Source organism: Cibotium barometz, chromosome 13, assembly GCF_041138505.1.
Source record: "Cibotium barometz isolate CiBa-2024 chromosome 13, ASM4113850v1, whole genome shotgun sequence".
Classification (NCBI taxonomy): domain Eukaryota; kingdom Viridiplantae; phylum Streptophyta; class Polypodiopsida; order Cyatheales; family Cibotiaceae; genus Cibotium; species Cibotium barometz.
In genome coordinates, this window is record NC_141058.1 from 55,045,614 (window position 1) to 55,111,753 (window position 66,140).

The following is a 66,140-nucleotide window of genomic DNA, read 5'->3' on the forward strand; positions in this document are numbered from 1 at the left end:
TTCACATCCATCCACATCTCATCACATCCATTCACATATCATTACATCACATCCATTCACATCCATCCACATCACATCACATCCATTCACATCTCATCACATCCATTCACATATCATCACATCACATTCACATCCATCCACATCACATCGCATCCATTTACATCTATTTAGATCCACATCACATCCATTCACATACCATCCACATCACATTGCATCCATTTACATCTATTTAGATCCACATCACATCCATTCACATCCATCACATTCATTTGCATCCATTTAAATCCACAGCACATCTCATCACATCCATCCACATCACCTCACATCCATTCACATCCATTCAAATCCACATCACATCCATTCACGTCTCCTCACATCCATTTACATCCATTCAAATCCACATCACATCCATTTAGTACGGTATCTCTACTTTGGTATCTCTACTTTCGATATACTGATAGAACTTTTCTAAGTTTCTACAAATCGCTTGGCTTAGTTAAAGGGCTTAGTTAAAGGTAACTTTTTCTCGATCCCATAAAATCTAAGTATCAGAGTGTTGTTGGAGGTTTAAAAAGAAAAATGAACCTTATCAGAGATTTATAGTAAAAACTCAAAAAGAGCCTTTACGTATTGTGTTTTCATTTCTTAAGCTTCATTAATGAGGACTAATTCTAAACTTTTGTTTACTTACTGGATCCTTGATCCTCCTAGGGATTCTAGATTCCCTTTTTTTATGAAGAATTATCTAAGTTTTCTCGATGGATATTTTCACATTCTTTCTTAAATTTCTCAAAATAAGATATATTCAATATTCTTCTTTTTGAATAAAAGATTCATGGGATTTACAAAAATCCATTCTACCTATATTTTTCAATAAAAATAATAATACTCAGAATTTCACTTTTGATAAATACTCATATTTTGAATTGGGCAAAAAATTTCTCTTTTTAACATTTAATTGTTTGGATCTTGAATATCATGGGAATTTCTCTTTTTACATCAAAATTCTTATGCATAAAAATATTTTTATCAAAAATTTCTCTTTTCTCTTAAATAAATAATTATGCATAAATACTAAAAGTATTCTTTCATGAATATGATAAAAATCATTCTTTTTGCTTAAAATTTCTAAACCTAGAATATGGTAGGAATTCCTCTTTTAGCATTATGCATAAAAATAAGATATGTATTTTTTTTAAAAAAATTACCATAGCTTCGCTGTTGTTATTACTGATAATTCTCAATTTTTCTACTTGAATAAAAACTTGTAATGAAAATACGATAGAAGCTCTTCTTTTAAGCTTAAAATTAAACTATGTATACATATCATAATTTTAACCATAACTATAAGCATAATTATGATTATTCTCCTTGATTAAGATAAATTAAACATTTCTCTTTTTCCAATTTGTTAGGATAATCCTTTTCTCATTTAGAATGAGTTAAAGTAAGTAATTTTTATCTACTCATAAACAATCTAAAAAGAAATAACCATTATTTTTACTAACACAAAATCATGAAAATATCAATTCTTAATCTCTAGCTCATCAAGCCTAGAGTTTAGTTTTGAAATGAGAGATTATCATTGAGAAACATTCTTTTGCTAAAGATTTAGCCACCATAAAGATGACTACTCTTTTTAAGAGAGAGATTTACTAAAGGAAAAGCATTACAATTAAGCATAAAGATTAAATTAATTCTAATTAGACACTAAGAATCTTAGGGAAAGCTTGATTTGAATAAAAACAATCATTTTGAAAGCTTCTCAAGCTTGAGAGGGGTTGAGAAGAAGAAAGTCATTGAGATAGTTGAAAAAAACCATAAAAATTAATCTTACCTCTAAGTTTGGCTTGATTCTTGATTAGCAGCAGTGAAGCACCCAACCAATAAATTGGTCACCAAGAGGAGAAGAGAAAACTTCAAGAGTTGTTGGAGAGAGAGAGAGAAGCTCCAAGCTCCCAAGAGAAGAGGAAAATTAAAGGGATAATCATCTTTCAATCAGAATCCAAATCAATTCATTAATTCTCAACCAGAATTCTAAAATCATAGCAACCAGCATTCGAATTCATCATCTGGATAGCATTTTTGCTTATAACTTCAAGGTCTTAGATTTACTCGTATATATTGCTAATAAAGAGCTACAGTTATAGCCACGGTATATATAGGTAATCACGGTCCTTGGAACTATAAGGTAAATAGCATCATATTTAGGCCTCAAGCAAGTTAGGGATTCCACACAATTGCAGTACTTCCATCTGAAGACCCAATTTCTAATTTATGAATTTCCATTCTAAATATCAATTTGTATGTATTTCATCACACAGTCACAATCTTTTACTAGTAACTCATAAATTTTTGACATTTATTGCTTCTTGGTTGATCAACTTTAGCCAATTGGCTCTGATACCAGCTGAAAGATCCCTACCCCCACTATGCATCGAATTCGGGGGTGCTAGCAGAGCAAAAGTAGCACTTCTTACACAGGTAGAGTCTCCCACTCAGGGCCTCGTCCACGAATATCCAAACAAGAGACTAATCCCTCGGTTCTTCCAAAATCGAACCCGGAAAAACTTTCCTCCCCTGGAAGACACGGGCGATTCCACTAGGAAAATCATCTAACATGAGAATTAATCTAACGAGTCAAGGCCTTAACTAACCAAACTGATCCGACCGAACCCGTAAGTCACATGGTCAGATCAAAGAAGAGACTTGCACTTGGGTTATAGAGACCAACGCTTTTTTTCTTATCAAGAGGCACAGCCGTTGATTCTTTTCCATAGAACAAGGATTATCCGTGATTTACTTCAACTATCGTAACTTAACAGAATTTAGTCTTATTTTAAGGATCCATCAGTCTAGCCTAACCCCATCCAATCCCATGGGTTAAAACTGCCCGACCACTATATTGATAAGATCCATTTAGAAATTTGGTTATGTTTTGCCTCGGGTACCAGGAAAAAGAGTTTTCTAGGCTCCCTAGCCGGTGCTTCAAGCAAACTTCAAGATAGTCACACCACTTACACACCCAATATGAAATTACCTTTTTCACAAATTCAGCTATCTTTAAAATAATCTTTTAATGAAACCATAGTATCACTGATCATAATCCTCCAAAATATCTAGCTTGAATTCTAATTTCCAATCATTCCTTCATTGGTGTACCTATGGCATCATTGGCAACCAGAACGCTCACCATCTGCTCACTCATCAGGGGCCTTTTCAATAGTTTTCCTAGCTCATAGCACCCAAAAATATAATCACATAAGAAAAATCCAGTGGACTCTCCGTTGAAGATCAGCAAGATCAACCAACAGATTCATATAAAAGAGCCATGGACTCATCCGTTTTGAAGACTAGCAAGGCTAATCAACCAGATCCATGCCCATGTTCAAAAAACAACTCCAACTCATTGTTCCATTATCTTTCTTGATGCACGTGTGGGTATCTTCGGTGACCAAGAGCCTGAGCACCATATGGTCTCAGCACCCTCTAGCAGGTCACCTAACGCTTCACTCATAGGTCACTTCCTTGGTTCCTCATCCACTATACACCGGAAGCTCACCATTTCAATCGAACTGAGGCTAGTCAAGACCTCGGCTAAGCTTGCCATGCGAAACATCCTCCATTGACTCTCGGGTGGCTATAGGGGGTTGGCTACCCCCTTGCAAGGCTAGCCCACCTTGGGGGTTACCTTGGGGATAGCCTTAGAGCTAGCCCCCTCTACATGCAATGCACCTAAATGCCTCTCATGCATGCTACTGCTGTGGTTGACCTCTAGATACATATAAATGATGAAAACTTGTTGAGTGTAGGAAATTTTTATTTTATTAAACTTATAGACTATCTTAAGGTTTTCCCTTTTTAGGTTGGGAGACCTTACATTTTGTAGTCAATAGTTGTGTGAGGTTGAGATAAATTATACCACCATGGAACGTGAAGGTTTAGGATTGGTATGTGCGGTGAAGAAATTCTGACATTACCTTCTAATAAATATGTTTTCTATGTTGATCATCAAACCTTACTATACCTTGTCAATAAACCTTACTCCATAGGAAGAATCAGTAGGTGGTTGTTAATTCTTGTCAAGTTTGATTTCACAGTGGTGGTAAGACTTGGTAAGAAAAATATCATAGCTGATCATCTATGTTGTGTACTTAATGGTGAAGCACCAATTGGAATAGATGACGATCTACCTGATGCTACACTGTTTAAAGTTGAGTCTATACTGAGTGGAGTGAGAAAATCGTTAAGTTTCTAGCTAATGGCTTTCCGAGGCAAAGAAGCTAAGAAAAGATCTAGCAAGGAAGTTTCTTAAAGAAGCATAACCGTGCCAATTGATTTGCTAGAACTCTTTATAGAAGAGGTAAGGATGACATATTAAGGTACTGCCCCAGTGAGGATGAATACTTATACATCATCGAATGAGCACACCAAAGGGTAGTTGTGGGCACTTTTCAATAGATATTACTGTAAGAAAAATACTCTAATCGGGGTATTGGTGGCCCACACTCTTCAAAGATTGTGCGCTATTTGTGAGAGGATGTGATGAGTGTGCTAACGATGTGCCAAACCACAAAAGAAGGACATGATACCCTTATACCCTATTAAAGTTCTAGAAACCTTTATGAAATGGGGCATTGATTTTGTCGGACCTATAAGTCTAGCTGCACATAGCATCCAAGCAAGGTACATTTTAATTAGCTATAGATTATGTCACAAAATGGGCGCAAGAGCTTCAAGAAAAATAGATGCTCTAGAAACAGCTAAGTTTCTTTATGAAAATATCATTACCCGCTTTGGTTGTCCTTTCAAGTTGGTGAGTGACCAAGAAAAACATTTTATAAATGATGTTATCCAACACCTCACTATAACATTCATGATCTCAGACCACAAGTCCACTCCATACTACCCGTAAGAAAATGGTCAAGTTGAGAGCACCAACAAAGTCCTCATTTCTATATTTAAAAAATTGTTTAAGCTCAATGCAATGATTGGGAATTCAAGCTCACAGCAACTTTATGGGCTTATTGAACCTCTTACAAAGTTGCAACTTGTTGCACACCATTTAAGATGGTATATGGGGTTGAAGCGGTAATGCCTTGGAAATTCATGATACCATTTAAGATGGTATACGGGGTTGAAGCGATAATGCCTTGGAAATTCATGATACCATTTAAGATGGTATACGGGGTTGAAGCGGTAATGCCTTAGAAATTCATGATACCTAGCTTAGGAGTAGTAGAGTGACCGAGATAATTAAGGATAACATGTTGGATGACCAATTATTCATTCTTGAACAACTGGAGGAAGAAAGACAAATTAATGTATAGAAGATGTTAACTGAAAAGGATTAAAGAAAACATGGTTTGATAATAATCTCAAGGATAAGGATTTAATGAGGGAGACCTTGTACTTATGTATGGAGTTTGCAACAAAAAAAGGACTCCATACTTATGTACAAATTGTGCAATAAAAAAGGAACTAAAGTATACCGGAATAGAACCATTTTGATTCTACAAAATAACACCTCAAGGTACCATGTGTGTTGAAATCGTCAACAAGGTTGAAACTGTAGGCTTCTTGTGGTAGTAAATTCAAAAAGTATTATGGTTCTCTTACCAAGGAGACCTTATGGGTTGCACATGATAAAAAGGAAGCCAAGGGAAAAACAAAAATTAGAGAAAGCTCAAGCTTGACAAGAAGTTAAAGAAAGGCCAATCCGACAACAGCAATGACGAGAAGCTAAAGAAAGGCCAATCTAACAATAGCAATGACGTGAAGCTATCCTTGGAGCCACACAAGCCTTTGTGGGAGAAGTTTAAGGAGACACAAAGGAGCACACAACACCTCTACGAACATCCGTTCAATTGCCTAGCCCTTATGGTAAAGTGCTTTATAATGCATTGATTGATACGCGAGCTAGTCACAATTTAATTTCCTTAAATGCATGGAACCAGTTGGGAAAACCCCAACTCATAGACACGTCTTTAAAAGTGACTCCATTTCTCATCTATAAGGGAGAACCCATAAGCTTCATCCAGTCTTATGAAATTACCTTACTGCCCTTACAACTGGAGATTGATATGCTACAAGTAACAAAGGGCGCTCCTAGTAGCCAACAAGCACTGATGGAGCAAAGTTGGAAGGGATGGTTGCAAACAACCTACAATACCCTTGCATACTCAAGGCATGACAGGAAGCAGGAAGGGGGGACTTATGTTAATATCATCACTTTAAATCCCACGTTTTGCTTCCCAAATTTCATGTCCATATCAGGAGAGACCCTGTTGGAAAACGCTAAGCCATAACAATATATATATATATATATAACAATATAGCACCTATACACATACTAAAAATTTAACAATAAAAATTAAAAAAGATGATGAGAAAGAGAACATATCAAATAAGAGAATGAAAGTACAACTATGTTTGGTACTACAGGCTTTGAAAATGGACTTTTCTTGGACTAATATAAGTGACCATATCTTGGACTTGGATTGCTTGTATTGGTACTATCAAAGGCAACTAAGTATTTCTCCTTTTGAAACCCACTCATGATATTTTTATGCACCATTAAGGGTGAAATGTTGTGGAGCCACCTTTGTGGACCTGTTCTACTTATAGTTTCATCTCCTTGCACCATGTCTTAGCTATGAGCGTCGCATGTTGTCCATAGCATCCTCCTTATACTGGCATTATAGAACTTATTTTAGGTGCTATGGGACAAGAATCTTGCAGTCCATGGTAGGAGAGACTTCACACACATGACCATGATGATGTGAGTGTAAATTACCCAGTGAGAGGACCCTATCAAGTAAGGAATGCACAGGAAGAGCTTGTAGAGTAGGGGAGGAGGGCAAGAGATTATGCACGTACACTTTCATTCTATTAAATAATGGTACCAACTCCTTGTCCCTTCTGGAGCATGGTGGGTCATTTCCTTAGAAACTTAGCTAGCAGTAGGCTACTTCGCTCACTTGCCTATGGTACCCATGCCATATCATAGTGAGGATGCACTCAGCTCATTGCCTTGTATACCAGAGGAGACATATATATATATATATAAAAATCAAACTGTGAGGATGATGAGCTTAGTGACACTGAGTGTAACCCAATGTATGAGTTATGGCTATTTGATGACAACCTGCATGTGATGATTTTTGAAGATTTTTTAAGGTTCACAGCAGGAAGCATAAGTGAAATTCTCAACATTATAGGCACAACTTGACAAGAAGATTTTTTAAGATTTTTTAAGGTTCACACGAAGCACAAGGGAAATTCTCAACATTATAAGCACAATTCCCCACCATAAAACTAACCAAGTGTATTCTAAACCCATCCTCAAATAACGCTATTGTTTTCAATTTCAATTGTTTTTATAATTCTCCACTCAATGTTTGTTTGCATGCTTGCTTACATCGTTCTATGATTGGTCTATCATTTTTCTAGTAATAACTTGGATCACCATTAAGGATTTGGTCCTAGTTCAATCCTTACTTAGATTGAACTTAAAGTATGCCAAAAGAGTATGCCAAGTACTCAGCCTTCCTTAGTGTACCCTCTCTAGTTAGAGTAGAGCCTTCTAGGTGAATTGTGAAAGTGAAATTAGCTTTACAAAAAAATAAAAACTGAAAATAAACCAAATAAAAAAAAGAAAAAAGAAAGGTCCAAGAAGATAACCATCACCATGTGTGATCTAGGTAGGACTTTTGGCTCTTAGCAATAGATTCTTGGGACGGTAGCCTTGATCCTCATGGGATGGGATCTTGTGTCCACAAATGTACCAATAAAGGGATAAAAGAAGCCATCGCTATTGAGATACTTAGAAATTCTTAGATACTCTTGTATGGGGTGGTCTTTGAACCATTGCCTGGGTCTCTGTAGGGTGGTGCCCTACTCTTACATTTTTATCTTAGAATTAAAAGTTATAATTTTTTATTTGAAAAAAAATAAGAAGAAGAAAGAATACAAAGCAAAAGCTTATAACAAATCACTCAAACAACAGAAGGCTAGATAATAGCTAGAGATGGTTTCAAAAAAGTGATAATGTGTAGAGACGACGACCCAAGACATGTTCTTTTCTCAGTCATGGTTTAGATCGCATTGTGCTTAAATTTGAATCAAGAACACCTTACTGGTTATACTATGTTGCCTTGCAAACCTGACAAGCTCTTTGACATTTCCAACACCAACATGCCTCTAGCATACAACCTTGATGCATTGTTGACATATTCCAACATATTCTTGAGGACAAAATTTGCATTAGGAAGGGGAGTATGTTAACTCTTGTCGGAGACCTCTATGGCATCGATTTTCACCTCCTTTGGGCTGCCATAGGTACTGGACTGGTTGGATTTCACTTGAAAGCCATGTATTCCATATTTTACATGTGTACTCACCACTTTTCTATTAAAGGCACACCATAGGATCTTAGGTAGAGAGTACTATTTGTGGAATAGGTTTTTGCACAAGCTAGAGTGGCTGAATGAGCCCTCGGACGTAATTTTTTACTTTGGCTACCCCTAGAAACCACACAAGAGGCAAAATGTAATCGTTCACCACTCATTCTTTGATGCATAAGCTAGTAGAGTGCTATTCTTCTCTGCTCTCATGTATTATTACCTGCTTGCCTTTTTCTTGTTTGAGCTCTTATGTGTGCTTGCTTGCATGTGTGTGAAAGAGTGAGTGTGTAAGATTGAGTGGTAAGGAGGGTTGAGTTTTCATTGGAGTGCAACAGTGGTGGCAGTAGTGAAGTGCAGCTTTTGGGTGCGGCTGTGTGTGGTAACATCATCTCCTATATGAGAATCCCAGGGAACCAGATGTCACGAGGTGAGTGACACACCCTGACTATGCATTTGTGTGCGAGGCCATGATAAACTAGTTTCTTGGTTGGGCAGTTTATGCTCCTGAGTTTGGTTTTGAAAAACCCCATGACATTGGGTGGTTCCCTATATTCTTTTTATGGTGCCATTTTATGGTGCCAGGGCTTCCCAATAATCACCCTATCTCTTCTTCTTACAAGTTACAAACGTAGAATTCTTCCATTTCCCATGACATAGGAAGGCATGCCACTATCAATTGTCCTTGTTGTCTACTTTTGAATTCTTCTTACAAGTTACAAACATAGAATTCTTCCATTTCCCATGACATAGGAAGGCATGCCACCATCAATTTTCCTTTTTGGCTACTTTTTACATATGTTCCTTTGAATTATAAAGTAAAGGATTCATTGAATTGTAGGATAAGAACCAATCCTGCATTAGCCCACCTTGATCCCACATATGTACACGTCAAAAGTCTCCTAAGTCCACCTAGGATTCTTTAAATGGTTCTCCTAAATTATGCATCTTCCACATGCTCTCCACATGCCATCCATGCTCTTCCACATGCCTTCCTCCATTTTCCTTACAGTGAATGCGAATAAAGAATTGTACAAGTGAGCCATGTAGGCACTAAGGTCCACTTTTATTTTCCACATCACTAGGCCACACAACCATACCAAAGCATTCATAAATCATACTTATGGTATTTACAAAGATGCACTTCCACACAAGCTAAAACCTTAGGAAATATAAATAATTAGCAAAAAATGACCATTGTTGTGGAAGCCATGAAGCCACAATGCCATCATTCAATTGTAGGTGCTTGGGCCACACAACCATACCAAAGCATTCATAAATCATACTTATGGTATTTACAAAGATGCACTTCCACACAAGCTAAAACCTTAGGAAATATAAATAATTAGCAAAAAATGACCATTGTTGTGGAAGCCATGAAGCCACAATGCCATCATTCAATTGTAGGTGCTTGGGCCTTGTAGACCTCATGAGGAAGGTGTCCTTCTATGGTGGGAAGCCACCATATTGACACTCCATGGTGGGTCCGAGCCATGATATTGACATTGCACTGTAGGCCCCATAAAAGCTTTATAAAAATCTCACCATACCGATATTCCCATAAGATTCACCTCACCATGCCAATATTCCCACAAGATTCACCTCACCATGCCAATGTTCCATTGTGAACCCACATAGTTTTGGGCCTTGCAAGGTTCATAAGGCATAGTTTCATGTTGCTAGACCTTTGTGGGCTCCATAGGCTCCATGAGTGGGTTTTCATGTTGCCACAAAATTGTGGGCCCCATAAGTTTACAACTTTATTGCTATTACAAAGCCTCTAAAATTATGTACAGATGTTGAAAGCTAAAGATATTAATTTTTGGTGTCACATCTTTCCCCCACCCCCCATGCATGTGAGGGGGGTCTATTAGCCATGGAACTTGAGGAAAAAAAATAGCATCACCACTCGAGACTCATTGGTACATCTTGGTACCTCTTGACCACCTGCATCCTCCAAAAGTTAGGTGTTGTTTTTGAACTTCTACTTCACCTTGAAAGGAATTTCCTAGCATTGAAAAAGCTTATAATCCAGACGCTTTTCCACACTGCCATCATACCTCATCACACCAAGCTTCCTTTCTTGATCTCTGGTTTCTTCCTCTTCTTTGCTGAAGTGTCATGCCTTGCTTTACACTATTGTGTTGCTTCCAAACTTTGAATTGCTTGAAGCTGCTTCTCATCCAAAATCTTGAGTTGCTATAGACATTGGGCATGAGTTTCATCATCATCATTCCTGTGTGTAAAATAGGTGCAAAGGCTGCTGATTTCCAATTCTATGGGCAGAATGACTTCCACCCATAGACCAAGTGAGAGGGTGTGAAACCAAGAGAAAGCTTATGAGTGGTCATATAAGCCCATAGGACTTCTAGTAAATAAACATCTCATTTCCTCTTCTTAGCACCACTAGCTTAGCCAAAGATCCAGAAAGAAAACCATTAGTATTTTCCACAACCATTGCATTAGAGATAGTAGGGAGTTAACATAGAATGATCTACTTTTAATCTTTGTACCAAAGTTCAATTAAAACATTCTTAAAAGATCTTCTTCCATCTATAAGGATTTCGAATAGACACCCAAAAAACGAGCACATATACATTCCAAAGGCAAAAAGCAAGGAGGATGGGGGAGGGGGCATAAATAAAAAGGAATACCTAGATATGGCATGATATTTGGAGGCAAGTGTGGCGATAGCTTATGGCAATGGTGAGTTTTGAGTCAATAAAATGGAAACAGTGATTGCTAGAAATAGCCCTAATATCTAAATCTAGACCTCAAGGTAGAAGATCAATGGATATGATCAATTACGATTGAATATATGATGTATATGTGCATGTTTTATACCTCGACTTGAGGTATATATGACACCACATAAGGTTAGCACTGGTGGATGCTAATGGGACCTTGACTTGAGGTATTAAAACCGCCATGGTGGATATACCACGGGGTGTGTTAGTAGCCATCTTAAACCTCAACTTGAGGTTTGAGATGGACCTAAATGTGGCACCACACGGAACATGAGGCGAGGCCTTATCTTACCATTAGTAGCATCGCTAGGACCTCGAATCGAGGTTGTGTTCTAGGTTCATATGGATACGTGTGCATCTCATTGGTGTCTTTCCTTGACTCAAGTTACGTCAACGGTGTCCCATCATCCGTGCTTCTGCACAATCCCAAATTGAGGACCCTTATTTTGTTCAACCACCCTATTACATCCTATTAATGGATACAAAATATACCTTATTCTACTAATGGATCATTAAATAAAGCACCCAATCCACCTTACATTACTGATTGGGTAATTGAGTAGGTCTTGTTGATTCCCTAATGATGTACTTCATGGATTTATTATGAGATTAATCATTAGGTCACTTATGAGCCATGGATGTTTGATCAGCCACACTTTAAGTGTGTGTGTGTGTGTGAACACATAAGATCTTGTATATAAGTGGACTTTTAGGTAAATATACTCTCCCATTGTACACTTAAGTCTTGATTTTGTTTATTCATTTGGTGAATGATCTTCCTAATTGCATACTAGCAAGGGATTGTGTGAGGTGAGAGGAGGGACAATGAAAGACATACTTCTACACACAAATATGATTACTTCTACACACAAATATGATTATATTAATATTGTTGAGAGTATGGCTTACTAATTTGCTGTGTTACAAAAAATTAGAGCCAAGCTCTTACAAAACACATTCATAAAAAATAGCCAATATATAACACGGTGTCCTATCTACTCATCATCATCATTCCCACAATTGCTTCCTTTCCCTTCCTAGTCGATGATGCGAGCCTCTTTTGGAATTCCTTGCATAAACCATAAGTTATATGCTACCAAACCATGAGTTATAGTATGAAAAATTCAACTATGGTAAACCTTATGAATCTTACGTTAACACCCCCACATGTGAGATATCATTTAAAGCCCTTGAAAAGTAGATTTTAAATCAACCACCTCTAACAAATTTGGAGTTGATATGCTCAAGTTATGCCTTCACCACTAAGATGTAGATTCCAATAACATCCACTTAGATGAAGATTCCAATAACATCCATGTTATATGGATGTTATTGGAATATACATCTTAGTGGGGAAGGTATAACTTGAGCATATTAATTCCAAATTTGTCAAAGGTGGTAGATTTAGAATATAGTTTTCAAGAGCTTTCCAATGATATGCTACATGATGCAGGGATTTTAACGTAAGATACGAAAGTTTCATCACACCCACCACAGCCCCATTTTTTCATGAAAGTGATGACATGGCTCTTCTTAGAGGGCCCTTTTTTAGTCCAAATTTTACCTAATGCATGCTTGCAAACTTAATTAGCAAACCATTATACTTATGCAGTTGACAACGTGGGCCCAATTAATTTGGTTCCCTTCTTGCTTCAACTTCTCAAGAGTAATGCGTAGAAGTTCTGTGCCTCTATACATAGTCATACTCATCTCATGCATAGGCACATCCAGTTGCTTCCTTCTAGACACACTTATAAAAGATAATTGAGCACATATGGTACAAGACTATGCATAAACACATGGAGGAAATGTGAGGGATTCACTTACAAAGTATGCATGGAAGCATACGCCGCCTGTAATGAGATGAGAAGCCCCTGGATCTTCAGGACATGCTCTAGCTGCCTCTTGTTGTTGCTTATACTTATCGAGGGTGTTAAGTATCTCAACCTTTGTCTTCATCCAATCACCTATATTGAGATATAGGGACTTATTTTGTTAAGGGTGTTGAGTATCTAAACCTTGGACTTCATACAATCATCTACTGGGATGAAATATAGGGGCTTATTGTTGCCTTCTTTAATCACATTTTATACTTCCAACCTTCAATTGCTCATTATGGCCATCCATAATCTTCTTGAGCATCCACTTTCCACTAAACTCTGCATGTTTGTTGGGCTGTGGGAACTATTAATAGAGTTTCTCTCAAGGATATAGCTCTTCTTCATGTCCAATTGGTCCTTCCACCATGAGGATATCATGGAAAAATTATACCAATAAGAGTCAATGCATAAAGATCAAGATAGTAGCACTACATCATCTTCGTTCGATGATGGATCCATCATCGTAGTATCAATAAGAGTAGCCTGTAGAGCGAGGAGGCGGGGGAGTGCGAGCACATAGAGAGGAATAATAGGAGTACAAATGCTTATAGTATGTTAGCAAGGAGCTAACATAAACTCATAATTTTAGGCAGATTCACATTAATGAACTGTAAGGAGATGTAATAAGGTCTACGTGTTGATTCAAATCTTCAATGTTGTAAACACTATATATACATGCACCAAGGTGCTCAAATGTAAGGTATACATGTTGATTCAAATCTTCAATGTAAACACTATATATACATGCACCAAGGTGCTCAATGTAAGGTATACATGTTGATTCAAATCTTAAATATAAACCCTATATATACACAAATCTTCAATGTAAACACTATATATACATGCACCAAGGTGATCACTATAAGGTATACATGTTGATTCAAATCTTCAATGTTAACACTATATATACATGCACCAAGGTGCTCATTGTAAGGTATACATGTTGATTCAAATCTTCAATGTAAACACTATGTTGATTCAAATCTTCAATGTAAACACTATATATACATGCACAAAGGTGCTTACTATAAGAGAGGTTATAAATACAGTTCTATAGTAATATAAATTATCAAGTAACTATGTTTCGGTGTTTTTTTGCATATTGTGCTTTACCTCTATTTTTTTGTGCAAAGCTTAGTAAGTGTTGTGACCCCCAACACTTTTCGTAATCCTATTGTTGTGACCCCCAACGCTTTTCGTAATCCTATTGTTGCTTTAAATCTTTGTGGTGGTATGGTGGGCCTCCTTATAATATGGTGTTTTTTGTTTTGGCTAATGGTGGTCATTTTTTACCGTGGCATCTACATCATGTCCATATGAATGGGACTAGTATGATGACGATTTGGATAAATTCTTCAAATTCATCGACATTCTGGAGGACACTTTTGGCACGACTAGTTTGTAACCCAGTTGATTCTGAAAGTCAATTTTCAGATGATCTACTAGAAGATAATGTCCAACCCATGGATCCTTGTGCTGCCAACTTTTGTTGATGTATCCATAGTTCTTTTGATGACTCTGGTGTCTTTGTGACCCCCTCTGCCGAATCAAGATTTACAATTTACGATCTACCACCTCTCTAAATGGTGCAATATCATGAGAGGGAAAGCATCATTGGGAGGATCCTTATAGTCATGTTAGTACTTTTGAGAGGTTATGGCACTCTAATGGCAATCAAAGTCATTTGGATGATTTAAAATAGAATGTGTTTGCATACACCTTAGAAAAATCCAAATCCAGTTCTTGGAAAAAACATAGTATCATGCTGCACATTTTGCCACTTATTATGGCATCATTGTACAACGTGTATTGCAGTACTAAGACATCTTTGGAGGTACTAGATAAGCTTTGGTCACTTAGGCAAAAGACGCTATTCGATGGAGGATTATGTAGCTAGATTCTACACTCTTTGTGGTGGGCAGTTGGATGCAATGAGTTAGATTCTACACTCTTTGTGTGGGCTGTTGGATGCAATGAGTTGGATTCTACACTCTTTGTGGGCAGTTGGATGCAATGAGTTGTCCATCTAATGAAGTCACCCACGCAGGACAAATGGTTCATATATAAGGCCTATGCCAAAGCTACATCAAGCACTAGCTTTGATGGAGTTAGTTCACATTGACTTTGATATGTTGGTGTAAGTCGTTGTACGATTAGAAAGGGCATTAACAATAAATTTACATTCAAAAAAGAAATAAAGAGCAAGTAGAAGGAACATGAATCAAACTTCTCCACATTCGATAGTAGAGCAGACTCAATATTCGATGAGATTCATTAGATCTATCAGAAGAGGATACATGTCACAAGCATTGAAGGAGCCAAAAAACTGACAAGAAAGCCGAAGAATGGCTGATGGAAACTTTGGCTAAGGTCTGGAGTGAGTGCAAAGCATCTAGATTTGGGGCTTGATCCGAATTCTAGTGTGGGAAGTGTTCCAAGCTTAGACATTTGAACGAGGACTACATGGTAACTCGTTACTATGCCATTTGCAATTTGACCAACTATTTGACTAAACAGTGGTAAGTGTTCCAAGCTTAGACATTTGAACGAGAACTGCATGGTAACTCGTTACTATGCCATTTGCAATTTGACCAACTATTTGACTAAACAGTGGTATTATAATAGATGGCAACCTTAAAACTGCATGAATGCTCAAACACATAGAATGTGGTTCTAATCCAGACTATTATGCCCCAACCAATCATACCAATATAATAACCATTGGTTGTTTAGTAGCCCTAGCTCCACCTATCGTCGGGTCTTCAATAGTAGGAGGCAGGGGAAGTCCATCCACTACTGCTAGAAGGATACTAGCACTTCTACTATATCGATGGTAGGGGGGACACCACAAGATGGATTGCCCTATATGGATGAAACATTAGCAGGAGATACAAATTTACTAGTAAAAGCAATGAAGAATAGTGCCCAACCTATAACTAATATAGGTTTCCCTATATGGATGAAACATTAGCAGGAGATACAAATTTACTAGTAAAAGCAATGAAGAATAGTGCCCAACCTATAACTAATATAGTGCTTATTACTCCAAATTTCATCACTAAAACGGAGGATGAATTAGCAAAAAAAAACAACCTTGGAGATGACATGGCCCCACAAGCAACATCGATTATAATAGAGCTTGGGGAAATCCCCCATCCCTAAGAAAAAACTACTTGCATGGCAGGACTAACAATAAATACATGAGCATGTGATGTGGATGGTCGGGGAGGCCTAGGAACATGATCCCATCCCACTCTGACTAGTTAGTGCTCCGATGATGGTGGTTATTACCAATGGAGGAAAGTACGGAGGTAACACTTAAGATAACTAGGGGATCAAAGAAAACCCAGAAAATAGACAACACCGAACTTTGACCACTTGAAGGCAAAATTTATCACGCCAAAAATAATCAACCAAAAAGCCACACAAATGTCAGAAAACAATCACACTATGATTTATGGGAAGATTTGAAGCACATGAAGATCAATATAACATTGGACTAGTTGACCCTTGTACCAATTTATGAGAGAGAGCACCTGGGCAAATTGGTTGATCTTGTGGTGTATATACGGGTAAGGTGGATGTTGACCCTAAGGAAACTATAATGGAGACTAAACCGGATGGGGATAGATGAGTACCTAGAGTAATGGTAACAATAAAAATACAATGTATTTACAAAGTTTTGCTGGGTGGTGGATCTATTGTAAACATCATTTTAGACACTATGTGGAAGGATTTGGGGATCCTAGGAACCTACTCCTTTCTCAGTAAGAACGACAGATCAAAGGAGAGTCAAGCCCTTTGGGCTAATATTATGTTGGATGCAAATCTAGATTGCTGGTGGATGTGATTATTTGTTACTCTACAAAATTTGTGGTTATTAAGATGGAGGAAATTGTCGAAGCCTACCACCATATGCTGCTGGGATATTCATGGTTACAAGAAGGCAAGATCAAGCATAATTGGGCCACATCTTGCAGAAGGGCAAGAAGAAAATTAGGGTCACAGTACAGCAGGGTCAGAGCAAGTCACTAAATGTGAAAAACTATACCATGCCAATAGTTTAAATTGCCTAGCAGGGATTGAGAAAGGGTTGAGGAAGACAAAAGATAAGATTTTGAAGGAAAATCTGTATTACTCTATAGTATTTATGGTTATGAAGATGGAGGAAATTGCCAGAGCCTACCCTATATGTTGTTGGAATGCCCATGGTTACGACAAAGCAAGATCAAGCATAGTTAGGCCACTAACCAAATTACCTTTTAAAAGGGAAAGAAGAAGATTAGGGTAATAGCCGAGTCAAGAATAATATATTACTCTATAGTATTTGTGGTTATGAAGATAGAGGAAATTGCCAAAGCGTACCTTATATGCTGCTAGGATACCCATGGTTACGACCAAGCAAGATCAAGAATAATTGGGCCACCAACCAGATCACCTTGTAGAAGGGCAAGAAGAAGATCAAGGTCATATCCAGGTCAAATAAAGTAACTAAATGAGCAAGACCAATCTATGCCAAAGGTTTAAATTACCTAGTAGGAGATGAGGAAGATGAAGAAGAGAAGCTTTTGAAGGAAAATCCGGATTTGGTTTTAAAATCTCTTTTTGAGTTAGATGTAGACTGGATTATTTATCTAATATAGTCCCTCTTCCCTCATGATGTAACGAGAAGTATTAAAGGGCTTGGAATTTGGGAAAATCTGAGCTTATTCTTGGGCCTTTTAGAGTTTGGAAAATAATAATATCCAACAATCAGAGAAAAGCCAATGTAATGTGAAATTCACTAAAACATTATGAAAAATTCATAATTGTAAATAATTTTTAATCTAATTTTTTATTTAAAAAAATAAAAAGGGAAGAGAGAGTGTAGAAAATGTTAAATACGTTCTGACAATTAGGAATTTTTGAGTTTTGATGCATAATAAATGACTAAATGTTTTTAAAGCCTATTGGTTTTGTTTCCTGCTTGTTTTGCTTTCTTTGCTATATTCATTCACCATCGCCACTCACATCATCCTACTTCATCTGTGCACTTAGTATGTATTGTAAACAAACATAATTAAAATGGAAAATGGATAGAATTGATAGTAACCAAGAGAAGTTGGGTTCTTCACAAACATGGTAAAAAAAAATAGAAGCGTATTTATTGATCTCTTTTCCAACACAGATATTCGTATTACAAAAACAATGTTTATTTGTACAAATGTAAGTATGGGTATTCTTGACAATGGATGGGATTATAGAGAGATAGATGGCATAATATGCACGGTTATTGCAAAAACACTATCATGCAAATACATCATTAGAAGCTAGAATTTGAAACTATCTTTTTTCTATACAATGTCACATAGAGTGCGAAAGTGCATGTAGTGAAGTTCAAACTATAATTCCAATTTAGAAACTTATACACTTGCACAAAAAATTGTACAGCTTAGAAAAAATTTACAAAATAAGGATATAGACTTGTCATAAAGATTTGCATTTTCAAATGGCATGCAAAAGGTACAAGACAATGTTTTTTATGTATTTAAAATTTTGTATCTATGTAAGCTTTTATATTTGCATATTGCTGTCTGTCACATTTAGGTGCAAAGAGAAAAGGACAAACAATGACATGTAAGGATCTGGAAAATTCTTCAGTTTCATTGATTCTTAAGCAACAGTAAGTGTATTTTAGTTACAAGTATTATTCAATAAGTCTTGAATTTTTATACACAATATACAAAAAAACATCTTTATTGGGCTCTTATAGACAATGTTCTATGGTGTTGGGAGTGGAGGCCCTCTAGTATCATCTACTTGTGCGGTTCTTTATCATTACTATTTGGCTATGGGTTAGAATCCTCCTTGGACTCATGTTCCTATTGTTATACAACTCAGACTCTTGTTTTGGTTGCTCGTCCTATGGCTCAGGCTCTTGTGTTGGTTGTTTCTCCCGTGGCTCACAATCCTGCTCAAGCTCTCTCTCAAGCAGCTCAGGCTCCTATGGTTCTATCTTGGGCTTCTCTGCTCTTTTGTGTCATGATGCTCCACTCCCTTTGGCTCTCCCTTAGGCTCTTCTTCAGGCTCTCCCTTGGGTTAGTGCTCTGGCTTGGATTTCATTTTTTTATATCTTTTAATCTTGTTTCTTTTTGGTTCTTCTTCACTTACATGTTCTACTTTAACCACTTTAGGCTCTTCTATAGTTGATTTTGGATCATGTTTAGTACGTTGGGCTTCCTTTTATGAAATATCAGTTTCCTATCCAACATCTTACAACCACACACTTATGTAGTTTCCAAAAGTTTCAATATCAATTTTGAATGGAAAAATTGTATTTCATCAATTTTTACATCTTTAACCTGTAATGTAAATATATAATCAGTAATAAAGATAAAAACATTTTCATTATATGAAGTTTTATGAGGAAATGTAATAAGACTTCCATTGAGTTGTCCTGCATTAAGGGTTCTAGAAGTAAGCCTAAAAAATATAATTTGTATTTAAAAACGTCCTCCATCCACAAGAAAACATGTCTTGTTGCTTTGTTACCTGTTTAATTTATACTTTCACTTAGTGTGCATGATGGCATGAATTTTAACTGTCAAATATGAACAGTGGTATACTTACTCGTATTTTTGTGTAGTATGACCAATTCTCATGTAAGCTTTCATCCTCGTACACAAAAATACTTACTTGTATTTTTGTGTACAACCAATTCTAATGTAAGCTTTCATCCTCCATACAAAGTTCCAATGCAAAAACTATTCTCTCATAACAGCTAAAAAGTATTGGTGTTATCCACTTCAAAGTAATGAAAAGTCATAACTTATGCTTATGTCTGCTCACAATATTACATTTGGATGGGAGTTTGATGCAGAGTTTAGAAAGTATGTTTGATGTTGTCCTAAGTCAAGCACTACTAGGAGACTCTAATGTCTCCTGTTAAAAAAATATAACACATTAAATGGAGAAACATATTTATATACAAATACTCAAAAATTATAAATAGATCAATTTCTCAATCACATACGTTTGGTGGTAGAGAAAAATGATGATTGTTGTAACTAAAGGGTCAAAACAAACAACCTGCCCGTTTGGATGCCGCCCACGTCACCAAAAGAGAGAAGAAGGCACACGAAGACATGCAACGGAAGTTGCAAGAAGAATTGTCCCAAAAGAGCCTAAGTGATAAGAAAGAAACCTCCCTTAAATGCATGCAAAATTTGGTATTGTCGGCACAATATGCGGACATCATGAGGCCTTCCACAACAAGGATGACATCTAGTGGAGTTAGCACAACATGTGGGTGTTACGAGGCCTTCATGAACCAATTGAAAGTGCCTAAGGTGGTAGGTCAAGGCCAAAGCAATTTCCAGGCAGTAGCACCAGGGCCAACGCCCTTCCCTCGGATCTAGAGCCATGCGGGGAAGTAGTGGGATCTTATGACTCAAGGATAAAGGTGAGGAGGAAATGGCTCATTCAAAGAGAAACACTGCTAGTTCCCCTCACCAACGAAGTCATCTAGGAGATAGAGAAAAGGGGGTGCCAAGATTAGAACCATCTAGAAGACCACCCTATGGGTGGAAGTGGAGGCGTGCAAGGAAGAAGTGGGCTCTTATGACTCACAGATTTGGGTGAGGAGGCAACGACTCATTCAAAGATGTTAACCAAATCAACATGCTACCTTGCACAAGAGAGGGAGAGAAGAAGAGAAAGATGCCATGCAAGGGTCGGTTCGCAGAGATTAGCACTTAGCCAACCCTAATGAGGGTTAACTCCCCAATGTGAGGCCGCTCTAGGGGCGCACTCCACCTCCACTTGTGTTACTCAATGGAGCTCCACAAGCTAGGTAGAGAGTAAAGAGAAAGGGAGCTATGGAAAGCTCTACCTCTACTTCATGCCTTTGTGTATGTAAGAGGGATCTTGAGAAAGAGACCGAAAGACGGGGGAGAGAAGACAAGGCACGCAAGAATTATCTCCTACATACACACACCATAATCAAGCAAGCATGCATTAACCAATAGAAGCTCACCATCATAGCCAAAAGAGTGTGTGTGTGTGTGTGTGTGTGTGTGTGTGTGTGTGTGTGTGTTTGTGAGAGAGAGAGAGAGAGAGAGAGAGAGAGAGAGAGAGAGAGAGAGAGAGAGAAGGCAAGACTCAATTGCGATAATGGGATTGTCCCTTTTCATATTTCATAAATCACTTATATACATGAGCTCTCTTTTTACAATGGTCGACAGCCCATTTACAATTGGGGGCCCAATACTAACTTCCTAGCTCTATGTACATCTAGACTCATTCTTGTGATTGATCAGCATTACACAAGTCATAAGCTCGGTCATTTCATTAAGCTCTTAGCGCGGTTACATAACAATGGATTACAAGAAGTGTAACCATGATTGAAAAATGATGTTAACCAATGTGGTTAACATACCCCCCTCCCTAATTCAAATCCGTCCTCAGAGCTAGCAACAAGGATACTTAGCGGCGGTAGTAGATGGAGTAGGTGTAGATAAAATCGAGACGCAACTTGTGATGTGGGGGGATCAATGGAAGACCTTTTAGCTTGCCCATCATGTATTCAAAGGTCTACAGTCACTAGGTGGGCATCCATTGGATGCGCTCATAGTAGCCGAATAACTGCTTCAGAGTAGTGGGGCTTTTGTTGAGGTTGAAGGCAAGGCCTTGGCTGGCCTCATGGTAGTGGATCCGATCCAAGAAGGCTTCCAAAAGTGTAATAATGAGGTGGAAGAAGCAGATGGTTAGCCACAATTGTTGGATCAGGCACCTGCTCATATATGTCGATGAAGGCGTGAATCTTCGTGAGCATGGTGGCCTTGGTGTAGGGGCTTTGGGACATCGGTGGTGGTGCCAGGGCCAGATGGGGTTAGACATGGACATTGGATTTGATAAATGTTCTTAATAAGGGAATTAAGGATTTGGATTAGGTAAGTCGAAAAAAAAAGTTTTAGATTGACCATAGCTTAATAAATAGTCCTAGAGATTTCCTCTCGATTTTTATGCTAGTGGTTTCTTGCTTGTTTTTTCTAAGCCTTGGGGAGCCACCAAGTTACCCTCCATAGAGGTTGAGGGAGAAAATCCTAGGATGACAATCCGCAGCAATCCCACTCCTTTAATCAAGGGTGTTTACTAGGATAGTATATCATAAGGAGAAGCCCTAAGTAAGTTACTCTGCCCAAATAAGAACAACTTCCACCAAATGTTATAGTATATTTAGGGGGTAAGCGCTAGGTTATTTAAAAACTAGAAATTATCTTAAGGTGTCATACTTAGGTGTTTCATGACCTTAAATTATAATGATCCTGGCTAGGACTATAAGGAGTCATTATCCTGTGAAGGAAGGTTGGGATTCTGAGGTAACCCTCATCTTGGCCCTCTTGTTCATGTACGAACACAGTTGTACCCTTACAGACTATCTAGAATCGTTAAAAGCGACGATCAAAACTAAGTATATATTTGTAAAGACAAAAGGATTTATTTTACTATGTTTGAGTGTTCCCTTTCAAAAATGATTGTTTGGATTAGATTTAAATCATGTTTAACTGATGTGATAAACCTATGAGAACAGTGATTATGGATTTTGATGAATTAATTGGGCTTATAATAAGAACACTCCTTATATTCAGATGAATGAAGATATATATGTAGCTGGTTTATCTGGTTTATTCGCGGTTAGATGTGCAAAACTCAAGATGTGGATGGCATGAAAGGATTACCTTAGCACACCACTTCAAGTAGCTTGTTAACCCATTTTATGGTTTACAAGGTTGCCACACCCAATTGTATGTCAAAGCATGAGTAATCTACATCAAATGTCAAAAAGGATGGACACACCAAACTCATGTTGTACAAACAAGCCATAAAGCAATGGTGTCCAAACGAGTGCCCGTGAAGGTCTGACAGATAATTATTGGTGTTTTTCGCTCTAAAAGAGCATGGGATAGTGAGCTAGGATGTGCTCCCTAGTGTTGTAATTCATTAATGTATTATGAGATGAAGAAATGTATAAGCAATAGGCTAAATAGAAGCTTCTGCTCAGCCACAGTCTACGTGTGTGTGAACACTTATGGCCATGTATATAAGGTAATTACTCTCATAATGCAAGAACACTCTCCCATTGTGCAATTGAGCTTTCCCTCTTACTAAACCTCTCTCCAATATTCTCTCTAATACATGAAATTAAGTGTGTGTGTGTGTGTGTGTGTGTGTGTGTGTGTGTGTGCGCGCGTGTGCATGTGCGTGTGCATGTGTGATTTAAGGTGAGAGGAGGGAGTAGTGTTTGTAGTGTAATGCAACAGTGTGACAATGCTAACAGGAGAAGGAAAATGTAAAACTACCCATGGTGGTGTTGAGTTTGGAGACCTCAAGGGTTATAAGCTCGGCCATTAAACAGATCCCCACATGACACGTTGATGAGCAGAGGTGAGTGGTTCCCTCAAAGCTATTTCTCTTAGCCTTAACATTCTTGGCGTTGCCGGGAGCGACGATCCCTTGGCTTTATCATTTTTTTTTCTCTACTCTACATTTTACCCATCTCACACTCTTGAATAGTGGAGTGCCATAAACAGGAGTGGGATTTGATGGAGATTTGATTTATGTGAAAAATGGTGTAATTTTTGCTTAATTTGCTCTCTTTTATGTGTTAACATAGAGCTTAGTAGATGCTTAATTTTTACATCTTATCTAGGTTTTTAATTATATTTGATTACATTAGCATGTTAGCATTCATACTAGGTAGCTTAATCAATAACAAATTATTATAAAAAATAAAACAAACTCTTGATTTTTACTAATTTATACTCAGACATTGGTTTTTAGAATAGTGAAGTCAAGAGATAAAAATCACAAAAAATTGGAGTTTAGAGGGTAGATTGGACTCCATTGAGCACATATTCATGATCTTCATGCTTCGAGACCAATACTAGACAATTTGGTCAAGCAAAAATATCAAAAACTTTCCAAGAATTAAATTTTCTACAAAATTGCATTTTTGGGTAAAACCTATAAAATCATGATCACGATTTTGCAGTCACGCCCGTGAATTTCTTCTTGAGATTCACATTGTTCATGATTTTTTAGATTACGAGGCCAAAAATAGTAACCCTTATCTTATCTTGATGGACATGATTCTGTAGTTAGGAGTGAAAATTAGCATGATTCTATAGCCACAGTGTACGGACAAATCACAGTATACGAGCAACATGATTCTGCAGTCACACGAGCAAAAATCATTGTGATTTTGTAATCTCACAACATACAAATAAATCACGATATATGAGTGACGCGATTTTGTAATCACGATGAAAATTGACATGATTCTGTAGTCACAGTGTACAAACGAATCATGGTGTATGAGCAACGTGATTCTACGATCTCACGAGCAAACATCGGCATGATTCTGCACACGGTATATGGATGAATCATGGTGTATGAGTAAACCTACAAAATCATGGTGCAAGAACAAGGTCAAAAGAAGGGAGATGGAGCCTAAAATAGCAAAAGGCAGTGTGGGGAGAAGCTTTTGAGATTCTGCACATGGTATAGAAATGGATCATGGTGTACGAGTAAAAACCTACAAAATCATGGTGCAAGAACAAGGTCAAAAGAAGGGAGGTGGAGCCTAAAATAGCAAAACGCAGTGGGGAGAAGCTTTTGAGAAGCTAGGAGCTTACACTTTGGCTCAAGAATCCCAACTTGTCTGAAAGCTTCCAGAGGCCCTGTTTTGCACCCATAAGTCTAATTTTTGTCATCTAGGGGTCCTATTGGATGGCCTTGACGAGTGCTACACTTCTAAATTACTTGCATTGTGTTCTTGTGTTTTTTATGAAATATTAATACAAGTTTAAGTTTGAACTTTGTCACTTAGAGGTATCTCAAAGGTATGCGTGACTTTCAAACTAAGGGGTTTCATATGCTAGAAACTTGAGAGAAAAGGGAGCTCCTTAGTCAAGTGACTTGCAAGAACAAGATCAAAAGAGGAAAGAATGGCTAGTCTAGGAGATCAAATCTTACCCCTACACATGAAAATGTGTTTGATTTATACCTTGAAGCCAACCTTAAGCAACCACTAAGACCTATGCCACCCATTGAGGCCTCACACTCCTTAGGGACTTCATAATCGAATTGGACCAACGATGTACACATCAGTGCTCCACTAGGTTTCACCAAACCAATAGTAACCCCAATTTTGCCAATCTCAAGTATGTTGCATAACACTAATTTCAACCCAATCACTTCTCAACTCTCTTTACCCTTTAGTGAAGAAACTATTTCCATGCTGAAGAGTTTAGGGAGCCGCACATGGGTTGAAAGATGTCTTATAATCGAGGAGCCACAAGAACCACTGCCTAAAAAGTAGAATGCCACAAGAACCTCTCATGAACAAGAGTAACAGGAGTGCTCAACAGCCTACGAAGCATCCAGGATGGCTACAATACATGAGATCAACAAATGCTACCAGAAAATGGTTAGCCTTCAAAGAAGAGGTATAATTTACTCTCAAATATAAGCAAGTACAGTACATTTCTAATGGCTACGTCATGATTCTTCCAAAATCACGGCTCGTTGCTGGTGATTCTTCCTTCTTCAAAATCATGCCACTATAGAAATGCATAGAGAAGATGGTCATTTAAGGTGCATACATGCTCTACACGATTAGAAAAGGTTGAAAACATGGTAATATCAAGAAATCATATGCCATGATTCTCTAAAAATCACGGTCGTGATTGCCATGTCAACAAAAGTCATGCCATTCAAAGCTCAACAAACAGTCAAAGGATGGTGACAACGATGAAACGTAAGTATCAAGGAGTGCAAAGCATCATTAACATCACCAAAAACATCAACTTTGATCGTCGTGATTTTGTAAGCATGCCTTACATGGATCACGCTTGTGATTTTGCAATCATCATAGCTATGAGGATAACGCCTATGATTCTCAACTCTATAAAATCACATCAACTGATATCTTCAAAATCAATAAGAGAATTGTTTAGGAGTGTTTCTATGGGATTCCTGACACCAAAGGAAGTTGTGAACAACTAAGAATATCTTGAGAAATTTCTATGATTTCTATCAGGATCACGCTTGTGATTATTAATCATGCCTTGATTTTGTAGACATCTATCGTGATTCTGTAAAAACCTATCCAGTTACAAACTTGATAATTCCAAGGGTGTGAAATTCTAAAGTTTTGACCAGTTGAAACCATTTCATGTACTTAAGGACGACGAGAAGGCTTGATAGTGATGACATCGCTCCTTAGTGACGATAGTGCATCTAACCAAACAGGGTCCTCCTACCAGAGAAGCTTTGGGTCAGCTTGCATGATCAGCACCCAAAGGAGTGTGTTTTCTTTGCACAGGATGACTTCTTTTGAGTTATCAAGTAGTGGAGGAATCCATGGAAAATCCTCTTAATGAAGAAGTGGTGGGAGAGAAGGGCACTTCTTCCCCAACACTGTCTAGAGGGTGCGTGGGCTTAGCCCAAGGAATCCTTGAATATGGACATGAGCCTGAACGGGAAGCTCTACAAGTTGCCAAGGGACAACCATCAAGCTCGGACTGAGAGAAAGACTTAGGAGCACATGACCACAACTAAGGGAGGGATGAGCGACCATCAACCTGCGGTGTAGTATACTCCAAGGATATGAAGAGATTAAGCACCCAAAGAACAGGGGCAGTATACTTTCCCACTTCTGGAGAGCTGGAGATTGAGGCAAAAATAAGAGAAGCACAAGTCCAAACTTAGAAGGCTTGAATAAGAAAAGACCAGCTTAGATCTCCATAGGGAATTGGCTAAGAAATGTGCTTTTGATACGGCGCTACATGGAGAAGATTCTTCTAGTTTTGGTCGTGGCATCCATCTCCTGCAACTTCATGCAAAGAGGCTTGTACTGCTCCTCACTACTTTGAGAGGCTTTTCTTTTCTGTCTCTTAGTTGCATTATCGACAGCTTCTCTAGAACTCACGAGAATGGCTTCTCTTAATTGCTCCTTGGAAGAGGAGGGCTAGAGAGAGGCGTGGGTTTGGACGCAAGCAATGAGGTCCTCAAGCTTGAATGTGTCCACCAACTCTCGGGTGCAACAAAAGGGATCTGATGGTGAGATAGAGACAAGCTAGGTGACTGACTTTATGCCTCATCTACTATTGTGGGCCTTGGGGCAAGCATGCCCGGCTCCGCGACATCATGTACATCAAGGATTGTTGGTTGTTAGGAGACTAGAGAAGATGGTGGTCGTGGGCTCAAAACTTTGGTTTGTTGGGGTGCTTTTTGGGCCTCAAACAACTCTACGTAAGGATTATATTTACAACCTTCAAACAAACAAAAAAAAAGACCTTTTTTCTTAAAGATTAGTGGCTAGGCTTTGCCCTTGCACCTTTTTATGGTTTTAAAAAATTGACATAATTAACAATATAAAAATAGATCTTTTGATATGCAAGGAATAAGCCAATAAGTTTCTAATCTTATTAAACATTCTTAAAAATCAAGAAAAGAAGATTAATAGATTAGATACTCAATAGAGAAATTGTATGCAAGCAAGTGCTCGTGCACATGCACAGACAGACACGAATGGGGTGTGTGTGTGTGTGTGTGTGTGTGTGTGAGAGAGAGAGAGAGAGAGAGAGAGAGAGAGAGAGAGAAAGAATGGGATGTGTGTGTGTGTGTGTGTGTGTGTGTGAGAGAGAGAGAGAGAGAGAGAGAGAGAGAACAAAAGTTATATTTATGTCTTATTGAGGCCTTCATCATGCTTCGATGACGTGTAAGGATCACATCGATCTGGGCTTCATGGATTGGTGGTGGTCGTGGTCCAGGAGGCCAAGGTCATCTTGTTGCTCGGAGCATTGTGTCTTGTGGTAGAGTAACCCCTATGCTCCTGGATATTGTCCTGGTTTGATGAAGTGCCCGATTTGTTGCTGGTGGAGTAGGTACAGCATGCTGGGGTTGGAAGAAGGTGATCCTGAGCTAGGCTGAACTAGCTCATGAGATCTATGCTTTGAGGAGGCTCTCTTTGTGTCGTCGTAGCTTGATCAAGAATAAGCCCAAGTATCTCTAGTCTAGATAATCCATTATACAACTAATAGAATTGAACCCCTCTCTAAAAAGGCAATGGTATCTCCTTCTAATCTCATACTAGACTGAGCGTCAACATACATATTGTTCCTCAGACTCCAACTCAATGCTGCATACTCTGAAAATCCTGAGAGAGAGAGAGAGAGAGAGAGAGAGAGAGAGGAGAGAGATTGGAGTGTGTGTAAGTCTGCAAAATTCAGAAATTGTTTACAAGTTTGACACGAAAGTTTAAGGTGAATGGAATGTCACTGTTGCCTTCCACAAAGGATGGAAACGTCACCAAAAGAGAATTCTCTTCACTGACATATGCTCAAGATAAAGTTTTTACACTTTCAAAATCTTATAATTCCTTTTTAAGTCATAGGTTCTCTACCTAAGAAGTCCCCCAAAATCTAAATATTTTGTGGTCATGGGTTCTCTACCTAGTAAGTCTCCCAAAATCTAAATATCTTGTGTTTCTTTTTATAATTCTCCATCATGTGACACGTTCTCTCTCCTCTCTCTCTCTCGGGGTGTGTGTGTGTGTGTGTGAGAGAGAGAGAGAGAGAGAGAGAGAGAGTGGGTGTGGGGGTGTGTCTGTGTGTGGCGTGTGTGTGTGTGTGTGTGTGTGTGTGAGAGTGAGAGAGAGAGAGAGAGAGAGAATGGGGGGGGCGGTAGGGGGGTGTGAGAGGGTGAGAGAAGAGATGAGATGAATCATTTAACACCATAGCTAGGCAAGCTGACGATTTGACAACACAACAATGTTGAAAACAAGTTTAAAATACCCATTTGCAATAGGGTATCGTGTCCTTCAAGGTATTCTTCTAGAGATTCCGTATTTAAATAGGGCATCAACAAGATAGCCAATGTTTTTGAAATCAAATATGACTCGACTGTGGACATTCTTTTCATCTAAAAACTTTCAGTCGATGCGGTCTGATATTCTCGGTAGCTCTTGAGAACATACAAAATACTCATAACTCCAAAAGTTTCATCATAAACGGGAAAAAACCACCACTCAAGGCAAGTATATACCCAAGCACTTCGAATATGAACAAATCTCCTAGTTCGCTGAAGACTCTGTATCACTAAAAAAGAACAGGAACGGTACTAAGTATAAAACCTTTAAAATAGTCATAAAACACCAAAGGAGCGAGATGACTCTTCTAATACCTCATTGCGTTGAGAAATTAAGCAGCCATGTCCACCAGCTCCTTTGAGAATTGCCCCTAAGAGGCTCACGATTGGCTAAGTGTAGCCTCTCAATGATGTTTTTACCCACACATAGGCTATTAATGGACAAATCACTACCTCTTAATGGACAAATCACCACCTCAAACAGAACATTACATAAAATGCACGCCACATGTTCTTGGAACAGAGCATTGCATAAAATGCACGCCACAAGGTGGCATAAAATGCTCTTTCGCAACCATATTCGCACACACCACTAGGTAGTGGAAATGCACAGCCCACACGCGTGGTGCTTGCTTGTGCACAAGAAGCAAGGATAAGGCATGATTCTTGCATGGTAAGAGAATCACTCCATTAAGGACTAATGCTTGTAAGCTCAGTAAGCCATCTGGACAAACCCTTTTTCCAAATCCTCATCTTTCAAAAGAGGAGATACCGACCCTTCATAAGACCACGAAACACGTAAACAATTCCTTATTTGTTTCTTTGTGTTCTCCTCTAGGTAGTGGAAATGCACAGCCCACACCCATGGTGCTTGCTTGTGCACAGTAGCAAGGATAAGGCATGATTCTTGCAAGGTAAGAGAATGCTCTGTGAGATGGACAAACCCTTTTTCCAAAAGATGGGACTTGGATGTGCAAGTTCCAAGTTCCACATTTACCTTAAAAATGACTCTGGCCCCACTCCAAAAAAAAAAGCTAGGGTTAAATACACAAGTTAATATCACGACAGTTTTTATTTCTTTTGAGGTTTGTATTCTTCATTAAGCACATGCACGTTACTAGTTGAAAATGATCTTGGAAAGAGTAAAGAATAGAAGATTGTATTTAAGCCCTGCCTAGACGGGGATGCCAAGCACCTTGGTGAATCGATTCAAGACCTTACTTTTGATAACACAAAATGAGACTTATCATTTTGTCAACTGTATTAGTGGCCTTAAATTAAGGGAAGGATGGAAATAAAAAAGCGGGCTGGTGGGAATAGGGCCCATTACCCTACACATGCCTGCATTATTGTACATGCACATGTCATGGCCTGCAACCAACAAGGGAGGAAATGATGAGGACCAGAACCTTGAATAGAACCGGTTTAACATCGCCCATAAATGTTGGGGAAAATTGGATCAACATCTTCTTTTACTAATGCCCCAATTCGAAGCTCTACTTCCTGGATCACACTGGCAGTCATGACCAAAGTGAAAGTAGTAAGTCGACAAAAAGTTGTGCTAATAAACAACTACACATGCTGAATCCACTCATTATTGCAACATGTTGCATTTTCATTGGCTTGCACATAATCACGGGATTTGGTCATACCTCTTAGGAATTGCCTTAAGCTTCTTAGCTATATCCAACACGAGCTCGTCTGCACCAAGGTACTCAGCAGACTCGGGAGCTGGCAGAATCTTTGCACCTGACACATTGCTTGGCCGAACACTTGATGCTTGCAGCTCTTCTAGACCTGTCTGTAAATAACCAACTGCAGTTGCGTCCAAGAAAGTAGAACATTGGGCTGATACTTCTTTCAATACACATCCAATCAAAACATAAGTCACCATCGCAACTTCATCTGAAAATGTCTCCACATCTTGCACAAAACAGTCAATATTATGGAGCTTTTTTTGTTCCAAAATATTGCTATCAGCCACATCTTCTTGAGAATCTCTGTCCACATTGATTTCCATCTCTATCCTCTCCACACGTTGGTTTCTCTCAGCACTTTGTGGATATACTTCTAGGCTCAAACTTTGGGGACTTAGGCTTCTTTTGGCATTTGTAAGATCAAGCCTCATGCTTGAAAGTCTTGCATCATCAACAATCGATGTCGAATTATCCACTTTCCCCACTGCCCCCACGTCATATCCCTGAAAAGCTTCATAGCACTCCCACACAACTCTTCGAAATTGGGCGCTAACATCCAATACAGCATCTAGCTCTGCCCTTATCCTTTTGTCTCTCTTACTGTCCTTGCTTGGGCTATGAATGGGTGGCGTCTCCTGAAGTCCATTGCTTACCTTGTTAAGCTCCATATTGACCTCCTTGGTGGCAGACAGGGGAGTATCATTGATCATAGAAAGTGCTTTTTCAACATGCTCTGGAAACTTACAGCCAGCATATATACAGTGAATTGAGCCAGTCAAAATTCGTTGGAGCTCATAAATATAATACTGCTTTCTTTTGTGTGGCCTTTCAAGTATTTTACCAAACAGATTGTAAATCCTTAACAAGTCTTCAACTTCTAACTTCTCTAATCGGGAAAATGCAGCTTGATACTCATTTTCCAAAGAGAGTTGCTCTGGAGACAAGGGTCTAAGAAGACGTGCGAGACCACCATCATCCCCAAAAAGAATTCTGGCCGACAGACTAACAACCTGCAATGCTCCTTCGATACACAGGGGTAATGGATCACCTTCCTCTAGACTATCCAGCAGATTCCTTACCTCCTTACTGACCGCCTCTACTGTTTCTGTATGGGTTCTGTGCCCAAAAGATAATGGTGAATTTGTGTTAAAATCCATCATCAGCATCTTGCGAACTTCCACCACAATACGAGTAGGAAGCTTGTCTATATGCGTGAAAGCTTCATGGGCAGCTGCCAAAGTAGCTAGTGGCATCTTGGGAAAAACTTTGACATGAGGATTATTCAATCCAAGGGCATGACAATATGATTTTGGACTGCGTAAGACTGATACGACTGTCAACAAAGATTCTGGTGGTATCTGCCCACTAGAAGGTGTGGTTAACTTTACTAACTCTGTCTTGATTTCTCGCTCAAAAATGTATCTATGATTAGAGGTTAGATGCCTTCCCGTTAAGGCAGATAACAGAGCCTTCAGAGTCTTCTTATTCAAACTACATAATAAGAAAGGGGCCATTCTCACAAGCTCTAAATCAGGTAACTCTTGAACTTTGCCTAGCAAAATTTCACGAGGAGGAGCAACTACACATGACTTATCATCACCCTTCTGACCATACACAGATAATGTACTGACGCTCCTCTCAACAAGCGATTTGATCTCAAAAATATCCTGAAACACATTCAAAATAATCATGTTATGATATGATGCGATGGAAAGCCCTAAAAGCTCAAATGAAACAATCCATTTTCTCGAACTCAAAACCATCTTGTTTCATCTTTGTTTTCTTTTTTTCAGAAAGAGACTTCTATTAAGTATGAAAAAGACATACAACAATCACAGCTATAAGCTAGAAAAGAATAGAATCACCCCAATATGTAAGGTGATTTCAACCACTGAGGAGCATCATGATGCCATGAAAGACCTGTGGGACTAGAGGAAAAGAAAATGCCATGGTCCCACTCCCATATAAATATAACGTGCTTTGCTTGCGCAGAACGAGAGGACCCCTGAATATGAGCCCAAGTAGCCATAAGAGTATGGATGATATCACCCCATATAGTACTAATGCACTGAGACCCAAAAATCTGGACACCCTCAATAGCCTCCGTGCATCTAGCTCTCTAGATCTGCCATGCTGTAATACTGGCAACAATCTCCCAACTGGTGTCAATCCTCTGTCTGGGGGGTGTATAATCAGAGTGAGGGACATCCTGCAATAAACCATGCAGCAGAATCTGTACCATTGCCCTCAAAAGAGCTGCAAAACGGACTGGGAGAGCCAAGCAACTGCCCCCCAAGTCACATGCATGGCTCGACCACTTAATTTGCCCATAAGTTGGGCTACAGAACCCCAAATCTGTTGTGCAGTGCTGCATCCCCATAAACAATGTTGTACAGTCTCAAAATCTGCCGCACACCTAGGACAGGAAGGTGCTACACCGAAAACCGATCACTGATTGGTGGGGAGACCACCATGTAAGAATAACCAAAGAAATGAGAGATCTAGCTCCTTCTGTATGAGTGCCAAAGTCTATGCCAATATCTACGTGTTGTATCACTGGAGAAATATCATAGCTCTCCCAATGAGGCCTAAGAGTAGGGATCCTATACATCTGTCGAGTGAGGAGAAGCCTGGCATTCCGGACGGTGAAATTGAAAAAAGGAAGGCTTTTCAAGGATTGAAGGCATCAATCCACTCCCACTCTCCTGGATCCCATTGAAGATATCTGATAGGACTGCCACTATATAACCACAAACACCAAGAGCCATGAGTCACTATATGAGGAGAAGGGTCAATGAACCAATGCTTCCCCGAACGACCAACAATCCTCACTGGACTAAGCCTAGTATCTAGGATGATCTCCTCCATACTACATCTCCTCAATCTCCCTCCAGGCATGATAGAGTAAATGATGCAATCTGTAGCCTCTTGGCCTGGGAGAGCGATGACCTGCAGAGGTATGCCTATCCTCAAAAAGACTCCCAACCAACTCGGATGATAGTCTCCATGAAAGGTCCCAAAGAGCCACTCATGTCGAATAGATACATCAATCTGATCAATACGAATGCGAGAGCCCCTAAGACGCTGAATGGATGCAACTCTCCGATCCTCCGGAAGACTATTAAAGGTCTTCCAAGCAAGAACTATGTATGCACATCTCTCCCATCTTGACCACTGCATATAACGAGATGCACCAAGTGGCCAACCGGCCTCATCCCTGATGAGCTCGTTCCACATAATAGGTTGTCGGCCCGCCTCATCCAAAGACCTAGGAAGCCTTTGTCGCAAAAAAGATCTCATGCTTCTCCATGCTCTGACAATGGCTACAATAAGAGGGGAAGATGATGCCCTGATATCAGCCTCTGTGAACAACAATCGTGTGCTAGGCATCCAGTCTCTCCCGACCTGGGGTGTACATCCGGAAAATCTGAGACAAGAAAAAATCCTTCTAAGGCTCAGTGCCTGGTAGGAAACTTCTGACCACAAGTTTGCAAAGCAACACCCTGCACTAAACATCCGGATCGATAATATCCAAGCTCCCCTCTCGTTTGGGCTAAATAACTGTGAGCCAAGCTACCCTAGCACGAGTGTCTGAGGTGCCATCCAAACCCGACCAGAGAAAATTGCGGATCAATCTCTGCAATTGACCAATGCACGCACGAGAGAAGCACCAACAAGAGGCAATAAACCAAGCTGAGGCAAGCAATACATTAGCCACCAAAGCTCTAGAAGCTAAATCTAATCTCCTAGAGCTCCAATGAAGGAGCTTCTTCTGGATACTCATAAGTACTGAAGCAAACTGCTCTGCAAGAGAAATATCAATCCCAAATTGGCATCCCAAATATCTAGCAGTGCATCCTCTACTGATCCAAGTAAAACCAAGCTCTGCACCCCAAGAAACTCTCGGTGAATCACTAACCCAGAAACCAACAGATTTGTGCCAATTAATGAGTGCCCTGTTGCTAAACAAAACTCCTCTAGTGCTACCCGGAAGGAACATAAGCACATATGTGAAGCCTCCAAGAACATGGCTGTGTCATCAGCTAACTCAGAGTCAACCAATTCCTCTTGACTACGAAGAGGCAACCTCAATCCAGAAATACCAGCAGTGGAGTGGAGAAAGATGCTCATGGCCTCTGCAACTATGATATATAATAATGGGGCTAAAGGACAACCTTGTCGTACCGAGCAAGAAATCTGAAACCGCTCTCCTCTATCACCACAAGCAAGCACATTACTGTGGGCATCACGATACATGCATGAAACTCCCTTGATCCATCTCTAAGAGAAGCCCATATGGCTAAGAGTACCCTCAAGGAAGTCCCAATCCACTCTACCATAGGCCTTCTCAAAATCCAAGAGCAAAATGGCTAAGGGCTGATTGCTTGCTTTAGTGCATTCGACGGCCTCCCAAAACGAGAAAATGTTATCAAAGATACTCTTGCCGTGTAAGAATCCATTTTGAGTATCATGAATGATATCCTGCAAAATTGGCTGCAATTTGATGCTCAGTGCCTTAGCAAGAATCTTATATGCAGTCCCAAGTAAGGTGATAGGTCTCCATTGGCCAATCAATGTCTTATCCCCACTCTTAGGAATAAGATAAATAAGCCTCTCAATGAGAGAAGAAGGCATAGAACCTGTGTCCCACATCTTCTGGAGAGCCGATGTGATCTCAGCCCCAATCTCATCCCAAAAAGTAATTAAAAAAACAGGGGAGAGTCCATCCTCCCCTGGACACTTACGATGAGGTAAGACATGAAGAGAATGACTGAACTCTGGCATAGAAAAAGGGGCATCCGGCACACATCTCCTCAGTGATCAAACGTGGCAATGCATTCCAAACCTTCCTCTGTGCCCTATGTTTCAAATCAAAGTGCGGCTCAAAACTAAGAAGCTGGTGATAGAAATCAATGGCAATCTGTCTAACCATAAGAGGATCTGAGTGAAGAGTGCCATGTGAATCCTGCAACTGCCTGACACACTCTCTGGCATGAGATGGACCGTGAGTAGCAAAGAAATGTTTGTTGTATCTGCCACCCATCTGTGTCAAAGGATTCCTAATGAGGATGTTTCTCGTGCTCTTTCTATAAGGCAGCTAGTCTACGTTTAATAGCCCTTTTTAAATCCAAGGCCTCTTGCCTCTTAGACAGGGCACATGTACGATAAAAGTCACTAATATCACAAAGAGCTAAGGCCAAGCTTTGGAAGGCCCATGAGAAATCATGAGATCTCCAAATATCAAGCATACAATGTGATAGCTCTGCATCTGAAAACAAATAATCAAGGATGCGTACACCGGGTGCTGATCCATGGCAATTCGGGTCTCTAATACATAAAACCACTTTGCAATGATCCGATTTAGAGGTGCGTGTGGCAATAAAAGTACTCCCCTCTCTATCAAGCACCCAATCATCCACATAAAATCTGCCTAACCGTGCATAAATACATCCTTCATCCCTTCTCCTGTTAGACCATGAATAAAGAAGAGTGGATGGTCTCCTCGAAATGTCATCCTCATGCCAACAATCTCTGCCATGAATGGAGAGTATAAACCTCTCCCAAGACGCTGTTTCAAAAGGATGCACCAAGCCCTCATGTCCACCTCTTTTATCCGTTGGCATCTAAACCATATTAAAATCCCCACCAATAATCCAATGGTCGGCAAGAGGCATCAATGTAGTGAGAGATTTCCAGAAGACAATCCTCTCACCTCTATGGTTAGAAGCATAGAGGTTGAGAATACCAATGCGTGTAGTACCCTGCATAAGAAGGATCCACTGCACTCACAGGCAAAATGACACCATGTCCAATGATGCAAGGCAAGATCAAAGCTGAAACAAAGATACAGACACCACCCTTGGTACCAAGGGTGGGTGACCAAACAGTGTGTCCCGAGAGAAGCTTTCCTGATCTCCCACACTGGCTAGCATCCAATTTATGCTCTTGCAAGAGCAATACATCCATAGGTCCACCTGTAACTGCACAATGAAGCTGGGTTTTTACAATTTGTTTCTGTCGACGCGGAAAAAAACCCCAAGACCCTGAATGTTCCAAGAGACAATCCTCATAAGGACTCAAAGCAAGAATGACCAGATCTCATGGTCGACGAAGGACCCCCTTTAGAGACGGAAGTACGTCTCACATAGGTAAGCGAGGGAAAATCTGACAATGTAAACCTTACCTCTCTCTCCCACTCCAGGAAAAAGCCAAGGCTAGTCCTCAAAACTGGAGAGGTACCATGACAATGCAAATGCGCAACACATCCTCAAGGGTACAATCATCCTATAACTGTAATGCAGCATCCTCTTGTGAAGGATCCAGATCATGTGCCTGCAAAGCCTCATCCTCCAAAGAAGGATCAACATCCTATGAGGCAGGGTAGGACCATGCCGCCTCCTAGCATGGCCCCTCGATTTGGGAAAATCTCTAGGATGTTGATCCTTCTTTGTCCAAAACCCACCCATGAAACTATTGATGGTTGAGTAAACTAGCACTAAATGTAGGCCGGCCTTAAATAAAGTGGTTCCAATGTGTGAACAACCGCTAGTATGTATAAGTCTCTTGTGTGGGAACAGCCTCTTAAATGGCATATGTGGTGGCATCATGTTTGGCATATATGGTGTCATCATACTTAGCATCTATGGTGGCATCATATTTAGCATATGTGGTGGCATCATATCTAGCATATGCTTTAGAATATCTAATGAGGTCTCTCCTATAAAAAGGACCTACTTCTATAATGAATTTATGCTTTCCACTACGTCTTGTACTTGCTCAATCTCTTTAAGCTTGTGCTGATTATCTTGTTGATCATCATCTCTCTCTCTTCTCCCCACTAGTGTGTGGTTGCACTCTAGGAATTAGACAACAGAACAACTACATAAGGTCAACCCATTTGGCCTTCCGACCCTTCAAGTCGGGTTGATCATATATATACTTCAACGAGCGGTGATCCGTTCAGACAACATATCGAGACCCATGCAAATAGTGTCTGCAGATTTTCATTACATGGATAACACTGAAATGTGTATGATAGATTATGGAGATAGCATGTATATGGGGTCTTCAGGCATCAGCTGCTGTATTTTCTTGCCCAAGGGTGTGCATAATCTGAAAGTGAAATTGTGCCAAATAGTTGGCCCATCTAAGATACTTTTCATAGATCTTAGGCTGAGATAGAAAATACCTAAGGTTTTGATGGTCTATTTTGATGATAAACTCACCACCCAAGAGGTAATGCTTCCAAATCTTCAAAGCATGGATGACGGCCATTAACTCCTTTTCATACGTGGGAGCATTCTTTTCCGAATTTTGTAATCTTCTGCTTTCATAAGCAACCGCACGCTCAATACATCTCCTGAAGCATCACATTCTATAATAAACAACTTTGACAAATCTGGAACAATCAATACCAGTGCTTTACTGGCATAAAACTTCAAAGCCTCAAAAGCTTCTTTCTCCATCTTGGCTCACCTAGACCCCACTGCTTTCTTTGTTATAACTTGCAATGGTCCGGTAACCACTGCAAACCACTTGATGAACATTCTGTAGTAAGACCGTAGTCCCAAAAAGCTTCTAACTTCATTCACACTAGTCAAGTCTAGCCATTCCATAATAGCCTTAACCTTGTCTGGATCCATCCGAATAGCATCTTTGGACACTATATGGCCCAAATAGTGAATTTCCAACAGGAAGAACTCACTCTTCTTGCCAATCGCATAAAGCTTGTGCTTGGAAAACAATATCCAAATGCTTTTTATGCTCTTCCTCATCATTAGAATGTACTAAGATATCATGAAAGAAAGTACCTTTGAATTTACAATGGGCTCTCAAGATTCTATCCATCATTCTGTTAAATGTGGCAAGGGCATTGGTGAGACCAAAGGATAACACAAGAAATTCGTATAGCCCAAAGGTAGTCCTGAACGTTGTTTTGTGCACATCGTCTGGAGCAATCCTTATTTGATGCTAGCCACTCTTCCAATCTATCCTGCTAAACACTTTGGATCCATCCGACCTGTCTAGGATATCATCAATCCTAGGTATGGGGAACCTGTTCTTTATAGTAATCTTGTTGAGGGCTCTATAATCCACGCACATGCACCAAGACCCATCCTTCTTTTGCACTAACAATACTGCAGAGCAAAAGGGTGAAGAACTAGGGCTAATCAAACCCTTTTCCAATAACTCATTTACTTGCTTCATAATCTCCTCCTACTCTGATGGTAGTTCATCTGGCAAAGAATCTGCAAAACAATCTTCATACCTCTTTAAGAAATCAATCCTCTCCGTATCCAAACTAGAGAAGGACTCTTTTCTTTATTTTTAGAGTCTTTTATAAAAAGCAAGTACGAGGAAACAAGCGATTTCATTGCTTTGGAAACTTGTACATGGGATATCATGGGAATAGAGTTTCCTTCAACTCCCACATCAAAAGATACATTCATGTGTTTGAGAGGGAACCTAAACTTGCTTCGGTCCCAATCAATGGCTAGATCAACAAGGCATACCAAGTACAACATCACATGGCTTAGATTTCCCATAACAAAATTCTCATGATCTACCTACTCCATTATCTCAATCATAAGTTTCCCGAGGATTGGGGTGATCTGAGATTGCATTCCTTCAAAGGCAACACCTGACGTTTCCGGAGTGTCAAACCTCTTCTTAAGCAGTTTGAGAGCTTTAATGATTCGGAGATGGACACAACGGTGAGTGGCACCAACATCAAAGTGGATAAGAACAGGCTGATTGGCAACCTCTCGTCTGAAGAAGTATCATCCAATTGCAAGAGTTCTTCCGGGAGAGCATTCACCTAAGTGTACAAGAGTTTGAAGAAGATAAGCTGATGAAGATGCAACCATGAACACTCGCCCACCACAACGGCCCCGTTCACCATGACTGCTAGTAGAAGCTCCATGAGCATCAGCATCTACAATACTCATTGCTCGTGATCGAGCACATGTAACCCTGCGATCTATGCTCTCAAGCTCTCTGTGGAGCTCTCGGTATATCTCCTCGTGCTCGTCTCACAATCGGTCCTCTTGAAGCTGAGCCTCCGCATCACTAGTATGAGCGAGGAGCCTATCGAAGATAAAGGGATCCACCTGCCACATGTTACGGCGCATAGCTCATATCAAGAGTCAATACTCAATGCTCATGAGGTTACACATAATGAAGTTTAATAATAAACATTTCGAGTTTGCAAGTAATTTACCTCCTCACTAGTGGCTGTCTTGAGTGTGAGCAAAAGACAGAGGTTGAATCGACAAAACACCAACCTCTCTAACTACTGAGTACTCAAGCGATTACGGATCTTGGTGTGCACAAGAGAGTATGCACTCCAATTCCATTCGCATGCACCAGGAGAGCAACTTTGCACATGCCACATAGCACTGGAAAATGTCAAAAGATAAGATTACACATTGGCTGCATTGTACAAAATAAGAACTTCAAAGTTACAAACCTGAGATAGCAATCTAAAGGCCACTTTTTGGACAGTTTTGGCCTGGTATCCATGGATGTCCCACCACGTAAGTGGTTTCGCCTGCCCTTGAACTGTTGAGTTACTCAACTCGCAAAAGGCAACTCTCACCCGATTGTGTTAGTCGACCAACTCTTCATCAAAGGTCACCATGTCATCATAGCTAAGCACTTGAGACACGTAAGCATCCTTGAGCAAATTGAATTGCGTGTCTGTTTCGAGCTCGACCTTGTTGAACATTGGATGGAGTAATGCTGCAATATCTTAAAGTCTCCCAATACTAATATGTCTCCCATGCTGGCAAACCTCATGATATCATCATATAGTGGTATATAGGGCGACTCTCCTGATGGTGCAAACCTGGAGTGGGCTGGGGGCGCTCACGATAAAGAGAATCAGATAGGCTTCGAGAAGGCCAAAGGGGCGGCACGAAATAACATCGGGATTCTGAAAGTATACACTTAAGATAGATCTGGAACAAGACCCGAATCCCACCATAGGTGGCAAACCCCATTACTCATATAATAAGACAAAGCTAAGAAAGTAAAATTTACTAAGCCTGGGACAAACCAATAAGAGTAGTTTACAATAAAGAAAGCGTATTTGTAACGATTCTCGAAAGTGAGGCTAGGATGACCAACCTTCAGGGAAGAGATACCAACGAACAACACAGTGGCTAGGAAAGCCCCGGGAATTCTATGGAAAATACGGAGGGTCGAAGTAAGCTATGGCTTATGAATGGTAATATGAAGTGGTAACCGTCAATCAATTTACATTTTGTTGGCTTTGATTCGAGAGGCGACAATGCCTTAGCATCCATTAGAGGGACTTGCGTTGGCTTTGCCAACACAAGGTATGTTCTTGATATTTATAACAGTTTGTTAGGGGCTCATAGCGTCAAAGGTTCAAGTCCGTCCATTTCACCGCTTCTTCTTGGGCACTACCAGTTGGTGGTCCTAGACGAAGTGATGGTGATCATCCATCAGTTTCGCTCCGCTTTTCGGCATGAAGATTTGTTCCTGTGATTGAACACTCCAGTTACTTAACGTTTTCCCTTCACTCGGTCTAGAAGACTACCTGTTTAGACAGGCAAAGATACTCTATTTGTTGTAGGCATCTAGGCTCGTAGCTCCGGAACCAACCCTTCTCAGATCGTACTGGACATGCATTTAAGAATGAGTTTAACATTTGATAAGTAATTACACTCTATTCTTTCCGGTACATATTTGTAAAATCCACTCCGGAGACGGATATAAAGAGCACTCGACCCTTTATTTCAAGTTCCCGGTCTTGGGTTAGGTTCTCTAATAAACAATTCATCTTGTTCTTCGCTCCAGCTCTTAACCAACCCATAAGCCCTCCAAGATCGAATATCTACCAAAGACACACCCGAACCAACCACCGAAGGGCAGAGGAGCAGGCCTGCCGCCTTCCCACCTCTTTCCTCCCAATGCGGGCTGTAGGTCCCAGATAATTGAGTAGTAGATAAAGTGCTTCGATAGAATTTCCAATAGACCCAACCTCATTCTCTGGCTTGACCATCGATCGCTAGATAGAGCTCGTCAAAGGCTGTTGGGCCTTCGACATTCGATATCAGCTTCCACCAACCATTCATTTCCCTTGTGCCTTCGAACTTCGATCTCAGGATGGATTTCTCCACTGTGTGGTTGATTTATGGTGCATGCTCTTTCCTACATCCTGACCAGCTACATTCTTTCCATTCCGAATGGAAATGCAGAATAGTGATCAAAGGAATATGAAATCCACAATTCTTCTCCAAAAACAATGAAAAAGCTCCGAAAGGGCATGGCTGGAGGTCTGCCTTGTGGGCTAGATCGGGCTGTTATGGACCCTGGATTCTGCCCTTTGTGCTCCAGCCCCCGTTCGGGAGCACAGCGCTTTGCCTTGGTGATGGACACTCCGCAACTGTCGTAGAAAGTGCTCGGGACACGATAAGATGGACGGTATAACCCATTTGTATTCCCATGGTATAGATCGCAGGAGAGGAATGTTCAGCTTCTTGAAATGGGCTCTGATAAATAGACGTCGTCCTGGATTACATTGGATATGCCACGTTCATATTCTGCTAGACATCCCACTCTCATACTGTCCGTATACGACCGTACACTAGTCGACCAGATTGTCAATCTTGACTGCTGGTTGAACAAAGTGGTGGTTGAACCCCGACCTTGCCTGCGATTATTCTGTAAGCTTTGGATCGTATGCCGGACTAGATCCCTTTGACACAGATCGCTTAATATGAAAAGGAACTCCTTGACAAAATCAAACCACACATACTTGAGGATATCAAGGAGTAAAAGCTATTGAGTGAAGAGGTATAGAAAAATCCGGCAACATTCTACTAAAGAATTGCCAATTCTCTATCATCAGTAACAACTGGTTAATTCTAGCTCAAGAGATGGGGAAGGAGGCCCCCTCACGTAATTACTAAGGAGACCCTCCCTTCCATGGGAGCGCCCGGCAGGGCGGGTGAGCGGATAACAGGAATCGAACGAGAGAGATCACCCATAGGTGGTTTGCCTCCTATAACAGATATTTCACGGATAGGTCTTTAGCAACCTCCACCAAGTTGCTTCATGCGGGGTAGGACCGAGAAAAAGGACTCCTCGGCCATTAACCCGCAACCCTCTTCCGCCCATCTATTTACTGCATAAATTTCCGTGCTAGAAATTCCGATTCGGAAATTAGCTGAGAGAGATCAATCGCGGGTAAATGGCCAACTCGTCATGCTCATGACCTAAAGACTACGGGTTCGAACCCTGCCCCCGCACTACATGCTGTCAGCAGTAAAAAAAGCAAACAAAGATTATCGTAAAATAATCCATGCTTAAGAATGGGAAACGTTCCCGTCTTGCAATTCGGTAGGAAAGCAATGAAAAAGCAAACGAAGATTATCGTATAATAATCCATGCTTAAGAATGGGAAGTAACCTCACGAGGTGAACCAGGAACAATTGGTGAGAATAGCACCCCTTTTCCGACGACGAAACAGGATCGTAACCAACTGCTTATCGGGGTGGGGTTCGGGACGGTCCCGACTGCATACTTATCGGTCTGGCTACATACTTATCGACACTGCCGAATGGCTTCTCGCATACTTATCTAGCATTGCAGGTGGTGGCTTAACCATCTTGTAAGGTGCAGATCATTTGGAGTAACCCGCTCTAGTCTTTAGCAATTAGCGCGACTTATCTAGTCTTTCAGAGTTCCGTCCGGATCGTACTACTTATCGGCGCGATTAACACTACTATCTAGTAGGTAAAGATCTCTTCTAGTGGCTTGCAGGTAGTGGCTAGTCCAAATCATTCATCTTATCTATTATCTAGTAGGTAAACCGGTTATCTATTATCTAGTAGGTAAAGTCAAAAGACGGTGGACCCAAGGGTTCCCGATGAAACCGATGGGGGTTTCAGTTGGTAGCAGAAGCTAGACAATTGCTAGCGGCAGATTGACGTGGCCGCAGTCATTCGACCTCCCCATGCTATCTAAGTGGAGGCACCTCACCTCACCCTTCCGCTGGGCTTCCGGGGACTGGACCAATGTGATCTCGCCTTGACGTTGGTCGTCCGGCTTATGGAGAAGAGACCAAGGCATTCTCCAACCAAGAGTCACACCAAAATGAAAATATTGCACCGCACTTGTGCCCGTTAGTTGACCGCGTTTCCAGCTAACGTTCCTTGTCATTGCGAACGACACCCTATTTGATCAGGGTATGAATAAATCCCCGTGTCTGCATGCTCGTTTGGGCACGAAGTGAATTCGTTAGCCGTAGACACCGATAGTTGGTTGAGTCCCGAAGTGCAGTCCCAAAGTGCAGTCCCAACTTAGTAGACATCGATAGTTGGTTGAGTCCCGAAGGGTTGGCAGATGAGTCCCCCCCGGGATTACCCCAAAGGGTCCGCAAAGCGTTAGCCTACTAAATACTTCGTACAGTTCTTCGAGGAGGAAATGAATCTATCCCTGCATCCCAACGTAGAATAAGAATCAATCGTTGAACGAGGTGAAAACCCTTCGTTCAATTAGCTCAAGTAGTGGGGGCAATTAGCTCAGTCGGTAGAGTGTTTGCACCGAGAGAGTCAGCGGTTCAAGTCCGTTATTGCCCAGGACTGTAAACCCGGTTATTAGGACGCCTTAGTTTCTATCAATATAAAATAGAATGATCAATTACCATGCTTAACCCTTTTGGTCGGAGGGGCCAAAAAGAAGGGGGGATTCATTAAGCCCCCATCCCTGTGGTACAACCTATTTGTTCTCTGAAGACGTTGCGTGCAATTTACAAAGACCTGTAGGCTTGGCACACTTTCCTGTTGATTATTGATGGCTCTAGGCTCATGATCCTATCGGGAAAAGGATGGATGTCTGAGCGGTTTAAAGAGTCAGTCTTGAAAACCGAAGTATTCGGAAAAGTATCGGGTTATGGTACGTGCTGTAATTTTGGTTATATGATATACTTACTACTGGATATCTATTTTGGAATGTCAGACGTAATGAGGTAATGGCCATTGTTGACTCACGATGGACTTTCATGTGTCGTCCCATTCATGGGATTGCAGCATTACTCCATCCGATATTCAACAAGGTCGAGCTCCAAACAGACACACAACTCAATTTGCTCAAGGATGCTTGTGGCTCAAGTGCTTAGCTATGATGACATGGTGACCTTTGATAAGGAGTTGGTCGTCTACCACAATCAGGTGGGAGTTGCCTTTTCCGAGTTGAGTACCTCAGCAGTTCAAAAGTAGGCGAAACCACTTACGTGGTGGGACATCCATGGATACCAAGCCAAAACTTTCCAAAAAGTGGCCTTTAGATTGCTATCTCAAGTTTGTAACTTTGAAGTTCTTAGTTTGTACAATGTGTAATCTTGTCTTTTGACATTTTCCAGTGCTGTGGGGCATGTGCAGAGTTGCTCTCCTGGTGCATGCGAACGAAATTGGAGTGCATACTCTCTTGTGCACACCAAGATCCGTAATCGCTTGAGTACTCAGTAGTTAGAGAGGTTCCGTCTTTTGCGCACACTCAAGACAGCCACCGATGTGAAGGAGGTAAATTACTTGCCAACTCGAAATGTTTATTATTAAAACTTCATTATGTGTAACCACATAAGCATTGAGTCCTAATGAATACTCATGAGCATTGAGCATTGAGCATTGAGTATTGACTCTTGATATGTGTTATGCGCCATGTCACATGTGGCAAGTGGATCCCTTTATCTTCAATAGGCTCCTCGCTCATACTAGTGATACAGAGGCTCAGCTTTAGGAGGACCGGTTGCATGACGAGTAGGAGGAGACATATCGAGAGCTCCACAGAGAGCTTGAGAGCATAGATCGCAGGGTTACACGTGCTCGATCACAAGCTATGAGTATTGTAGATGTTGATGCTCTACTAGCAGTCATGGTGGTCGGGGCCGTCGTGGTGGGCGAGGCCGTGCTTAGCTAGCTCAGCAGCGCGAGTCTCTTGCACATGATGATGATGATGATGGTTCTTTAGATGAGGGGCCCATAGATACGAGTGACGCCATTCCTACAGTGCCGGTGGTCAGAGAGCCTAACTATGACTTGAATGGCAACATGTTGACGGATGGAAATATTTCTTCAAAGTCATCATCTGGCTTAGATGAGTAGCTAGCTGCTATTATAGTTTATAGTTACTAGTTTTTTTTGTTTTGGTGACTAGTTTAGACTTTGCTTTGTTTGTCAAGCCCAGCCTCCAAGTTTGAGGGGCCTAGCCTCTAAGAAACACAATTGAGATCATATTCTCTGTAGTATCATGTATGACATATGTCTACAGTCTTCTTGTTTCGGATTTATCCATGATCCATCTCACTTTCATCTATGTTCATTGTTTAATTATTTTATTTGATGTTTGCATTTGCCATTGTCACTTGTGACTTGTAAGTTGCAAGCTGTGTAAAATTGAAATTAAAGGTTGTATAGTATTAGTGAGTGCTTTAATGTTCATTGATGAATCTTCAAACTCCATATTTTAAAATTTTATAAGTAAACTATAAATTTTGTATATGTGTATATATATATATATATATATATATATATATATATATATATATATATATATATATATATATATATATATATGTGTGTGTGTGTGTGTGTGTGTGTGTGTGTGTGTGTGTATGTATGTATGTATGTATGTATGTACACACACATATATACATGTATATATGTATATATACACATATATATATATACATGTATATGTATGTATATATATATATATGTGTGTGTGTGTGTGTGTGTACATATGTATACATGTGTATATATACATATGTACATATGTATATATGTACATATGTATATATATACATATATATACATATGTATATGTGTATATATACATATATACATATATACATGTATATATGTATATATACATATATACATACATACATACATATACACATATACATATATATATGTATATATATGTACATATATATACATATATATATATACACATATACATATATATATGTATATATATGTACATATATATACATATATATATATATATATATATGTACATATGTACATATGTACATATATATATATATGTGTGTATATACACATATATATAAAATATGTATATATATACATATTTTATATATACACATATATATATGTGTATATACACACACATATATATATATATGTGTATATATACATATATATACATATATACATATATACATATGTATATATACACATATACATATATATATGTATATATGTATATATATGTATATGTATATATGTACATATGTACATACATATATATACATATATATACATATATATACATATATATGTATATATATACATATGTATATGATATGTGTATATATACATATATATACATATATATACATATATACATATACATATAGATATGTATATGTGTATATATACATATGTATATATGTATATATGTACATATGTATATATGTGATCTGAAAACACAAGAGCAAGTGCACTGCAGAAAAACACAGTAATAGAGAGGGGGAGAGAGAGAGAGAGAGAGAGAGAGAGAGAGAGGCGTGTAACTCTACTATATACACAAGAAATCCCGAATACCCGAATACAATGTGTGTGGGGGATAGGGGCCATTTTATATGGCCCCTATGTGTTAGAAGTCATCTCCTGTCTAGTTTTATGCACCAGGGCCTTTGTTGTGGGTGTGCGCTCCCTTATGAGGTGTTTTATCATTTTTCCCCACTCTCCGCATTTTTCCCATTTTTTTGTGGCTTGGGAGGCAGCCCTGAGTTGGCAGGAGGATCCATTTGCTGGCCGACTACATCAGGATGTGTGTACTGGAGCTGGCCGACTGTACTTGACCAGTCGTGGACCCTCAATGCTGGCCGACTGGTTGCATGCTGCTGGCCGACTTGATGCAGTCGTGGAGTGCCTTTTTCAGCACGCCGACTGCTCATATGGGGGCATATAAATAGGCCCCCAGCCCCCTTGCCACTAGTGTATCATACCCGGGATCTTCTTGTGTATATAGAGCAGAGTTACACGCCTACTTCTCTCTCTCTCTCTCTTGTGCTGTATTTTTCTGCATGCGTTTTTGCTCTTGTGTTCCCAGATCTGGTCATCATCTCCGTTGCGTATTCTGACATGGTATCAAAGCCTAGGCTCTAGATAGTTCTTGGGATTTGTGTGAGCAAGAGGGGGACTGTTATGTGGCTGATTGGTGGACTGTTTTGGACTGTTCGGAAAGAGGAGAAGCAAGAGTACGGCGGGCTGATTTGCTGGACAGCCACTTGCAGGTTTTAGTTCTTCTTTGTTCCCACCCACCCACCCACCCTATTCAGAGTACATCCCCGCCATGGCAGATCCATTTGAGATGGCCGAGAGGCATGTGAAGATCCCGACACTCCCCACGTTCCCGGTGGACCGTCAGTTGGACGGGAGCAACTACGGCATATGGAAGGTTATGTGGAATCTGTTATGGAGTCTTACGACCTCGCTGATTTCGTCGTTGTTGGGGTTCCACGGCCGAAAGTAGAGGAAGGGGAGTTACCGTCAACCCGAAAGGACCGGGAGGCTCAGACACAGATGTGGGATCGTGTCAACGCCAGGGTCCGTTCGTTTATCTTTCTCAACTGCACACCGCAGGTAAAGCATATGACGCTGGCCAGAGGTATATAGCAGCATTTGGCCTCTCTTTACAACAGGGTCTCGCCCATGAAGAGGATTTCCTTGGAAGTACAGATGCGGGTTATGAACCCTGCAAAGTCGTCAACGATGCGGGAGCATATTAACAAGCTGCAGGCTCTTCAGCAGGAAGTTCTTCAGGCTGGGAAGGAGATATCGTCAGAAGACATGGCCATCACGTTGCTGTCACATTTGCCCTCTTCGTACTCAGCATTTTACTCATCTTTGATTACCAGTGGCAGGCTCAGCACCATCATGTGGGAGGAGCTTGTGCCCATGGTCCTGGACTAGGAGGAACAATTCACGAACCCTCCTCAGGGTGGAGGTTCGGAAGCCTTAACTGGCCAACGGTCGAAAGGCCGTAACACGGGCAAAGGGAAGGCTTCATCGGAGAAGTCTTCTAAGAAGAAGTCCGACGCTGACCGCGAGAAACTAAAGGCAGAGAGGACCTGTAATGATTGTGACGAGAAAGGCCACTATTGGAGGCAGTGTCCCAAGCGGAAGACCGAGAAGGGTGAAGATTCCTCAGCAGCAATCATGAAGACTCCGGCTTTTGTGCACCTAGAGGTGGTGGACACCGATGTTTCATTTTCTTCAGGCAGGGAGGAGATTGGAGGATTCTCCGCAGCGGATACTCGGGAGTGGATTCTCGATAGTGGTGCTTCCAGGCACATGACTCCTTCCCGTTCCAGTTTACAGGATCTCTACAGGTGTTCTGGTCACATTCTTACTGGGGATACGTCCACTATCCCAGTTCACAGTGAGGGCAGGATGGAGATAGTTCCCAATGGCAGAGGGGGGAAGCATTCCTCCCAGGTGTTGTATGTTCCGGTACTTGGTTTTCATCTGTTGTCAGTGCATCAGGTTTGCAAGACTGGCGTACGCGTGGAGTTTGATGAGTATTTTGTTGCTCTCCGGGACAAAGCAACAGGCCAGGTGGTTTGGGAAGGCGGAGTGGAGAATGGAGTTTACAAGCTTTCAGCACTCTCTCCCCCAAGTCCTCAGGGTTGTGATGAGTGGCAGTCTGGTAATGGCCACTTAAGTGTGGATACGCTGCAGGTGCAGGCTTTCCGAGACCAGATGGTGGATAGCTTACCAGTAGATGGCAACAGTTGGCAGGAACTCTCCAGTACTGATGTTGGTGGTTCTTGTGTTCGTGAGTCAGAGGAAACTGAAAAGGTCACTTATGCTCTGATGTCTCGTCGTGTTCGGGACAAAGAACCTCCAATAGATGAGGATGTTCTTTCCACGGGGACCTTTCGGAAAGCCAGGCAGGTGGCAGGTGATTACTTGCAGAAGGAGGTGGTTTCTCCAGGCTTTGTGGTTCCGGATTCAAAGGGGGTGGTTGACAGGTTTCAGAAGGCCTTGCGTGGTCTTCAGCAGGTTTCCAGGACTTGTTTTTGCACCGTAACAGGTGTTGATCCTTGTGAGCAGTGTGATGCCTCTTTGACTCAGAAGCAGAATGGTTCATTGATCTAGTTGATGGACACCAGATTGGACGGGAGCTTCCTGATGAGGCAGTTGAGCTCATGGTTGCGGATGACTCTTTGGGAGGCAGGATTGCGTTTCCTGTGGTTTCTGCGGCATGCAAAGGATCATGGACTCTTGTACACAGGAGGGGGATTGTTGGATGGAGTCCGACTCCACGGTTGGAGTGACTCAGTTTGGGGAGGAGATCTACTTCAGGCCCAGGAGCAGTAAGAGGCGGTCATCTTTTGCCTTGGCAAAGTACCGGGCTGCTTGTGATGCTGCTTATGAGGTGGTGAGGATGCAGAGGTTGCATTGCAGGTTTGGGCTTCCACTGGAGGAACCCATGGTCATCCAGAGGCACTTTGTTCGTGAACAGATCGTTGCTGATGACATCTTGCTAGAGTTCTCTTCGACTGAGGACAGTACGGTGGACCTCTTCACGAAGTCGCTCTCTCAGGATTTGCTCAGGCGGCACCCCAGCTCCCTGTGGTTGGTTTCACAGCCAGGAGCTGAGAGGGGGTGTTAGAAGTCATCTCCTGTCTAGTTTTATACACCAGGGCCTTTGTTGTGGGTGTGCCCGCCCTTATGAGGTGTTTTATCATTTTTCCCCACTCTGCGCATTTTTCCCTTATTTTTTCCATTTTTTCTGTGGCTTGGGAGGAGCCTGGAGTTGGCAGGAGGATCCATTTGCTGGCCGACTACATCAGGATGTGTGTACTGGAGCTGGCCGACTGTACTTGACCAGTCGTGGACCCTCAATGCTGGCCGACTGGTTGCATGCTGCTGGCCGACTTGATGCAGTCGTGGAGTGCCTTTTTCAGCAGGCCGACTGCTCATATGGGGGCATATAAATAGGCCCCCAGCCCCCTTGCCACTAGTGTATCATACCCGGGATCTTCTTGTCTATATAGAGCAGAGTTACACGCCTACTTCTCTCTCTCTCTCTTGTGCTGTATTTTTCTGCATGCGTTTTTGCTCTTGTGTTCCCAGATCTGGTCATCATCTCCGTTGCGTATTCTGACACTATGATCCAATCGGCAAGTAGAAAACCAGCCGACATCCCTCTGTAGGTCACCCGACTGCTACAACATCAGTCGGCCAGCTACCGAGAGGGGCGGGGAGCAGCAGAAGCAGTCGGCCACCACACCTGGATCAGCCAAGAGCCACAGGACAGCCTCGGACACCAGGATAAAATGGGGAAAAAATAGGGAAAATATGGAGAGTGGGGAAAAATGAGAAAACACCTAAATCGGGCGGGCACACCCACTACAGAGACCCTGGTGTAAATATACAAACAGGAGATGACTGCTAACATGCCATCCCCTTGGACTTTGTGGAACACCACCAACAAACCTCCTGGGAGTTCTTCCCTGTCTTGTGTTCCTTGCCTTGGGCCTCGTACTTGTGCACTTTCCTCCTATACCTTGGACTTGTATACCTTCATCTGGGACTGAATCAGTGTTTAGCCTTGCTGAGCCTGATTCTCTGATACCAATGTTACATGCGAAAGCTCTGGGAGTCTTCTTTCAACCCTGAACACATCCTGGAACATGCTGATGCAAAAACGCAAGCAAAAGAGAGAGAGAGAGAGAGACCTGAGAATTCAGCATATCATATAGTACAAAAAGGATGTACAAATCCCACAGCCATGTAGTAAATTCCTAAACTAATCCTAGTTCTATGACTCAGCCCAAACCAGGACTGAATAGTCAAAACAATGAGCTATGGGTGCCTTGTATAGGCCTTGGACCACTTTCTGGCCTGGCCGACCTGCTGTCGGCCTGGTCCATGGATAATAAATCCATAAAAGTTGCAACTGACAGAAGCATCTCCTCCATATGTTGGCCGACAACCTCCTGACTCCTCCAAAAAAGTGTTCCCTGCTTTTACAAGCTGCACCAGCTCCACAATCAGGTTCTATCTGGTTCTTTTCTCTTGTTCCCTCCTTAGGACTAGCTCTGAGATCAGCTAGTGCATGTCTTGCACATGACACATTCCCCCCATCCACAACCATGCCTGGAACATTCACAAGATAGGAATGCCCCGTTTTCATAGCCGGAGAGTGGTCATTTTGGAGGAGCTTCAGCAAGCCGTCGTTGGACATTCTGTTCCTACAGGAGCACCACCTTTCTGTAGACGTACCCATAGAAGCGGGAAAGTCTTGCCAGGCCATAGCCACACTTTTGGTTTTGAGGGAAACCGGGGGGTGTTTGCATAGTAGTCAATGAAGCAGTGGATACCATCAATTTTCGACTCCAGCACCATTATTTAGGGGAGAGCTCAATGGGTGATTATCAAGATTGGGGAGGACCGGGTGGGCCTCCTTAATATTTATGCCCCCAACGGATTTCTCGATATAGGTACAACAGGAGCTACCCTAGGCAGATTATTGGTGCATGGGAGAGGATTCAACACGCTTAGGATTTTCAACCAAAAGACCAAAAATTATAGCAAGTATAAGAGCGTTTTTGCTGAATTTCAGACATTGGGAGTGTGTAGGGGAGTGAATACCACCTCGAAACACTCTCGGAAGCTTGGAAAACACACTAGCAAGCTTGGATAAGGAGTTGGGAAGGAGAAAGTGCAGGAAATACAGCCAAAGAGGCTCATGAAGGGGGGGCGCCTACTTCTAGAGAGACAGGGAAGAGAAATGATGAGATGTCCACCCTGGGTGTCAGGCGGAGAGGACAAGTGACTTGTGGAGCAAGCTTGAATGGACACATGGTTGGTACAAAGGGGATAAGGTCTGGGCGGTGGGCATTTAGTTTTGTCCACCTCGGGACATCAGTGTGCGAATACAAGGCTAGTCATAATTTATAAGTGAGTTTCGCCCAAAACTTAATGAAGTGTGTCCACACTCACTTACCACCTATCTATCGCATGCCACATAACCATTAAACCATGTTATAAGACAGTTTCACACTCACCGTTCATGGGCGGGCGTCCCCTTACCCGAAACTACACATTGGTCAGGCAAGCATGAAAACAACATGCAAATTCAATTGCAGGCAAGCACATAAAGATGCTATGCAATGCAACATTGGTATGGACAATCCCCCGTACATGAGACTATATCAAAGTAGACGTGTTCCAGGCAAGTTCACGAGGGTACCAGACCCAATGGAACACCAATCCTCCACGCATTTTCGGGCATGTACTCACACGCACAAGTCTAAGCGAAAAGCCAAGTCCGCAGTATCACATGAGTGGCATCAATCCCCAACATATGCAACTGCCATGGACGCCAGTCCAATGTGCATACATAATGAGAAAGCACGGGTGGACCAACTAGGTGGCCAAATGGTGACACCCCTCCTATATCCATGCCCGCAACATGTATTGGGTTAGAGTAATGAGTTCACAGAGTCATCACAAAAGGATGTTACATCACGGCAGAATGACTATGTTGAGTCCTCCTTGCTTGGGATGGAAAATATGCAGGATGCACTTGGTATGGATACACACATGTTGCCATCTTATAAGGCCTTGCAAGATGTGCAGCAAGAATTAGGTCACAGTGTCCCACAGGGCACCCATGCATTGCACACGTATGCAGAGACTATGCAGAGTCCAAGACAAAGTGAACATGCTGACATTGGACTCTGCTCCAAGGATTACCCCCTTCTACAGCATTACAAGAGGCAGGTCTAGACTCCGGCCAAGCGTTTGCTTAGGTCCGGATTCAAAACCCTCTCTTTACCCCCATGAGGATTATCTCATGGAATGTGCAGGGTCTAGGGAGGCTTCCCACGCGTAGTAAGAAGTGCCTTGTTAAGGATCAGCTCCCGCCCTGCCATTACAAGTGGACCTATGGATGTGTTGCTTTTGCAAGAGCACAAATTGGATATGTTTCAGTGTGGTAAAATTGGTAAGATACTCTCTTTGGACACACTTTTTGGTATGGTGCACAAGGGACCAAAGGTGGCGTATGCATCTCAGTGCCAACATCACTTTTGCCTCATGTTATTGGCCGTGGTGTTATCATACTTGCTAGGGTACAGTGCATTATGGTAATGCAGGAGGGACTGAAGGATTATGGTAATGCAAGAGGGACTGAAGCTGGGTATCTTGAATATCTATGTGCCTAATGTACGAGGACAGAGGGGTGGCCCTCTGGGGCACCATCACAAATCTACTACCCTTGTCTGATCATTGGAATGTTGTAGGAGACTTCAATATGGTTGAGCAGCCATTGGACAAAAAAGGTGGTCGTGAGGGTAGAACACACCACTTGGAGAGAGCCTCCTAGGAGAGATTTATACTTTCCTTCTATGGCAGGGATTGCTGAACGGAGGATGATTTCCTAAGGAGGCCTAATTCCTTATCTTACTCATGGCATAACCGTAGAAGCGGGATGGATGCATCTTTGCACGGTTGGACACATATTGTGGATGAGGGGGGCCTGGATAGAGAAGGCTCTATTGCCATCTTGCCAGGTACTACCAAATCAGATCATTGCCCAGTTGTCTTGTGCCTCAAGGAACTTGGGAGCCAGAAGGGTGTACCACGCGCCTACATCCCAGACTCTCTCTATTAGGATGCAAAGACCTTCCTCGAGGTTAGAGAGATTTGGATGCTTTGTGATCATCTTGACCCACGCGAGAGGCTTGTTTTGGCCCTGGAGAGGACTAGCCAGCACTATCATTCTGTTGCTTTGGCCAAGAAAGAAGAGGCTCTAGACAAGGAGTGAACTATCAGACACAGGTTGGCTGCACTTCAAAGGGAACACAAGAAGCATCCTGTGTCCTCTTGGATCCCAAACCTTTTGTCCAATGTTAGAGCTGAGTTACAAGTGGCCATGGATAGACGGGCTGAGTTTGCATTTCATGCTAATCAAGCATTTCGGACATAGATGGGTGATAGATGCAACAAACTGTTTTTCTTAGCACATGGACCTATGCACAATAGGGACAGTTTGAGATGCTTACACGCTTCTCAGGGAGAATTTCATACTAATCCAAATAAGGTGAGGAGTATTGCCTCATATTTTTATGACACCTTCCTCTCTACAGAGGCCCACTGTTTGGACAGAGATGCTGCACAACAAGTAGTTTGGGAGAGCATGCCCAGGCTTATTACAGATGATATATGTGCCTCTTTGGATGCCCCCTTTTCGAAGGATGAGCTGAGACATGCTTTGCATGCCCTCTCGAAAGGCAAATGCCCATGGGATGATGGCCTCTCTCCATCCTTCTTGCAGTTTTGGGATTACATTGGTGATGATGTTACTACTGCTCTGCAAGAGAGGTGGTGTAATGGTATGATGCCCCTTTTATCACGGAGGGTCTCATCCACCTTGTCCCAAAAGGTGGGGATAAGACCAATATTAGACAATGGAGGCCCATTACATTGCTTGGTTCTGCTTACAAAATCTTAATGAAGGCAGTTAGCATGAGGCTTCAGCCTGTTCTTCAGAAAGTTATTCGTGATACACAGAATGGTTTCCTCCAAGGAAGGAGTATTTTTTATAACATCTTTTCATTCTCGGAAGCTGTGGAGTGGGCTAAATCTAGCCAACAACCCTTGCTATTCTTTTGCTAGACTATGAAAAAACTTATGACAAAGTGGATTGGGACTCTTCGAAGGTACAATGGCACAGATGAGTTTCTCCCAAAAGTGGATCAGAAGGGTCTCGTGTATGTATAGGGAGGCCCACAGCATGGTTTAAGCCTACAAGGGGCATGGTGAGCGCTTTGAGATCTCGCGCTCCATGAGGCAAGGATGCCCCTTAGCTCCACTACCTTTTAGTAGTGGAGGCTATGAGCAGGTTTCTCAGAGTTACCCTAGGGGTCTCGGGCCTCAGGCTACCTCTTCGCGCACACAGAGGAGGAGTTACTAGACTCTACGTTAGCAAATGATACTGCTATGTTTTTGGAGGCTTCGAAGGCTTGCCTCTGTGCTTTCCGCACTGCTTTCGAGATGTTTTGTTTGGCAGCAAGTGCCTCCATTACTTGGCACAAGTCAGTGGGATTTTGGATTAGTGACTCTCCACGAACAGATTGGGGTTTGGATGTGGGGTTATGCACTACCAGATATTGGAAGGGCCTCATCACTTATGGTTTGGGGTATTCTCAGGAACAGGGGTACCTATTCAAGTCATGTGCCTCCCAACTTTGGGTGAGGATGATGTACCGGTCTTCTACTCCATTCAGGATAGATGGCTCTTGGAGAGAAATCTTGAGCAAGATATCACCGAGGATCTGGTGGTCCGGCTCGTGAGAGTGGTGGGCACGGCAGGAAAGCACATCTATATTGATCCATCTCAAGGGTGATTACGGACTCTTGGAGCCTCTGGTTATATGATGGGTGTCCTATTAGATACTTGCCCTGGGACCCCGCTGAGTGGGAGTGGAGGGATGCCTTTAACCCCATGAAAAGCATGTCCTTCTTTAGTTACACTATGCGAAATGCCAGACACTTGGGTTCTGGGACAAATCCAGAGAGTCCCTACTTCTAGACCGCATTAGGAGGCTTATGGGATCACCCTTGACATTCAAGGAGTTTTTTGGTGGCGGTTGTGGCACTCGTACAGGAAACGAAGATTTCCTCTTTTATTTGGATTTCTCTACATGGTGGACTTGCCACCAACCATTGATCTTGACTACAATAGCACACCTTTTTGGAAGGATGAGGAGAGATGCCTACATTTGTTTTGGTGGTGTTGTTTGGTTGACATAGTAGGGCCCGCAAATCAGGTTTGAAGGGAAGGACAAAGATATGATCATGCGGGTTACCCAAGAAGTGGGTCAACGGTGTCTTCTTCAAGACATGCCAGAGTCAAGCTACGTACCTCCAGCACAAAAGTTGAAAACTACATGTAAGATTATTGCTAGCATCACAACGTGGCACATCTAGAAGGCTAGATGCACTGAGGCCTTGGAGGGCACTTTGGTTTAAGATACCAAGTGATTTGCGGGATCTGGTGTGATATTATCCACACACTCATGGCCACTTGGGCCAAGATTCACGGATCTTTGAGGGCCACAAAGATAAAACGTGGCCAATTTATGAGAAAATGGGATCATGGCATTTTTTTCACTCAATCTCATACGGGGCCTTGCAGGCACCACAAGGCACCCGATTGGTTGAGATTTCCCCATTGGTTGGTCTGAAATCTCCCTTTTTGTTTAAAAAAATTATACTTAATAGAAGTCTCTTTTCCGGGGTGTACGTGCAACTAAATGTGTCCATCGTCCATAGTGTAACTTTTTGGTAATGTTGAATTGTTGGCCTTGTAACTTTTTATAGTGAAGCTATGTAAACCCTTCTAAAGGTTTTTGCAAATGATGGTGGTATGCCTTTTTGAAATGAAACTATGAAGCTTGGCCATTGAGAGGCCTTTATAAATGATCACTTAGTCATGTGCAAGCAGCTCAATCCTATGTACAATCTCTAAACTAATATATAACTGCGTATTTTGTAAGTTTTTTGTGAGCTTAACACATGATGCATATAATCATTCATAAAAAATGGGGCAACGGCCCACAGGCAAGGCCAATTGTGAATGTAGCGATGTACACAATGGTATACTTTATTATGGCAAATTGGATACTTAGAATACAAGAAAGCACATGGGTGATACTCCTAGCTACATGTGCATCATGCATTTATAACCTTTAGTAAATCTAGAAAAAGCTATAAGGACTCTCTGTAAATTCAAGTAATCTTGAGGAATTGGTAATATATATCTTAAAAGGCGGTCGGCCCATCATTCCGGCTCCTGGTATGGTGCACATTTTATTTGGTGTGACTAGTGTTTAATCTTGTTTACTGTTAACTGATTCCTTAACCCGTTACACCAATTGCTTGTATGAATGTAAGGAGTGATTGTAGGGCTGTAAATCCCTGACAGTTGATGTATAGGGCTTAATGCTGGCCCTGCTGTGTAGCCTCTGCTGGACAGCATTGATGGCGTGTGTTTTCTCGCACACAAGAAGTAGAGCTGTGTTTTGCTTTTAACGCTGATTTGGGACTGGTCTTGACCTCTGGCTGTTTGCATTTGTGGCTGAGAACTGCATCCAACAGTGGTATTCAGCCTGTGTATGCAAATGATGGTCAGATAACTGCTATGAAATGAAGCGCATGTATATATTATATAGGGTTCTGGCTGCTGGGCCGACTGGAGATAACAGATCAACCAGTCCCTGTAGGGTTGGTCGTGGGGAGAAGATGTACAAAAATGCTTTTGTACCAAGTGCCCTTGAGATTTGATCCTTGTCCTCAACTACGGGCACCCTTTACCCATGGCCCCCAAGTGTGGTGACCAAAAAGGCTGTCTCAAACCCATTAACTGCATATCCTCCACAAGGATTCACACACACCGGGGTGACACATTTGACCCAAACTTATTGACGAGCACCCAACCAGTGGCCTAATAAGTGCCCAGGACAACTAGTCCTGTGTGTGAGGGGCATCACACTGATGTGTGCAGGATGTGCACAACGCTGACTATCCCTAGGCAGTACACTGATGACTCATCCCCGTACAAGGGCTCCCGGCTCACAATGAATATGCCAGGCGTCCGGCCTGGCTTGACTCATCCCCGTACAAGTGTGTGCATGAGGGGCATCACACTGATGTGTGCAGGATGTGCACAACGCTGACTATCCCTAGGCAGTACAATGATGACTCATCCCCGTAACATTGGCCTTGCATCTTCACACTCACGAATTCTGGGATTTTTCATCTACATTTTGTACAAATCTCCACTTGGAAGTGGCACCAACCTACATGTCCATTGAGTCTACTTTTTTCCTATAGAGGTGTTACATGTATTGATTCAGATCATTCATCACATTTGTGCAATCTTCGTCATGTAAACTTTTGCCATTGTCTAACACAAACACATTAAGAAACTGAATAAATATCAAATTAAAAAAAGCATATGCATACACGCATTCCAATAGTACACATAATGTATAGCAAAGTGGGGAGTCTACCTTCTCTTCTCGCAAATCGAGCTCCGGCACGCACCTAAATCATTAGCAAATTATGATCAAGCCTGCAGGGTAGTTCTAAACACAATCCTCTTAAACAGAAAGTTGCCAAGGAACTTACCTTTCAGTCAGGAATCCGAGCGTTTTACGCCTCTTAGCGTTCTCCGGCCATCTCTCAAGGATATACCTGTGTATGTATCGATTGGAGGAAAGTTTAGAACCGGGAGGATAGTGTAGAGCTGAGACTCTGTGCTGGAGAAAACGCACCTCCTTTTCTGGCAGTACATTTCTTCCTGGTAATCAATAGTCCTCATAAGCCTGATGGCCATCTCAGTGTCGCTCTCGGGCTTCTGAATAGTATACCCCTCCATAGCGAGGGTGCTACCAACCTTTCTCGTAATGAATTTGACTGTGTTGCTATCATCAGACAGGCCCTTTACAGACTAATCTGGGTGCCCAAATCCTAGGCATGAGAAAAGTTGGGATGGGCGCCCTTTTCCCACACACGCTGGGCGGTGCCTAATTTATGGCTCAACTCTTCTCTTCTTCCTAAAAAGTGATGGCGAGAAGTCTTGCAAAGATGGCGGAGTCCTACTGCATGTGGTTAGCCGGATGCCTGACAAATATGCACCCAAAATATATATTTTTTCTCTATTTATTAATTCAGTGCTGGGCAGTTTGCTAAGGTTTAATCAATGGGCCAACAACATTGTTGTTAGTACTTACTAGTTACTACTACCTAAGGTGCCACAAAGTCCCCCTTTTGGAAAGCATAGGTTTTGAAAACACAACCAATATACACCCAAAATATGTGCGTTGAAGCTTCATCTTCACATGGCCGATTTCTGCTCGTGTACATGCAAAAGTATATTGTATTTGATTTTTTTTTAATATGATAGTTTTTGTTAAATTGAATTTCTCCATTTTTTTAACATCTTTGACGCTCACACGGTTGTGAAAGTGCTAGCTTTTAAAATTTTTTGAGAAATTGTCAAATTGAAAATTGTACAAGGATTAATATTTATTAGCTTTAAATAAAAATTTGAGAAATTGTCGAATTGAAAATTGTACAAGGATTAATAAATAAATATTAAAATTTATCCTAAACTAAGGTTACAAACCTTAATATGCCTATGTTTTTTACCATAAATTAAATTCAAGCACCCACGAAAAAATTAATTAATATGCCTTACTTGATTTTTTACCAAAAATCAAATAAGGCACCACAACGTTTTGTTCTTATTAATTTATTAAATCAATCTATTTTTTGACTTTGCGGTAACGGTGATGGACAAAGGGTTCGTACGTGCATGTTACTACACGTGTGCAAACATGATGCTGGTTTTCTTTTTTATTTCTTTCCTTGCAGTTCGACGACTACATGCCCATGTGTGGGTTGCTGTTCGTTTTGCTCCTTGTTGATCACCGGCTACGCTAGCTTGCAACTTGCTAGGATGGTGGTGGTGCTTCGTGTCGGTTGGCGCTACGTATATGTCATTGTGGATGGGACTTGTACTTGCTAGGCTCTCCGGGTTTAGTCTATGCTGCTGTTCTCGAAGGTGAAGGCTCTAGACTCCTATGTTTCCTTTTTGGTTGTGTCAAGGTCACGACTCGTCTGTTTCCTATTTGGTGGTCTCATGCCGAGATGCTAAAGAAGGCGTACTGTGATGCATGTGCCTTATTTGAGGCTTCTCATTTTTTATGTGCATGGCCTTTGCTGTTGTGGCGCTCTCTATTCTAGAAGCATGGATCATGTGGTTGCGCCTACATGCAGCATGTTGCATCTACACTTGGTTGTGTTAGCTTGTTGGCGTTCTCGAAACTGCCCAGCGGTTTATAAATGTCCTATTCGTCCTTCTGGCTATGTCTTTCACGATGCCATGTAGAAGGTTTTCTTTGCGTGACATCACCAACTCTACTCCTATTGGTGCGTCCACCTCTCTTGTTTGCGATAAAGCATAGGGAACTATCAGTACTGTACCTAGGAGAACGTGTGTGGACTCTGCTCAAGCAAGAGTTGTTACTCCTCTTGTAGGGTCTCCGCCTGTGCATAATCTCATAGCGGTTAAAAGAGCTGCAAGATCTCAAGGTAATAATTATGTGTGTGTGTGTGTGTGTGTGTGTGTGTGTGTGTGTGTGTGTGTGTGTGTGTGTGATCTATGTGCTTTCTGTTCCTTCTGCTACTAGAAAGAGCTATTGAGAGAAAAAACAGTTTGTCAGAACAGAACCTCTCCCGTTTGTTGTAACCAGTGCATTCATTTTATCTATATTCAGATTTCTATTGTTTTCGTTACAGGTTCTTCAGAAAGCAAGAAGTTGCATTCGAAGGCGTCCGTTGGTCAATGTCACGAATCTGCTGCAAAAAAAAGCTACTTGAGGCATTTGTCACCATAGGTGTGGGCAATGGGGACATTGACTTGTCCAACTAGCAAGCCGTTGAAGAGTTTATACGGATGGAATGTGTTAAAGGGCTCTTCGCCCTTGAGAAAGGTGGAACTTTGAATCACTTGCACTTCCAAATAACGATTACAATTATGGCGCCGTCCTTGATAAGCATTGGAAACTTATCAAGAGGTATATGCAGTGGGACATATGTAAACCACAAGGTGGCATTGTAATGTGTAGAGCACTCCACCAACTACGGATGCATACCTTTGAAGGTATGGTCGGGTATTGTATGAAAGACTTACACAAGAATCATTTTAAGTTCTTCTCTCGCAATGTCTCATTGGAAGAAATCACTCGTGGTTGTGAATTGTATGCTTTGTATCGACAAGGTGACCTCAAGAACAAAGTTTCTTTGACACCAGTCAATCTCTTTGAGCACGCCTATGTATACATGGATAACTATATCCCTAATAAGTTAGGCGTGACATTACAGAATACATTGCTCCGGATGATACAAGGTGGAAAGTACTATCCAACAACATCATGGATAATACCAAAGACGAGCAATGGTATGGAGAGGGAGAGAGCAGCCAGATGTTTGGAAGGTGACGAAACTCCACACCTCACGGAATGTGTGGATGTAGAGACTATTTTCTACATGGATACTGGTAGAAGAAGGTACTTCTTTGGGAAGTGATCCGGAACTGAAGAATTCCGTGAGGAAATCTCATGGGCAAGAGCATGATGAAGGCACTAGTAGTCGGCATCCAGTTCTCCTTTGATGACGACGAGCATGACCTAAAAGAGGACTCTACAAATGCTCGTTTCTCGGTGCTGGAGAAAACTAGAAGATTTAAATGAACCATAGCCGATGGAGGAGTGCTACAAGACACCGAGCAAGCCCAAAACATGAGCGAGAGCAAAAACCATATATGGCTTTCCAATCCAAAATTAAATTTAGGAAGAGCAAAAACATACTTTACACCATGGTACTATAAAGTACATATGTGCTTAGGCTATGCCCCACATACGTGCTTAAGTTATGCCCCACATAAGTGATTAAAACCATATATGGCTATCTACTTAAATTATGCTTCACATATGTGCTAAATCTATACCCCACATATGTGCTAAAGCAACAATACCTTAAGCACATATGTGGGGCATTGGCACGTATTGTTATTTTAGTGTCTTAGTTTCCACATGCAACTACACTAAGTTGAATCATGCAATGTATTTAGAGCATTGAAATTATTCTATAACAACTACGGTTTCTTCCTTTTTGCCTTACCGGCCAATCCACAATTAAATTTAAGAAGAGAAAAAAACATACTATACACCATTGTGCTATAAGTTAAATACTACGGTGGTACCCTGGAGAGTTAAATCCAATGCATAAGGACAAGTTTTCTGCACTTGAACAAAAGACGTTGTGCTGCCATCTGTACCATATTCACCTTCTTGAGAGGCTTCACTTCTTCGTCTCTTGAACGCACCTCAAACATTCTTACCATTGGAAACATGTATCTCCTTACTTCTATCTTCACCTCCTCGTAGTAATCCTACATGGTAAAATCAGATGGCAACAAAGTTTAGGCAAAATCTTAAGAGAACGTTTCTAGATTTTGTCCATAACAAGTTCTCGAGGGAGCCATCTGTGAAATATCAAAAAAAAATACATTAATCCCTCATGCATAGAAAAATGAAAACAAGAAACAACCCAAGCAGTAGAAAAGAGAAGGAAGATCCCAATAGCAATTTTTCAATGCATATTTGAACCAACATTATACACAAGATTCCCAAGATAGCCACGTGTGAAGGGAAACCATGGATCAACTCCCTTGGTGGTTCTCCAATTGTTGGCATCAATTGTCTTTACATCCAACTTCAAAAGCCCTCTCAAATAATATTGAGAGTTAGACTTACAAATGTTAGCAGTGTTGACAAACTCATCTTTGAGAGTTGGCACCACAAGGGCATGCACGGATAGACTACACATCAATAACAATATGAAAAGAAATATATTTGATTAACAACCCCATCAAAAATTTCACAAAAAAATCATGCAGAAACATATAATAAAGACTTTCATATTCATTCTATAAAGTGCCATCATCAACAACGCAATCTCACTAACCTTCCTATGATCAATGATTGTGCAAAAGACTCTCACTTGCCAACTTTTGGTGTCAAAGAACTTCTCTTTTATGATGGACTACCATGCCACCGTCCTATGGTTACCCTCCGACACATAAAACATGTGTCCGATAAGGATTTTCAATTCATCTCTTCGAGCTATGTCATTCTCAAGCTCTTCATTTACAGCCATCATGGATCATGGTGATATCCCCATCTCCACTCACACGACTCATCCATAGAGGTGGTGGAAACATAAGGAACAATTTGTAGAGAAGCTTCCATTGCAATTTGTCTTTTGTCATTAAGGCTTCACATATGTAGGTTGATAATGTTAGGTGCAATTATTTAGGCTTCAAATAAGTAGGTGCAATTATTTAAGTTGATTATGTTAGGTGTAATTATTTAGGCTTCAAGAAGTAAGTAGGTTGCTTGTATTTACTCATTAGGTATAATTCAAAGTGATTGAGAAAATTAAGAATCCAAGATAGCACAACAAAGTTCCAAAGCAACAGTCCCAAAAACTCTCCTAAAGAAGATGCACACATATACACATATACACCTACATACTCATACATAATATATGTATACACATATATCTGCATACATAGATAAACACACACCTACACCTACCTTCATACACGTAATGTATGAATATATGCACATGTGTATGTAAGCAGGGCTTCAATTGACATAGGAGGTAATGACATATTTCATCAAAGAGCTTGTTGTATCACCTTCACACATATGCAGCTTCTCCATCCTCATGCTTTGTCTTGAGGTGTTCTCCTCCTCTTGAACTTCATGGATGGGCTCCAACCTTCTCTCTTTTTCATGTTGCAGCTCATCAAACATATCTTCCTGTAGAATGTCATGATATTAACAACTTGCTCTAATAGCCCTAGTGGTCATTCTATATATCCATCTGCAAGCTAAAGTTTTATGCTTGTCTCTTTTACTGTTGGTCTTCTCCATTTTTCCCAAAAAAAACTTGTTGCAATGGCAACTCTAGCTCCACTATCAAGTATGTCTAAGGTTTTTACATCTTCTACTCAATCTCAAAATTGTATTACCATTATCTCCCTTGCAACTGGCTATAGCAATGGCCTAGGGTTATCAATATCTTCTATCTCTCTTTCCAATGCTTTCTCTTAATGTTAACCAGACTTTCTTGGAGCATATTGTTTTCTATCAGTTTATGTTGGAGGTGTTACAAAAATTTTGAGGCCATGTAATCTCTTTTGGGGTGTGAGCTTGGGAGTTTTATATGTTCAATATTAAAAAGCTTGCTCGCCACCAGTATGGGATTCATAATGCATCATATTTTAGGGAGAAGCTGCGGAACCTAGAATCATTATTGGTTGATTTGAGCCATGTGGTTCAAGAGGACAGTTCTTTCCTTGACATTAAGATAGCTATGGTTGTCCCATCAGGTTGTAGCATTGCATGAGAATCAATATGTGAGATATAAGCTTATGGCTAGAATGGATGCCCTAATGGATTCTAATTGTCAGTCACATATGTTCTTTGCTCATTTGCAGCAAAATCATGCACGTGAGAATATTGTCAGGACGTAAGATAGGTAAGGAGTATTGATTACTTATCCTTATTGTGTTCTAGATGTGTGTATGGACTTTTATCGCCATTTGTTGGGTTCAGAGGAGGTCATATCTCCTGATGTCATTGCAGCTAGAGAGTCTTTGTTTCACTTGGTTCATTCACCAGGTATCAGATGTTTCTACGAATGAATTGGAAATAGATATTTCTGAGGATGAGGTGGAAGTTATGTTGAAGCATTTTCCTAAAGGAAAAAGTCCAAGATGGGATGGGCTCCCTAATGTGCTTTTCACGAAGTATGTTGATGAGTTGAAGGCCCCTCTCACTTCTATTTTTCAAGAGGTGTCGAATATAGGTATCTTGCCTGCGAGTTGGAAGATTGGGCTTGTATGTTTACTATGCCTAAAGTTCCATCCCCAATTAATCTACGTTAATGGAGACCAATCACATCGATGGAGGCCATGTATAAGATATTTGCAAAGGTCTTGGCCAATAGGTTGCAGTGTTTTCTTCCTACTTTGATTCATCCAAGGCAATATGGATTTATTAAAGGTCAGAATATATTGCATAATATACTGAATGTACAAAATGGAATTGATTATGCAAGGGCTTCGAGGCAAGTGGTGTGGTTATGATTCAACTGGATATTAAAAAGGCTTATGATCACGTTAGTTGGTCTTTTCTTTCACAACTTATGGGATTTGTTCCTCGCATGTCTTATTTGAATTATACTATTAGCCAACATGGTTAATGGTGGGGTGACTAAGCCCATTCATTTGACGAGATTGGTTATGCAAGGATGCCCACTTAGCCCTCTCTTGTTTGCAATTGTTACACATCCAATCTCATCTCGACTGGATAAGCTAGTGGAGGACGGTGAAGTTGGGGCTTACACTTCCAAGCGACAAGTAGATGGTCAGCCAGGCATTGGCAGATGATTCTTTCATGTTCCTTAAGGCTCAAAGAGATAATTTTCAGAAGGCTATGGTTGTTTGGGATGCTTTCGGTCTTGCTTCAGGGTTATGCGTTAATATGCAAAAATCTGATCTAATAAGCTATACCAAGAGCAATTTGCTTGGTTTGGGATGGAATAGGCAGGTCATACAAAGGGGATTCATCACACGCCACCTGGGTTATTCTCTCTCTCTCTCTCTCTCTCTCTCTCTCTCTCTCTCTCTCTCTCATCTCAATCTCACTATCCCTTCTCTCTTTTCTCTCTCTATCTCTCACTATCCCTTCTCTCTCTCTCTCTCTCTCTCTCTCTCTCTCATTGATCAACATATTATGTTTGTTTACATAGACAAGTTATGTATGACATTTATTCTTGTTGC

The 66,140-nt window shown here is 41.1% G+C and overlaps 1 protein-coding gene across 1 annotated transcript; it reads right to left on the reverse strand.

Moving 5' to 3' along the window:
• Nucleotides 1-30,074: 30,074 nt before the first annotated feature.
• Nucleotides 30,075-59,326, reverse strand: LOC147632864 (uncharacterized). Its single transcript, XM_086807746.1, has 5 exons — nt 58,996-59,326; nt 58,850-58,915; nt 58,732-58,765; nt 30,594-32,305; nt 30,075-30,454 (listed from the first exon to the last, which is right to left on the reverse strand). The coding sequence occupies exons 1-5, from the start codon at nt 59,097-59,099 to the stop codon at nt 30,367-30,369; spliced, it is 2,004 nt and encodes a 667-aa protein (XP_086663872.1). The 5' UTR covers nt 59,100-59,326; the 3' UTR covers nt 30,075-30,366.
• Between the last annotated feature and the right edge of the window lie 6,814 nt (nt 59,327-66,140).

Bases quoted from the DNA above. Each gene is read 5' to 3' on its own strand.
- LOC147632864 (XM_086807746.1), bottom strand. From the start codon at position 59,099: ATGGAGGGGTATACTATTCAGAAGCCCGAGAGCGACACTGAGATGGCC. The intron at 58,916-58,995 runs GTGCGTTTTCTC...ATACATACACAG, and splicing joins ATGTACTGCCAGAAAAGGAG to GTATATCCTTGAGAGATGGC. The intron at 58,766-58,849 runs GTAAGTTCCTTG...CTAATGATTTAG, and splicing joins CTCGGATTCCTGACTGAAAG to GTGCGTGCCGGAGCTCGATT.